We start from the raw sequence: 66,907 nt of genomic DNA on the forward strand, positions 1-66,907 counted from the left end.
GTTTCCTTTACCTCTAAGCCCTTTACCTGGGGTTAGGCTTCTGACAGGAGGAGGGACACATGTTTCTGACATGACGGGCTGGGCAGGCAAGGAGGGATAAGATGGGTGCGGGCCTGTGCCTGTTCTCTTCTCATGTGTTGGGAAGATGATTCTGCTCTTGCCAAATGCGATCTAACTTCTCCATGAACGATCTAGCAAGATATCAGCTGAAAAGAGGAAGAGTAAAGGTCAGAAAAATATGGACAAGATTGCTGATAGGTGCTGGGGTCTCCTGAGCAATGATTTTATCAGAGGTACATGCACATCTCTGGTCTCTGAACCACCATGTTTAAGGCCGATTTGGTGTGTAGGTCATTTTCAATGTACGGTGGTACCATCAGGCCACTTTGGGGTACTGTCTCCGGCTCACCTGAGTGGTGCCGTCGTGCCCACATAAGACAGGGCTCACCCAGGGTTGGCATGGTGCCAGAGAAAAGGAGACAGTGGTATGTCATTGAGTTTAAGGTATTTCTAAGAGAGTGACTCTCTGGAGAGGTTGAGGTAGAAGGAGGCCAGCTGGATATCTGTTTGCTTGTTTGTTGGGTATTGGGAGGGAGGGGGGTGTGCTGTTTATTTTCTGGATGAAGCGAAAGAACTCTTCAAATGGAGGTGTTTGTACAAGGGGTCTGGCAGGATGGGAGGGTGGGGCTCAGTCCATGTGCCAAGATATCTAGAGAATCTATAGTGGCTCAGACTCAGGCCTTTTCTCATAAACAGGCAGAGAGAGGAGTTGGCTTTGTCATCACAAAGCTAATTGGCACCACAGTAGTCATGACAGAAGGTTCCCAGAATAAATTGATTTGCAGGAGCCAAAACACACAAACTGGAAAAGCATTCCTCGTAACCAAAGTCAGACAATACCTGTGGTCCAAAAACCTCTTGAAAATCAATGTTCTAAAAAGAGAGCAAACCCATGCAATTCCAAGGAGAGGCCATGCAGATGGCCCGTGTATGTGAGAGATGCTCAGCCTCTCAGATGAGGACACATGCAAACATAAACACTATGGAGACGGCTCTGGTCACCGTCACACTGGCAGGTTTCTAGTCTGGTGACCACCAGCCCAGGGGACAAAGTGAGGAAGAAGAGGCCCCAGCAGATCCCCTAGAGGGAAGAGCGACCAGACACTCCTCTCTGGGAGAACAGTGTGCAGGACCCATCGAAGTCCCACAGGTGCGTCCCTTTACTAGCAGTGCTGATTCTCAGAGTTGATCCCACTCCAATTCCTGCACCATTTTTCAAAGATGTCACTTCAAGGATACTCATCACAGCACTGGCTGAAACAGAAAGTGATTGGAAACAACACCAATGTTCATGGAGAGGGAGTGGGGTCCATCAGTCCTGGTCCACCTGGAGGAATGGATGCTGTGCAGCTGGGAAAGTGGTTGCAGGGTCTCTACCTGATGACAGGGGAGACTTCAGGGTTTATACGTGGGATGCATGTAAACCAACCATCTGCACCCAGGATCCCATCTGTAAGACTGCATATATGTGAAATCAACATAGGTGTAAATGAATCTGCTTGTGTGTGAGAGAGAGAGAGAGACAGAGATAGAGACAGAAGGAGAGAGACAGAGCCTGAGAGAGATGCACCAAGCCATCCATGACAGTCACCTCTGGGGGTGGGATTTGCAAAGCTCTTCTCTTCTCCCTTAGGTGATATTTCAATTTTTATAATGTGTATATTACTTTAATAATTATACAAAGATTAAAATCATATGTCAAGTGTGATCCATTTGTATTCATCTATGGAGTAACTAAAGTACATTATTTCTTCTTTATTTTTAAAAGATTTAGGGCTTCCCTGGTGGCACAGTGGTTGAGAATCTGCCTGCCAATGGAGGGGACACGGATTCGAGCCCTGGTCTAGGAAGATCCCACATGCCACGGAGCAACTAGGCCCGTGAGCCACAACTACTGAGCCTGCGTGTCTGGAGCCTGTGCTCCGCAACAAGAGAGGCCGCGATAGTGAGAGGCCCGCACACCGCGATGAAGAGTGGCCCCCGCTTGCCACAACTAGAGAAAGCCCTAGCACAGAAACGAAGACCCAACACAGCCAAAAATAAATAAATATTAAAAAAATAAATTAAAAGATTTATTACAAGGACAATAAATATTTATGACAATAATGAATTCTAAAGGAATTAAGAATTAAGTAAATAACAAAGGCTTTTGGTGACTCAGTTCCAGGCCAGCTAGGTGGCAGTACATGGCAGGGTTGGGGCAAGTTTCTCCAGAAGGTTGTGTATGTTCTGAATCAGCATCCAGTAGAAGTGAGGAAAAAGGTGGATAAGACTTGTACACTGATCTGATGACATTGAGAAAACGCAAAAAGACTTGTACACTGAAAACAACAATAGCTTGTTAAAGAAATTAAGAAAAAATTCTAAATTTCTGGAAAATAATCCCATAGTCATGGGTCAGAAGGCTTAATTCTGTTAAGGTGGAACTACTCCATGAATAGATCTAAAGACTCTAAGAATCGCTACCAAAATCCCAGGTTGTGTTTTGCAGAAATTGACAACCAATCTAAAATTCATGTGAAAAATGCAAGGGGCTCAAAACAGATCAAGGAATCTTGAAAAAGAAGAAAAAGTTGGAGGTATGGAGAGTCAGGCGGAACCCCACGATTGGTATAAAGACAATTGACCCTGAATATACTTGACATTCAACAGATACAGAAAAAAAGCCTTCTTGGCGTTCCCCTTATCTGAATAAAAGCAGAAACTTTTGAGAAATGACCACAGCCATAAATTCCTTCTTCAGGGTGGCTTCTATTCCCAAGAGAGAGACCAAAATAAACTTACCATAAATCCCTTCTATGAGGTGTTTTATGACCCTGAAGAAGATGCAAAGAACACTCATGCATAGACAGACAAACATGATCACAAACTTTCTTATAACCCGTTGTTTTCCAAAGAACTCATTAGTCTTTCCTGAAGAAACCTATCTGTTCTTCCCATAGAAGCCAATTCTCCCCTCTCCCTTTCTGCTACTAAGTTAGGTTTATAAGCTTTTAACCTTCACCATTTAACATGTCACTTACTTTTTTGGTCGGCTCGGCTGTAGAAATAAGCCTTTCCTCTGTTCATCACCTCTTTCTTTCTTCTTCTGTGGGAGTGACTCTGGATCATGGGGGCTGCTCTCTTTTCACCTTCTTTACTGACATCTCTTTGTCCATGGTTAAGCTATAAAAAGGCTTACTGGGTTTTTTTGTGTTTTTTTTTTTAATTTTTATTTATTTATTTATTTATGGCTGTGTTGGGTCTTCGTTTCTGTGCGAGGGCCTTCCCTAGTTGCGGCAAATGGGGGCCACTCTTCATCGCGGTGCGCGGGCATCTCACTGTCGCGGCCTCTCTTGCCGCGGAGCACAGGCTCCAGACGCGCAGGCTCAGTAGTTGTGGCTTACGGGCCTAGTTGCTCCGTGGCATCTTCCCAGACCAGGGCACGAACCCGTGTCCCGCGCATTGGCAGGCAGACTCTCAACCACTGCGCCACCAGGGAAGCCCGGCTTACTGGTTTTGAGCCACATATGGAATAGGTATCTTTGGAGACCTCCTGGAAGGAAATAAAAGTTCAATACTGCCAGGAGAATTTACTGGTTGTCCTGGCCAAACACATAATGAGACAATATTTGCAAGGATTTTTTTTAAGATTCTCACCCTAAGACAAACATCCTATGGAACGCTCTCCATTTTGAAAATTCCTGGCTAGATGATGACTTGTCCTTGGAGACCCAGCTCCGAGGTCACCTCCTCCATGAAGCCCTTCATGATCCTCACCCCCTCCTACAGCCCCCTCTGCCCTCACCTGGGACCCCCAGGGCTATGATCACACTCTGATTACCTCTCCAGCCTGTGAGCTCTGTAAGGGGACTGGGCCTGATGCAGGAAGGGACTCAGAAAAATGTGATGAGGATAAAACACCAAATAGATGAAAGGACTAAACATGGGCCACGTGTCCACCAAGTTCACCTTCTCCGTCCCTCCAGGACTAGGGCTCCATCATCAACAGGAACCAGAGGGAACTGCTCTCACCCTCGTGCTCATTTAGACCATTAACTGTCTGGATTTTCTTTTTCCAATATTAATTTCTTTTTAATCAGTCATCAATTTTATACACATCAGTGTATACATGTCAATCCCAATCGCCCAATTCAGCACACCACCATCCTCACCCCACCGTGGTTTTCCCCCCCTTGGTGTCCATACGTTTGTTCTCTACATCTGTGTCTCAACTTCTGCCCTGCAAACCGGTTCATCTGTACCATTTTTCTAGGTTCCACATACATGCGTTAATATACGATATTTGTTTTTCTCTTTCTGACTTACTTCACTTTGTATGACAGTCTCTAGATCCATCCACGTCTCAACAAATGACTCAATTTCGTTCCTTTTTATGGCTGAATAATATTCCATTGTATATATGTACCACACCTTCTTTATCCATTCGTCTGTCGATGGGCATTTACGTTGCTTCCATGACCTGGCTATTGTAAATAGTGCTGCAATGAACATTGGGGTGCATGTGTCTTTTTGAATTACGGTTTTCTCTGGGTATATGCCCAGTAGTGGGATTGCTGGATCATATGGTAATTCTATTTTTAGTTTTTTAAGGAACCTTCATATTGTTCTCCATAGTGGCTGTATCAATTTACATTCCCACCAACAGTGCAAGAGGGTTCCCTTTTCTCCACACCCTCTCAAGCATTTGTTGTTTGTAGATTTTCTGATGATGCCCATTCTAACTGGTGTGAGGTGATACCTCATTGTAGTTTTGATTTGCATTTCTCTAATAATTAGTGATGTTGAGCATCTTTTCATGTGCTTCTTGGCCATCTTCTTTGGAGAAATGTCTATTTAGGTCTTCTGCCCATTTTTGGATTGCATTGTTTCTTTAATATTGAGCTGAATGAGCTGTTTATATATTTTGGAGATTAATCCTTTGTCCATTGATTCGTTTGCAAATATTTTCTCCCATTCTGAGGGTTGTCTTTTCATCTTGCTTATGGTTTCCTTTGCTGTGCAAAAGCTTTGAAGTTTCATTAGGTCCCATTTGTTTATTTTTGTTTTTACTTCCATTACTCTAGGAGGTGGATCAAAAAAGATCTTGCTGTGAGTTATGTCAAAGAGTGTTCTTCCTATGTTTTCCTCTAAGAGTTTTATAGTGTCCAGTCTTACATTTAGGTCTTGAATCCATTTTGAGTTTATTTTTGTGTATGGTGTTAGGGAGTACTCTAATTTCATTCTTTTACATGTAGCTGTCCAGTTTTCCCAGCACCACTTATTGAAGAGACTGTCTTTTCTCCATTGTATATCTTTGCCTCCTTTGTCATAGATTAGTTGACCATAGGTGCGTGGGTTTATCTCTGGGCTTTCTATCTTGTTCCATTGATCTATGTTTCTGTTTTTGTGCCAGTACCATATTGTCTTGATTACTGTAGCTTTGTAGTAGAGTCTGAAGTCAGGGAGTCTGATTCCTCCAGCTCCGTTTTTTTCCCTCAAGACTGCTTTGGCTATTCGGGGTCTTTTGTGTCTCCATACAAATTCTAAGATGATTTGTTCTAGCTCCGTAAAAAATGCCATTGGTAATTTGATAGGGATTGCATTGAATCTGTAGATTGCTTTGGGTAGTATAGTCATTTTCACAATGTTGATTCTTCCAATCCAAGAACATGGTATATCTCTCCATCTGTTGGCATCATCTTTAATTTCTTTCATCAGTGTCTTATAGTTTTCTGCATACAGGTCTTTTGTCTCCCTAGGTAGGTTTATTCCTAGGTATTTTATTCTTTTTGTTGCAATGGTAAATGGGAGTGTTTCCATAATTTCTCGTTCAGATTTTTCATCATTAGTGTATAGGAATGCAAGAGGTTTCTGTGCATTAATTTTGTATCCTGCAACTTTACCAAATTCATTGATTAGCTCTAGTAGTTTTCTGGTGGCATTTTTAGGATTCTCTATGTATAGTATCATGTCATCTGCAAACAGTGACAGTTTTACTTCTTCTTTTCCAATTTGTACCAATATTAATTTTTTAAAACTTGGAAGCCATGTCACGATAAGCCCCCTCAGTAGTGACCAACTTAATCACCACTTGAGGAGTGGGATCCATGTATCATGCCTGAGCTGAGACTGGATGAAGTGGAAATGCAGGATGTGGAGGAGGAGACGGCTCAGGGCTGGGCCTCGGGCACAGGAAGGGGAGATGGAGAGAGAGGGGGAAGCAGAGGTGCCAGGGCCTGGGTCACGGCAGGAGGAGGGGAGCCCAGGGGTTCCCAGGGTCCCTCCTGTCACTTCCTGTATGCAAATCCTTCCACTTTTGCCAAAGATGGGAACATGCCATTCAGTAGCTATCACCTACCAGTTTCTGCCAGAAAAGAAAGGAAGAGTTGACCCAAAAAAGTGGCTGATCATTTTACATTCAATTGTATAAATTAGGCTACTATAAGTTGTAGCACTTTGGAGTGGAAGCCCATCAAAACCTTCCCAAATCAGTGCCTTCAGTGTTTCTCCCTCCAGCCAAACCTCCTTGTGGATGGAGACCACAAATCTCCTTCATCCTCTTAAAGAATCCACATGGTGATCCTGGGAGGGATGGCAGACACATTAAAGTTTTCTCCACTTTTATTTTCTCCATTAAAGCCGAGTGTGTTGAGGCAACCAGGTCCCAGTCCTCCTGCTGTCTTGTGCTCACCATGACAAAATGCCATCTCTCCAACTATGTCAGCATATTACTATTGCCAAAGATTGCTTTTCTTTATTTCTCTTGTGCAGTGCTGTCTCTATTTGATCCACCCAAACCTAAAGCATAGATTTTTAAAATCATCCATAGTGAAAGAGGGATTCCACATTTTGCTCTGTACATGTTTGCACTGTTTGAATTTTTATAATGAGAATATATGTGTTGATTGAGGACTTCAAAACAGACAAATAAGTGAAGTAGGGAGAGGCAGGTGGGAATGGGTTGCCCCTGGACAATCAGGTGCTAGGTCTCCTGGGTTTGTCCGCATTCACGTCATCTTGATGCTTCAAGGGGACTGATGCAAGCCTTAATATTTCTGATACTTCTCAAGAGAAATTATCTCTGACTTGGATGAATTCAAATATTACAGGCATGTTCAGGCTATGTAGAATAGAATGCCCAAGCTGTAATCAAGACCTGATTTTAAGTTGTCTTGTCAGCACTATAAAGAAGATTTCAGGGGACTTCCCTGGTGGTCCAGTGGTTAAGAATCCGCCTTCCAATGCAGGGGATGCAGGTTCAATCCCTGGTTGGGGAACTAAGATCCCACATGCCGCGGGGCACCTAAGCCCATGTGCTCTAGAGCCCGCACACCATAACTAGAGAGAAGCCTATGAACCACAACAAAGAGGCCACGCGCTGCAACAAAACATCCCATGTGCTGCAACTAAGACCCGACACATACAAATAAATTTAAAAAACAAAAATTCAAACTTGTTTAGAGCAGCAAGGTTTATTTCATATTAAAACCTTTCAGCTAAATACATCCTAGGAGTCACTCCAGCTTCAGGGGCCCCCATGAGGTCGGCTGAGGCCTCTGTGGGTCCCGTATCACAGCGCATTTTCTCCCTCTGCCCAACCTTGTCTCTTCTCATCCCTTCCCTTCCACAGGTGTTGATACAAGACCTCTGCCTGGTAAATATCCTGCATGTTCATCTTTGAGTTAGTGAAACCATGCCCAGTAGCATTAACAGAAGCTGGCACTGTAACAGAAATCCTTGAGTGTGTCTCACAGAGCAGCAGATAAGGGAACAGCTTGTTAGAAGCTCCTCTGTGTGTAACTTGCCTTTACTGATTAAGGCTGCTGCCCAGTGGTAGCAAGCCAAACCCCGCGACGCTGAGGTTTGTAGCAGAGAAAGGGTTTATTCATGAGGCAGGCAAGTGAGGAGACGGGAGAACACTGGGCCAAATACCAAAATTTCACTCCACCATACAAAACACTGTTCAGTGTTCATCCAGTAAAGGTAACCTTAAAACTTCTTTTAGCTCTCTATAAGATGCTACCTATTCCTTCATCAAACGTATGGGCAGGTTCAAATTCATTAAATTTTTATTGTCCCCTCTATGCAGGACCAACCACTGTGAAAACTATTTTGAGTATTTTTGCATCAATACCCATGAGGGATATTAGTTAGTAGTTTTCTTTTTTTCGTAGTATCTTTTTCTGGCTTTGGTAACAAGGTTATGCTGGTCTAAAAGAATGAGTTAGAAAGTGTTCCCTCTTCAATTTTTAGGAAAAACATGACAAGAATTAGTATTAGTTTTTCTTTAAATGTTTGGTAGAATTCATCAGTGAAGCCGTGGCTTTTTTTGTGTGTACAGATTTTTTTATTACTAGTTCAATCTCCTTACTACTTATGGGTCTATTCAGATTTTCTATTTCTTTGTGATTTAGTCTTGGCAGGTTTTGTGTTTCTAGGAACTTGTTCATTTCTTCTAGGTTATCCAATCTATTGGTGTACAATTGTTCATAGTGTTCTCTTACAATCTTTATTTCTGTAGAACCAATAGTAATGTCTCCACTTTCATTTCTTTTTTTTATTTTTTTTTTATTTTTTTTTTTTTATAAATTTATTTACTTTTTTACTTTTGCTGTGTTGGGTCTTCGTTTCTGTGCAAGGGCTTTCTCTAGTTGCGGCGAGCGGGAGCCACTCTTCATCGCGGTGCACGGGCCTCTCACTGTTGCGGCCTCTCTTGTTGCGGAGCACAGGCTCCAGACGCGCAGGCTCAGCAGCCGTGGTTCACGGGCCCAGTTGCTCCGCGGCACGTGGGATCCTCCCAGACCAGGGCCCGAACCCGTGTCCCCTGCATTGGCAGGCAGACTCCCAACCACTGTGCCACCAGGGAAGCCCTCCACTTTCATTTCTGATTTTAGTAACTTGGTGTTCTCTTTTATTTCTTAGTCCCATCCAGCTATAGCTTTGTCAATTTTGTTGATCTTTTTGAAAAACCAACTTTTAGTTTCATTGTTTTTTTCCTATTGTTTTTCTATTCTCTATTTCATTTATCTCTGCTTTAATCTTTATTATTTCCTTGCTTCTGCTGGCTTTGTGTTTAGCTTGTTTTCCTTTTCCAGTTCCATAAATTGTAAAGTTAGGCTGTTGATTTGAGATCTTTCTTGGTTTTTTTTTTAACTACAAACATTTATAACTATAAACTTCATCCCTTTGTGGTCAGAGAAGACACTTTTTAAATCTACTGAAACATAATTTGTGAGCTCACATATGATCTATTCTGGAAAATGTCCCCTGTGCACTTGAGGAGAGTGTATGTCCTGCTGTTTTGGGGCGGAGGGCTCTGTGTCTGTCTGTGGGCGCTAGTTGGTTTATTAAGTCCTCTATTCCCTTGCTCTTCTTCTGTCTGGTTGTTTGACCGATCATTGTGCCTGGGGTATTGAAATTTCCAACTATTATTGTAAAACTATTTCTCCCTTCATTCAGTTTTCACTTCATATATTTTGACAATGTCATTAGGGACATAAACGTGTATAACTGTTATGTTAAACCTTTTATTAAGCCTGTGTTAGAACTTTTATTCACATGTAATGTCCCAGACTAAATCCCTCCCAGACTGAACCCAGAGGGGGCTGGACCCTGCTCTGTGCCCAAGTACAGCCTGAGCCCTACCTTAACAGCCCCCTCCTGAAGGACCCCCATCGCCAGAATTCACACCCTACTACAGCATCAGTCCCTGGAGGCCCAAGTTGTCTCAGACCAACCTATGGGGTGCAACTCAGATTTGGCCACCACCTCGGGGATGCGAGTCGATGTCCTTCCATTTGCTTCGAGCCACTGCTGGCTTCCACCTGTGGCATTAGCCACGCAGGCCCCAGCCTTCCAAGGCCAAGCTCACTCACACTGGGAGCAAGCAACCTCAGAGTTCCAGGGGCACCCATCAACCAAGAGCACATCAGCAGAGAGTAGATTTTTCACATCTAAATAGGCTTTCTCCATTTTGTTTGCTGAGTCTAGGAAAGTGGTAAATAGGCAAGAGGTTCCTTTGTCCTCAAAATGAATTTGGAGGATGCTAATCATATTTTGTTGTGTTAAGCTTCTAATGGGAGCAGTCAAATAGCTATACCGAGGAAAAAAGCATGTAAATTTAACCTCTGAATTCTATGAGTACAGGTCAGTAGGTGGAATTAGGAAACAAAGATCTTGGGTTCTGCTCATGACTCCAGCACTAAGTATTTGTGTTTCCTTGAACATTTTTCTCACCTTCAACCCTGAGATAATATCTGAGGGTTATTTTCATGAAGAGTGTTAATAGCATTGGTTAAAGTCTTGTTACAAATGGGCACACAGGGCACATGAAAGCCTTCCAAGAACAGGCATCATACATCCTTATTTCCAATCTTTATGTTGGGAAAAGCCCGATAACCATATCAAAACTATGAATGCACTTGATTCTCATGTTTATATTGATTCTTATTTAATTTGTGCTGTTTAAAAAATTGTCCAAAACTTGGAACTAAGGCAAAAGAGTGATTTCACAGCTTTCTATGTCATCTCTGACTGGGTAAGGATTATTGAGTGTTTGATCTAGTATCTCTTTTTGATTTGGACCCACACACATGAAGTTGTAGGCTAACATGTAGATTTTTGTACAGTACAGATGTGAATGATTTCTGTCCGACAGGAAAGACAAACTCAAAGGTTATAGGTTTATTGCCCTGTGGGACATTAACCACTTTTGTATCTAACTAGCATTCTTTCTTCTATGGTTATATATTCTCAGTCTTATGAATTCTCTTTGAATGAGCTTTATTCTTCTCTTATTCCCTTGAGTTAATAAATCTCTGATATGTGTTCACTTTATATTTGTGTGAGAGTCATGTTTTTAACCTTTGAAAGTATATTGACATTCACCAAAGTTGTACTCCTCATTAAAATACTAACATCATTTTAGTTAACATTATTTTGCATTATTATAAATTAAGTAGAGAGAGTTATCTGTCTTGTTTTTATTACTCTTAAAGTAGATAAGTTAATTGTATTAGATCTATATTATAATCTGGGCTGCTTTTATTATTTCTCTTACAGGAAGCATTCCTTAATTTATGTCTCAGTCATTTTTATAATTCGTCAGATGTATATTAATGCACTAGTTTGAATTGAAAATTTGTCTTTTTTTCTGACAGAAAAGTCAGTCTGATTTTGACCACTTCATTTGACAATGTGCACTGGGTTTGCAATCGTGATTCTGTGTAGGTTTTGAGTATGTGCAGAGGCTCAATGTCATTATCCTTTATGCACATATGACAAATGACAAAGCCCAATGCCATTTTGGTTGTGTTTTGGGGTCCTCATCCCCAGAGGCTGTTAAGGTTGTCACTTCTTGCTGCAATTTTAGTTCACCTGCCTCCACCCATTCATTCCCTTCTTCAAGTTTGGCACCTGGAATCTAGTGTAAGTTGAGAAAACACCCAGATTTGTTACTAAAAAGTGTGTGTTAAGTAGGAGGCTTAAACTAGATTTTGTTTGAAAGCCTGTAAGTCCTCATTTTAGTGGGTTGCGTAAGAGTTACTTCTGCTTTCTTTGCATACTTTCAAGTTTAGGGCACTATTCTAAGAAGCTTTAAAATACCAAAATTTCAATAATTGGGAGTTCGTTTGTGTTATTCATCTTGAAGTATTTACACATTCTAGAGCTACAATAGCTTTGTTTACATAATTTCAATTCAAAAAAATGGCAGAAAGTTTTTTGGTGTTTTGTTATTTTTTGTTGTTGTTGTCTATTCATAAAGAAAACATCAATGAAAAAGACCCAGAGTTACTGCCCCATCACAATCTAGATATTGGTTTCCAGAAGTTGCCCTATGCTAGAGGCTTGTTCAGAGTTCAGTTGGAATAATCAACTCATTCTAACACAGGAGAAGAAAACAAAGTAAAGAACTTGTTCAAACTACAGCCTGCAGCCACAATGAGCCTTGTTTCTAAAGGTGAATTTCATAACAGAAGGTAAAAAGGCCCCAGAGGCTTCTTAAAGGAAAGGAATAAAGAACTCCGGCACTCCAGCAGTATCCCCACACCCCACAGCTGCCTCTAGATGGAAGGGACTCCTTTCTGCAGATGAACTAAAGGAACAGGTACACATCTACACATTGATATTTCACTGACACGTCACTCCAACTGATCTTCACCAATGGCAGAAATAATAAACTGATATCTTGCTAACAGTCTCTGGGCTCTAACCAGTTCTTTAACTGGAAATTGTGTGATATGGATGACAAATTAAACTACCTTTCAGGAGGTGGCCTCACAAGTAACAACAATAAAAGGCTGCAACAACAATACAGGGTTGCAAGTTATTCTGGTAACGCTGACATAACAGCAACACTTACAATAAAATTGTCAAAGACTTTTAAAATACAGACTTAAAATAAGAAAAACAGCACTCTATCTATTCCCAAGCTGAATTTCACAACATAGCTTCATATTCAAGATAACAATCTCAAAAGTTCTTAAAATACAAAACTTGATCTTCAAAGAAAAGATCTCATTTCTACATTTAAAATTTACAGCTTTAAACGTGTTTTTATTTGCATTTTTATTATTAAAGCTGAAGATTTTTTCTGCTTATTGGACATTTATGTTCTTCTTTTCTAAATAATCTGTGTCCTTTGCCTGTATTTCTAGTGGGGTTTCAACTATTATTTTTTGACACAGAACTTTTTCATAAGTTAGGAGACAAAAGTTCATTCCAGGGTTGGGCGTTGGAGGATGGGAAGCGTTTGTCTAGGTAAAGACGAATGGTGTTCATTTACTTGTGGTCCCGTCACCCATTCCCCCTCCCTCTCCCCTCCCACCAGTGAGTTTACAGCGCACCTGGGCAGGTACTCTTCAGCCCAGGCGGTGCCTCCATCCAGGAGTCCACGCAGCTCAGGTAAAAGATAACTGAGAATTGTAAAGCCTTTAATTACGTGGAAGGTCTTCCTTTAAAGCTATTACATCTAGGGCTTCTCTGGCGGTGCAGTGGTTAAGAATCCGCCTGCCAGTGCAGGGGACACGGGTTCGAGCCCTGATCGTGGAAGATCCCACATGCCGCGGAGCAACTAAGCCCGTGCGCCGCAACGACTGAGCCTGCACTCTAGAGCCCGCGAGCCACAACTACTGAGCCCGTGTCCACAACTACTGAGCCTGCACCTTAGAGACCATGCTCCACAACAAGAGAAGCCACCGCAATGAGAAGCCCGCTCGCCGCAACTAGAGAAAGCCCGCGCGCAGCAACAAAGACCCAACGCAGCCAAAAATAAATAACTAAATAAAGCTATTAAAACCGGTCAAAAGTATAGATCATTTTGCTACAAAAACAAAAATCTGAAAATTTCCTAGAAAGCACCCCAGTTACTATTTAAAGTTAGACTATTTTCAGAAGTTAAAAGAATGCAAGGTTTTAAATTTGGCGTGAAAGTGAGCATAAAACAAAAAACACAGGCATAGACCAGAGATGCCTGCAACTCAGGTAGTGGATGCCCTTGGCTCCCGCAGGGAACCTGGCGGCCAGCCGTTTCCCTCCCTACGCAGCACCGTCTCGGCGGGGCACTTAAGCGCTACGGAGCTGTTAACTTTAAAGAACCCGGCCAAACACAGAAACAAATCCAAAACTCATAGCGGCCGGGTGGTCCCAGGCCGTGGATCGGACCCGCGACCCGACGGGAGGGACAAGTGCGGCCGTCCTCCCACCGCTCACCGTCCAGGGCAGCAGAACCACTCTCTGAGGCCCGCTGGCTCGCTGGAACTTCTGGGGCGGAGCCGGGGCGGGCGCGTCCGGGGGCGGAGTGGGAGCACGCGTCACTTCCGGGGGCGGGTTGGGCCGCTCGACAGACCAGCGCTCTCTCCACACAGCGGCGCTCCGCGACCAGCGATCTGATTGGTCTTCGCGGGAGGGCGCGCGGCGCCAAACTCGCTTCCCGTCAGCCCCCTCCGGCCCATTCTGTGGCCGCGCGCACGTTCGCGCGCCCGGAGCTCGCGCCTGCGCCTCGTCGCCATTCGGGAGGCCGCTGCGCCGCAGGGCCTCGCGGAGCCGTCTGGGACCGCGAGTCCGGCCTCCCGCAGTCCTTCCCCGCCTGGACGCCGCCCGCGGCCCACCGGTGAGAAGCGGGGCGGGCAGGGAGGGGCGTCGTCCGGGCCGCAGTCCCGAGGAAGCCTGGGGCGGCCGCCGAGGAGGGGCCCGGTCGCTGGCGCCGGCGGAAGGACCCCTCCCCCCAGAGCCGCGGGCGGGGTGGGGCCGCCGGCACTAGGGGCGGGAGGCCCTGCGTCATCCCGTGGAGGCACGAAACGTTTTGTTTAAAACCGCGCTGGGAAGGCGGGACCCGGCCCCGCGGGTCCGGTCCTGGAGGCAGTTTTCTCTGCCGCCCTCGGCTGCATGGGCTTTGTCATCAGTGCTGTTCAGAAGTCGGCGGGGCAACCCACGGAGGGGGAGAAATGTGGTGTGCATCTGATAACCCAGCAACAAAAAGCTGTGTAAAAGTGGGCAGAGGGCTTGAGTGGGGGTCTCTCCCGGGAAGATGTGCAGATCGCCAGGCAGCACGTCAAAGGATGCTCTTAGCCGTCAGAGTTACGGAAAGGGAATCCAGAACGAGATTCCGCTTCACACCCAGAGTGTTCGGACGTGGAGAAATTAGAACACTCCTGCACTGGTGGCTGGGAATTAAAATGGAGCGGCTATCAGCTGTGGAAAGTGGTTCAGTGGTTCCTCAAAAGTGTCAACATGCAGTTGTCACATGATCCAGCACTTCCCCTCCTAGGTGTGAACTCCAGAGAACTGAAAGCAGGGACCCAGGTACTTGGACACCAGTGTTCAGAGCAGCTTTCTTCGAAGCAGCCAAAAGGCGGTGACACTAAATGATCATCAGCAGGTGAACGGGAAAAAAGTTGGAATGCTGTTTATCCTTAAAAAAGAATAAAATTATGATACATGCTTCAGTTTAGACGTGCTAAGTGAAATACGTCAGACACAAAAGAGCAAGTGTTGTATGATTCGACTCAGAGGGTATTGTTGAACGGGTATAGAGTTTCTGCTTTAACAGTAACATGTTATTTGTTTATCGGTTGTAACAAATCTACCGCACTATACAGGGTGTTAATAATAGGAGAAAGGATGTGCAGGGGAGGAAAGGAGGTATATGAGAACAGAGAACTTTCTGTTCAGTTTTTCTTTAAACCTAAAACATCTCTAAAGTTTAATAATTTTTTAAAAATCAGCAAGTGTGAAGAGCCGTGCTACTGTGTATATATTAATAGAGCAAATTAGCTTTAGACATGCTCTACATATTGAGTTTACATGGGAGAGCTGTGCATCAAAATGTTTTAAAAGACCAATGGTGCTAGATGTTAAGAAAGAAATTGGATGGAAAATGGAAATAGGTGTGATACCATATGGTAGAACTTCACTGAAAAATACAGGATGATGGACTGGCAAAACACTCGTGATTAAAACTTATGTTTTTTAGACACAATATGTGGTCTGTAGAGGTGAAATGTAGGATGAGAAATTTTTATTAACCTGCACAATGTAGAGTTACTTTCATAGTTAGGCTAAGGAACTCTGAAACTTAGGGGGAAAATTGCTATAATCTGGAAGCTGGAAGTAATCTCAGTTTCTAGCCTCTACCCAGCAGCTGAATTCTGAACTCAATTCTGCAACATCCCCATGGGGAAGACATCATTATTGTTACAGCAGAGATCCAGAGTCAGGAAATCAGGGTCTTCTGTTGTTTTCTTTGACCTAATTGTTGTGATCTTTGACAAGTCATTTCTCTCCCTCAGCATCACTTTTCTCAATTATAAAATGATACGGTTGGACTTAAGTCCGCTGAGGATCCTTCTGGTCCTGTACTAATCATTGGCCCCCGGTTACGGAGGGCTCCTGCCTGACAGAGCAGCTCATTCTAGTCCGTGATTGAGTACTTTGTAAAACTTTATGTTGAGCTGAAATCTCTTTTCCTGCTGGCTTCCACTTGTTTTTGGACAGCTTGCATATTATCCTTAATTCTTCCTCTTTTGAAGTTAAGTGTCTGTGCTCACAAATGACGTGTTTTTAAGGACTTCCTACCATTCTCTTTGCTTTCTTTTGCGTATTCCCAGTGTTTGGACTCAAGATCTTAAAGTGTCCTTCCTGCTCAGAGCTGGAGACAGTGATCCACTGGGATACTCTGCCCAGTGCAGTTCACTATACTCCTATGTTTTGTAATTGATATTTGGATTCTAAATGTTTGATAAATTTCATCTGTCTGATTTGGGCCCATTTACTGGCTTTACAGGATCTTAATAAATTCCACTGTATTAGCTTGGTCAAGATATATGACAAAGAACCTGGATAGATAGCGGAACGTTAGTATGGTCCTTCATCAGACGCGGACTGCCTAACCTTGAGCAAGTTATTAATATCTAGGTTTGAGTTTGCTCAACTATAAGAAGTTTTAATTGACAGAATAGCCTGTAGTCATGGCAGGAGTCTTCTGCGTGCTTGTCACGTTAGCTGAAGTTAGATGGTGGGTTTGAGAAGGGTTTGGCTGGGTTAGGGTCACGCATTAATTCCATAGTGGATCATTCAAATAAAATTCAACAAGGATGGTGTCGTGGATAGTATCTGCTGTACTCTTTGGTGTCGTTTCATTAAAGTTAGTGTCCAGGCTTTGGATTGGACCCCTCTTGCTGTTGGAAGGGGCAGGATAGTGAGGGAAATTGGCAGAATTCTATTACAGAGGACACAAATTTTCACAGAGAAGTCATTTTGATTACCCTTCCTTTGTTTTTTTCAGGTTCAACTGCTCATCTTTGTCCTTCTTCACGTACTACACACTGTCTTCTGTGGTTTAGTCGAAAAGCCATGTAGACTTGCCTGCCCTTTGAAGACCGCTTTTAAGACTTCTAGTAAGACAGCTGGTAAGTCTACTAGGGAAAAAGCATGTTGGTCTATATCTCTTCCCCATTCTAAAAGTACTTGTCCTGGATTTATATTGTAAATTAAATATACAATATTTAATAACGGTATTGTACCAGCATTGCTCTGCATGTATTTTTGTGTGCTTTTAACATTTCTTTCTAACGTTTAAGAGAATATTTTATGATGAGTACGTTTTTAAAAAGTGCTTGGAGTTCTTGAGGGAAAACTGTAAAAGCATACACACCCATATATATGATGATGCATGAATATGTTAGTTACAGAGTCTGTTTCAGCAGTTGTTGGATACCCATGCTAAGAAGAGCATACCAGATGGAGCTGGTGGGGAATAGAATAGAGCCCAGAGTAGCATCGTACACAAAACTTAGTAATTGCTAAATAGAACATTACGTGTCATTGGTTACATGTGTAATCAACGTTGAGACGACTGAACTATCCATTTGGGGTCAAAAATAGGCTGGATCCCAGAGGATTAAAGATACAAATGTAAGAAAAGAGTGAAGTTATCATTATCTTAGGGAAAATATTGAGTGATTAAAAAAATAATGGAACGGAAGGCATAACTTAAAAGACAGTCATAAGGGAAGCACTTTTAAGTTTTTAATTTTTATGTAAACCAATTGTATGTAGTAAAAAAAAAAATCATAAAGTCGAGACAAATAATAAAGAAGATAGTTTCCATAAAAGGACTGACTTCTTTCACATACAAAGACTGTTTACAAATAATTAAGAAAAATGGGCAAAGCACAGCCTAGAAAAAGAAATACACATGGCTAATAAACAAGGGGAAATATTCAGTCTTTGTCATTAAACTACATTAAAACACTAGTGAGATATCAGTTTTCACCTAAGAAGTAGAAAGGATTAGAAGTTTAACGATACTGTGATGCCAAGGGAGCTGGGGAGTTAGTTTTCACGTCGACACTCTTGGTTGGTGTGAAATAGTACCACAACTTCTTGAGAGTTTGGTAAAATGTCAGTTTCAATTGCAGATAGCCTTTGAACCAGGTAATCCATTTCTAGGAATTTCCCTTTCAGAAATACTCTCCCATTCAAAGGAAATTCAGTGCTTACTCTGTATGTAAAAATATCCTAGAAAATGCCTTCTAATTCAACAGAACTCCTGAAATCTGTATCTGCCCTTACTATAGAAACACAGAAACCTGGCCCGGTTGTTTCCAGAATCACCAAAACATGTACTTCTCACTTCCCTGGAGTCTGGCCCTGTTGTTTCTCCTGAGCCACAGACACCTTCTCTTCCTTAAATGAAAGCTCGTTGCAGAAAAATATGCTTAATATCTCATTTGTGTAGAATGTGTAAACATAGACCTTCTCTTCGGTGACACATAAGTACAGTGGCTACCCCTGGGGAGTGATACTGTGTGAGTACCTTGTACTGTGTGAATGAGTATGTTTTTAACTGTGAGCTTCTGTTACTTTTACCACCTTAACAAGGCTAGCTTAAAAGTTTAAAAGTCTTGTTTTCTGGCAAGCAAGTTGCCTCAAGGGTGTCCTCCATCTGAATTGCCGTTTTTTGGCAAACTCCATCACATCATTCAAGATCTCTGCTTGAGTGCCTTCTCTGTGTTGCCCTCCACATTCTTATCTTCCCAACTGATATGAGCACCATATTGCAAGACACCCCTTTAAACCCAAGCACCTAGAAAAGCATGGGGCACAAAATAATTAATTTATTAAATGAATGGGTAAAAGTATATTAGGATGGATAAAACATTACAAGATATGTTGACTTTTTTTTAAAGCTGTCTTTTCATGTTAGATTTAGTTTAACAAGTGCTTTCTGAAATGGACCTAAAGTTTCTTGCTCTGCCTTAATAGCCTAGCTTTAGCTTTGATATTTACTCAGCTTTGCATACTGACAGCTTGTTGATTCGCGGTTTTAGAGTCAAAGTGTAAGGCACATGCAATACATAATTCTGGAGTGAAGCTTGGGTCCCTGATACTCCTATAACCTGGGTAAGTCATTTCTTTGAACATTATTTTCTTCATCTGTAAATGAAAGTGATATTTGAGTCATATTGTTAGGAGTGTTAAATGAGATGATGTATGTAAAAATAGCAGAGTTCTTGGGACTCACTTTAAAATTAATTATATTTTTCCCATCTCTTCAAAATCTTTATAGAGATATTATCTAATAAGTGCATGTGCCATTCTAGACTTATTATGCAAGTATAGAATGGACTAGAAACAGCATTTTATTCAAAATTATGTTCTCTGAAAATCATTTATCTCCACTTTATTGCAGCACTGTTTTTAAAGAATATAATCGTGTATGTTAGAAAAATGGAAGTATTCCAGGAACTTCGTAAGCCATCGGCACGTTTGGAGTGTGACCACTGCAATTTCAGAGGCACGGATTTTGAAAATGTACAAATCCACATGGGTACCATCCATCCAGAATTTTGTGATGAAATGGATGCCGGTGGGTTAGGTAAAATGATATTTTACCAGAAAAGTGCAAAGCTATTTCACTGCCATAAATGCTTTTTCACCAGCAAGATGTACTCTAATGTATACTATCACATCACATCCAAACATTCAGCCCCAGAGAAATGGAATGAGAAACCAAAAAATCAGTTAAACAAAGAAGCAGATCCTGCGAACAGCCCTTCTGTTCCTGAACACCAGAAAATGGCCTCTAATTCAGCAGAACTCCTGAAACCTATACCTGCCCTTTCCATAGAAACACAGAAATTTGGCCCAGTTATGTCTCCAGAATCACCAAACCCTACTCCTCTTACTTCCCTGGACTCTCAGAAACCTGGCCCTGTTGTTTCTCCTGAGCCACAGACACCTTCTCTTCCTTCTCCTGAGCCTCCAAAACCTGCCCCTGTTTCTTCTCCTGAACTTCCAAAACCAGTCCCTCTTGTTTCTGAATCTCAGAAACCAGTCCCTGTTCCTTCTCCAGAACCACAGAAACTTGCTCCTGTATCTCCTGAGCCAGTAAAGGCAACTCTTACTAATCCCAAACCCCAGAAACACTCCCATTTCCCAGAAACATTGGGGCCACCTTCAGCCTCATCTCCAGAGTCACCAGTTCTAGCTGCCTCCCCTGAACCTTGGGGACCATCCCCAACTGCGTCTCCAGAGTCTCGGAAGCCAGTCCGGACTGTCTCCCCTGAGCCAAGGAAGCTGTCCCCATCGGAGTCTCCTGAACCTTGGAAGCCATTCCCTGCTGTGTCCCCAGAGCCTCGGAGACCAGCCCCAGCTGTGTCACCAGGTTCTTGGAAGCCAGGGCCACCTGGGTCCCCCAGGTCTTGGAAATCCAGTCCGTCAGCATCATCAGGACCTTGGAAGCCAGCTAAACCTGCTCCATCTGTGTCTCCTGGACCTTGGAAACCAATTCCTTCTATATCACCTGGACCTTGGAAACCAACTCCATCCATGTCACCTGCGTCCTGGAAGTCTTCATCAGTCTCACCTGGTTCCTGGAAGTCTCCCCCCGCATCTCCTGAGTCGTGGAAGTCTGGCCCACCAGAACTCCGAAAGACAGCTCCCACCTTGTCACCTGAACATTGGAAGACAGTTCCTCCAGTGTCGCCTGAGCTTCGCAAACCAGGCCCACCACTGTCCCCAGAGATCCGTAGTCCAGCGGGATCTCCAGAGCTCAGAAAACCCTCAGGGTCTCCAGAGCTTTGGAAGCTTTCCCCTGATCAGCGGAAAACTTCTCCTGCTTCACTTGATTTTTCTGAGTCCCAGAAAAGTTCCCGTGGTGGTTCCCCTGATCTCTGGAAGTCTTCCTTTTTTATTGAACCTCAGAAACCTGTCTTCCCTGAGACCCGGAAACCAGGTCCTTCTGGGCCATCTGAGTCCCCTAAAGCTTCCTCTGATATCTGGAAGCCTGTTCTCTCTATTGATACTGAGCCTAGAAAACCTGCCCTGTTTTCTGAGCCTACCAAAACAGCCCCTCCTGCTTCTCCTGAACCACGAAAACGTGCTCTTTTTCCAGAGCCCCGGAAACATGCCCTTTTCCCCGAACTTCCCAAAGCTGCTGTCTTCTCAGAATCTCAGAAGGCAGTTGAGCTTGGTGATGAACTACAGGCAGATGCCATAGATGATCAAAAGTGTGATGTTTTGGTTCAGGAAGAACTACTAGCTACACCTAAGAAACTCTTAGAAGACACTTTATTTCCTTCCTCAAAGAAGCTCAAGAAAGACAACCAAGAGAACTCGGATGCTGAGCTTAGTAGCAGTGAGTATATAAAAACAGATTTGGATGCGATAGATAGTAAAGGCCAAGAATCGAGCAGTGATCAAGAGCAGGTTGATGTGGAATCTATTGATTTTAGTAAAGAGAACAAAATAGACATGACTAGTCCAGAGCAGTCCAAAAATGTGCTGCAGTTTACTGAAGAAAAAGAGGCTTTTATCTCTGAAGAAGAGATTGCAAAATACATGAAGCGTGGAAAAGGAAAGTATTATTGCAAAATTTGTTGCTGTCGTGCTATGAAAAAAGGTGCTGTTTTGCATCATTTGGTTAACAAGCATAATGTCCACAGTCCTTACAAGTGTACAATTTGTGGAAAGGCTTTTCTTTTGGAATCTCTCCTTAAAAATCATGTAGCAGCTCATGGGCAAAGTTTACTTAAATGTCCACGTTGTAATTTTGAGTCAAATTTTCCAAGAGGCTTTAAGAAACATTTAACTCATTGTCAAAGCCGGCATAATGAAGAGGCAAATAAAAAGCTAATGGAAGCTCTGGAACCTCCACTGGAGGAGCAGCAAATTTGATTTTTAAATACAGTGTGGTTATATGCTCTACAGAGTTGTTTATTGAACCCATTTGTTGAAAGTATAGTTAAATAGCCTAGTTGGATCAGTAGATGTTGACGTGTATGGTGTACTGTGTCTCAGTAGTGTTACAAAGCATAAGCGTTTGGTTATTTTTTTCTTGATCTCTGTTTATGTGGTTGTCGTGTAAGTCAATAAATTCATATTGTATATTCCAGATGGGTAAAATTAATTTCAATATATTTGAACAATATGAAGAGGTAGGCATTCCATTTAACAAGAGCAAGTTGTACTCAATTTAAAACATCTAGTTAAAGTGTATCTTTTTTTGTGCAACTAATTTCAGACATTGGAAATTATTCGTTAGAATGTTTAAGAATTAGGCATGAAATTTTTGAGAAATGTTGTTCTCAAGTATTTTCACATCATAAAAATTATTTTAAAGTTTCTATTTGGTCATATAAAATTAATTTATTTATAAATCTTGAACCACTTCTAGGTGTTTGTTAACTTTTATATTATGGAAGATTGGAGTCTCAGGGTTGCTGATTTTCTGCTAAAAGTGGGGAAATTGAGTCCACTTAAAAAATAGTTTGCAGCCTCCTCCTGTAGGAAACTGAGAAACATGAGTGTGATTTTAGGTCTTGTCTTTAGTTGTTTCCTTTGGAGTCTTCCATTCTGGACCTTACCCCAAGATCTGGCCCTTCACTTCCCTGTGAGCTCAAACCAACAGATGATCCTTATTTGCCAAATGTTTTAGAGTTGCACCTCCTACTCCTGGGCCTTATGCACCATCTGTCGGGGCTTCAGACCAGGGTAATGAGCAGAACTGAAAGTCTTCCGGATTCACAACAAAAAATTTTATAAATAGACATTACTGTTTAAGAGTACATCAGTTTTATGTTTTTCACAGTTGTTACTGTAAATACCTTGTGCCTGTTAATGGATTATTTTATTCTAAAATATTTTGTCAACTGTGTATCAATCAAATTAAAAACAAAGGCTTTCATGTTAGCAACATATTCATGTGTGTTTTCTTTTGTGTAACTTTCATTGTATGATACCAAATTCCATTATTCTTTCCTATTTCCACTTGCTTTTAGCATACTAATTTTCATACCTGGAGCAGCATTTTCTAAGCTCGGTTTTCTCAGAGTTCTGTGGTCAGGTAGGTTTAGGGAAACACTGTACAGTCATCCCTTGGTGTCCACAGGGAATCCGTTCCAGGACCCCCTGCAGATACCAAAATCCAGGGATGCCCAAGTCCCTTACATAAAAGCATGTAGTATTTGCATACAACCTACACATGTCCTCCCATATGCTTTAAATCATCTCCAGATTACTCATAGTGCCTGATACAATGTAAATGCTATGTAAATAGTTGCCAACAAGTGGCAAGTTCAAGTTTTGCTTTTTGGAACTTTCTGGAAATTTTTTTCTAATATTTCTGATCTGTGATTGGTTGAATCCACGAATGTGGAAACCAAGGATACAGAGGCCTGGCTACATCAGGCTCTCTGTATGAAAATTCTCATTAATCCACATTAGCCTATTAAAGGTCATTTAATCTCAGTGGTGGTCAATCCTGAGTGCTTCATTTAAACAACGGGAAGCATTTAGTGCCATAAGGACTCTGATACATAGCCAGGGTTGAGATACTGGCTTTTATCGCGGTGTTCCCAGACACTTGAGCAGGGAGCGCTTTATTCATGGCATCCAAATGAATATGCCAGTTGGGAATACAATGTTTAGATAATACTGGGAAGATCTTACAAGCTTCAGACCCGTCACTTCTTTGGAGAGCACAGTCTGGCAGGGAAGGTACTGGTTGATGGGATTGTTGGTTTATACTGGGCTCCTTGACAAGAAGCTTCCAGTTCTGGAGTTTGCTTCTAGGCATGATGCCAACAAGTAGGAGAGGTAAGATATCTTGGCTATATCTGTCTTGTATACTGACTTGATTAAAATTATGGGTAGAAAAACGGGCCTCCAGTGCCCAGAAACCCTTTTGAAGCCTGCAATCAAATCAGCCATGTTTGAGCATGTAACAACATGCAACAGATTCTTAGGACTTCACACTTTTTGGTGCAGACTTCTCACAGAGTCCTTCCTATATCTTTGCTCAAGGGGGAGCTAACTAGATCCTACGACTTGCCAGCTCATGTTGGTTTTTTAATAATATTTTTATAAGATAGAGGATATTACACTAGGGTAAGCAGTGGTGATGCCTGTGTAGTTTTGGCATTAAAAGACCTTAATTTTAGTTGACCAAACCACAATGTTCTTGGCTCACCCCAGTTGTGGTTTCCCACTTTTTTCTCCTTTTACCTCCAAGGTCAAGGGTTAGCTGTGCCCTTACTTTAGAACCTGTTTACGTTCTTTTTAATCGTTGGTAACTTTGCCTTCTATACAATAGCAACCCTCACTAATCAATATGACCCACTCTGTATCTTTTCATTTTCTTATTTACCTATGAAATTACAACTTTCTAATGAACCCTCCAGTGATTTTACATAACATGAAAGGGAATAAAAGTTACTGTACCATTTTTACACAGCATTCATGGTCTTGATGCCATTATATTTTAGGTAGCCAATTTAGTTTTCATTAATTTGACTCTGAGTACACGAATTGTAATGTGTCTGTAGCAGATGCTGCTTTTGTTTTTAATATTGGTGTAGATTCCATAGCTTTGTCTTGCATGAAGACAGACTGATGCTTAATCAAATCTGATCTGCAAGCATCACAAAATGAAGAAGGGTGCCTCTTTAAGATGAATTACACCCTTAGATTAAAAAAAAAAAAAACCGGAAATTGTCTCCTTTCTCAATCTAGCTATTTCTGTTCACATGTAATTTTGATCATTCATTTCTTATTGCTGCTATACATTGCATGAAATTTTGTGGCTTGAAACAATGCAGATCTGTTTTCTTACAGTTAACGAAGTTCACTGGGCGGAAGTCACGGTGAGAGCAGGGCTGCATTCTTCCTGGGGGCTCTAAAAGGAAATTCATTCCCTTCCCTTTTCCAGCTTCTGGAGGCCAGCTGCACTCTCCTCATGGTTCCCTTCCTGCATCTGTGAGCTAGCACATAGCATCTCTGACCCTGCTTCTGTTATCACATGTTTCTCTGACTCTTTCCCTCATACACTTAAGGACCCTTGTGATTACATTGGGCCCCTAGATAATCTAGGATGATCTGTATTTTAAAGTCAGCTAATTAGCAACCTTAAATCTCTGACATAAAAACTACCACACTCACAGATTCTGGCAATCTTGTACTTTGGGGGCCATTCTGCCTTCCACACCTGAGCTTGAAAATTGGGGTTTTGATGATTCCTCTGCTTAGCCTATAGCAAGCCAGGTTGGGTTTCTTTGGCAACATGTCTGTTGCTACTGCCTCACAGGTCTAGGCCCTCATCTTTGGTGCAGTAGACTGCTCCATAGTCTGGGGCCTCCCAGTATCAACCCCAGCCCACCCTTTACACACCAAAATAAGGTCTCCACAATACTGATTGTGTGTTGCATTCTTTATACAAAATTACCCCTTAAGGTACAGTTACTTAAGGCCTTCCATTGGCAAACCACACCTTACTCAATAACCTTCTCACCCCACCTCATAATACTTGGTCAGTCTTTCCTATTAAAGTCCTACCCTTACTAAGCCTGGCACGGTTCTCTCCACCTTCCAAGTCTACTATTGCAAGACTACTTTTTTCATTTTATGAATTGAGGAAAACCTATAGGACTGATTTGGACCTAATTTAGCGTTAATGCAACACGGGAATGCTATTTGTTGTTACAAATACCCCATACTGGATGCTACATTCAACCCTAAAACTGAAAATGCTGTTGGAATAAAATATGACATTTCAACCCCTTTGATCCTGATCAACTACCAGCTTAGTTGGATTGAGCATACTTTCAATTAACTTTGCTTCTAACAAACACCCACCGATCTCTTGTAAATGTTTGCCATGGGCCACACGGAGGATTAGATGAAGTCGATGGGAAGCCTACTAAATTTTTACTAGATTTGTATAAATGGAAGAGTTCTAGGTCAAGTGAACAAAATTCTAACTTGAATCATAAAAACAGTCATGGCCCCTCAGTCATTTCCCAGACTTGAGCCAGTTTACAGACCTTGAATGAAGGGGAGGCTGGGTCCCCTTGAGCAAGAATCCCAGTACACTGCCAAAAATTTATACTGTTAACCTTTTTCCCAGCCTTCCCCAAAGGTACAGATGGCCATTTACCAGGGTGGCTGCACTGGGGAAAAGGAACTAATCAGACCCTTCAGGAATGCCTGGACACTGGTTCTGATCTGACACTGATTCCAGGAGACACCAAGCATAACTGTGGCCCTCCAGTCAGAGTAGGGGCTTATGGAGGTCAGATAATCAATGGAGTTTCAGCTCAGGTTCATCTCACAGTGGGTCCAGTATCCCCAAACCATCCTGTGGTCATTTCTCCAGTTCTAGGATGCATAATTACAGTAGACATACTCAGGAACTAGCAGTATCCCCACGTTGGTTCCCTGACCTGTGAGGTGAGGGCTATTATTGTGGGAAAGGCCAGTAGGAAGCCTCTAAAATTGCCTCAACCTAGGAAACATGTAAATCCAAAGCAATCGGGCAGAGAGGATTCTGGGAAGATGGTGGAGTAGGAAGCCCCAGGAATCTGTCTCCCCACCTAGACAGGAACTGCACTGGCAGAATTCATCTGATATAACTATTTTGGAACTCTGGAGTCTGTTGAAGGCTTCCAACTTCCAGGGGAAGAACTGGACAGAAAATTGTGGTTAATTTTGGTCAATTTTGGCTTTTTCTACTTTTCACAGAGTAGCAGCTACTTGTTCCCTACCCACAGCCATGCAAGCATCTTGCACACAACTTGCAGGAGCTAGTGTGGGTAAAAAGGGCCCTGTCTTGCAAATACTGAGCATCTGTGCTTTGATTTCTAGTTGCTGCTTTTGATCACAGAGGTGCAGACAAAGAGGCAGGCAGCCATTCCTTTTGTAAATACCTCCACCTCTAGCTGAAGTGACTTACAGGTGATTTAAAGGGCCAGCACCCTCTCCCACCCCCACCCCCACCTCCTGCCCCTGACACACTTCATTTTTTGCTTTTCTCCTGTTGGGAGCCAGACGTTAAATACTACTGCATATACAGGGAAAATTAGAAAGTGACTGTGCTTGACCAAGGGAAGGCTCAGAAGAGACATAAAAAAAGACATTATTTGCACTTCAGGCTGATCCTTGGCACAGAGACAGCCTACAACAGTAAAACAAATAAGTACATAAATAATAAACACGGCAAACCCTGGGGAAGGGTTTTTTTCATGTTCCTGTTGGCCATCTGCATTTCCTCTTTGGAAAGATGTCTATTCAGTTCTTCTGCCCATTTTTTAATTGGGTTGTTTTCTTGATGTTGAGTTGTATGAGATGTTTATATATGTTGGATATTAACCCCTCATTGGTCATATCATTTGCAAATATTTTCTCCCATTCAGTAGATTGTCTTTTCATTTTGTTGATGGTTTCCTTTGCTGTGCAAAAGCTTTTAAGTGTAATTAGGTCCTATTTGTTTATTTTTGCTTTTATTGCTCCTTGCTTTAGGAGACAGAGCCACAAAAAGATTGCTACAATTTATGTCAAAGAGTGTTCTGCCTATGTTTTCTTCTAGGAGTTTTATGGTTTCTGGGCTTACATTTAGGTCTTTAATCCATTTTGAGTTTATTTTTGTATATGGTGTTAGAGAATGTTCTAATTTTACTGCTTTACATGTATCTGATTTTGCCAGCACCACTTATTGAAGAGACTGTCTTTTTGCCATTGTATAATCTTGCCTCCTTTTTTGTAGATTAATTGACCACAAGTGCATGGGTTTATTTCTGGGCTGTCTATTCTGGTCCATGGATCTGTGTGTCTGGTTTTTGTGCTGGTACCATACTGTTTTAATTACTGTAGCTTTGTAGTATAGTCTGAAGTCAGGAAGCATGGTACATCCAGCTCCGTTCTTAAGATTGTTTTGGTTATTTGGGGTCTTCTGTGTTTCCACACAAATTTTAAAATTGTTTTAGTTCTGTGAAAAATGCTGTTGGTATTTTGATAGGGATTGTACTGAACCTGTAGATTGCCTTGGGTTATATAATCATTTTAATATTAATTCTTCCAATCCATGAACACAGTATATCTTTCCATCTGTTTGTGTCATCTTCAATTTCTTTTATGTGTCTTATAGTTTTCCAAGTACAAGTCTTTTACCTCCTTATATAGGTTTATTCCTAGGTATTTTATTCTTTTTGATGTCATGGTAAGTGGGATTGTTTCCTTAATTTCTCTTTCTGATAACTTGTTGTTACTGTTTAGAAATGCACAGATTTCTGTGTATTAATTTGTATCCTGCAACTTTACTGAATTCATTGATGAACTCTAGTAGTTTTCTGGTGTCATCTTTAGGGTTTTCTATATATGGTATCATGTCATCTGCAAACAGTGACAGTTTTACTTCTTCCTTTCCAATTTGGGTTCCTTTTATTTCTTTTTCTTGTCTGATTGCTGTGGCTAGGACCTCCAATACTACATTGACTAAAAGAACCACTCTGTCTTTAGATTGGAGAATTTAGTTCATTTACATTTAAAATAATTATTGATATGAACTTACAATTGCCATTTTGTTAATTGTTTTCTGGCTGTTTTGAAGTTCCTTTCTTCCTCTTTTGCTCTCATGCTTTCTGATTTGATGATTTTCTTTAAAGGTATGTTTTGATTCCTTTCTCTTTATGCCTTGTGTATCTACAACAGGTTTTTGCTTAGTGGTTACCATGAGGCTTACATAAAACATATTAAAACAGTTCACTTTTAGCTGATAACAACTTAACTTCGAATGCATACAAAAGCTCTACATTTTTACTTTCCAACCCCACATTTTTTTCTTGATGTCACAATTTGCATCTATTTATATTGTGTAGCCATTACCAAATTATTGTAGTTATAGTTATTTTAAAACTTTTGCCTTTTAACCTTTATACTAGTTATAAGTGATTTACCCACTACCATGACAATATTAGAACATTTTGAATTTAACTATATATTTACCTTTGCACCAGTGAGTTGTATACTTTCATATGTTTTCCTGTTGGTAATCAGTGGCCTTTTGTTTCAGCTTGAAGAACTCCTATTAACATTTCTTGTAAGGCTAGTCTAGTGGTGATGAACTCCTTCAGCTTTGTCTGGAAAACTTATTCTCCTTCAATTCTGAAGGACAACTTTGCCGGGTATTCTTGGTTGGTGTTTCCCCACCCTCCCCTCCAGTATGTTGAATATAACATCCCACACCCTTCTGACTTTCAAAGTGTCTGCTGAAAAATCCACTGACAGTCTTGTGAGGGTTCCCTTGTGCATAACAAGTTGCTTTTCTCTTGCTGTTTTTAAGATTCTGTCTTAACTTTTGACAGTATAATAATATGTCTCAGTGTGGGTCACTTTGGATCCATCTTATTTGGTATTCTTTCGGCTTCCTGTATCTGCGTGTTTCTTTCCACAGGTTATGGACGTTTTCAGCCATTATTATGATTTTTTAAATAACGTTTCTACCCCTTTCCCTCCCTATTCTCCTTCTGGGATCCCCTATAATGCACATATTGGTCTTCTTGTGGTATCCTATAAGTCCCTTAAGCTATCTTTACTCTTTTTTATTATTTTTTTCTTTTTGCCCCTCTGACTGGATGAATTCTACTGCCCTACCTTTGAGTTTACTGATCCTTCCCTCCACTCAATTTAGTCTGCTGTTGAACCCCTCTATTGAAATTTTCAGTTTAATTATTGTAAGATTCAGCTCTATGATTTCTGTTTGGTACTTTTTAATATTTTCTATATCTTTGTTGAAATTCATACAGTGTTCATGCATTGCTCTCCTGACCTCAGTGAGTACCTTTGTGACCATTATTTTGAACTCTATTGGGTAAATCACATACCTCCATTAAGATCAGTTTTGAGATATTTACCTTGTTCTTTTGTTTCAAACATATTCCCCTATTTCTTATTTTCCTTGAGTCTCTGTGTTGGTTTCTGTGCATCAGATAAAACAGCCACCTCTCCCAGTCTTGACAGACTAGTCTCATGTAGGAGATAAACCTTGTCAATCAGCTTGGCCTGAGTATGTGGTTGCCTCTCAAACCCTTATGATTGTCCATGCTCCTGTCTTTTTGTTCTTAGTGGCTTCCAGTAGTGGAAGGTGTGCCAAGACCCATCGATGTCTCAGTCCACTTTCATGCACGTGCAGGCTGATTAGAATCTGGGCCCTCAAGTAGCAACCAGGAGAGTACACAGTCAAACCCTTCCAGGGAGAATCTACTAGATGAGTGTTTTTGCCTGCTCCTTCTGTGCGGAGCCCTGGGGGGATAGCTGCAGAGAGGGCTCTTGTGCACACCTGTCTTGTGGGTCTCATGGACAGAAGCCCCATTGGCTTTCAGAACTAGGTGATTTAAAGGTCCATCCCTCAGATGGGGAGCCTTAAAAGTTGGGGTGCTAGATGTGGCAGCCCTAGCTTTTCTTCAGGAAGAAGTTGGGAACTGGGGGTTCCCTTCCGATTGTATGGTGCTGTGCTGGGGTTTGGGCTTATGGTGAGAGGTTGTCTCAGACTTTCCCACCTGTTTCGATGTGGGCATTGTCTCATTTGTCTGGTGTGTAGGAGTCGCTTGGCTAGTTTCTGGATTTTTCTCTGAGGGAACTTCTCTGTGTGTAGCTGTACATTTGGTGTGTCTGTGGGAGGAGGGACGTTCAGGAGCCTCTGATGTCACCATCTTGGTCCCTCCCTTGGGTATAATTACGCATTAAGACTAAAAGACATTACTCGCCTTTTTACTGTGATCTTCTCACGGGTGTATAGTGGAGTTTTCCAGAGGCTAGAATGATGTGTGTTGATGTTATTACTCTGACAGCTATAAAAGGAACATGTGTTTATGTATTCTTGTGCTTAAACATTTTTGCTTTAATTTTGAATACAGTAAACATCAATAGATATAATCTAGCTAATAAACAAAAGTCCTTTGGGGTTGTTAATAATTCTTAAGAACGTAAAGTGTTCCTGAGACCAAAAAGTATAACAACCATTGTTTTAAACCATGAATCTTGAACACTAACCAACTGTGGCCCACAGGCCAAATATGGTGTACTGCCTGTTTTTATATATTAAGTTTTATAGGAACACAGCCCTGCCCATTCATTTTCTATTGTAAATGTATTTTAAGGCTCACTATGATGGCAGAGTTTAATCGTTGTGACAGAGACCGTATAGCCTATAAAGTCTAAAGTGGTTACTATCTAGCCCTTTTCAGCCAGAGTTGATGCTGCTGGATCACCTGGAACTCACTGAATCCACAGCAAGTTCTTCTCTCCCCTCCCCCACCTTCTGGAGCTCATAAGTCAAGAACAAGAGCACAGCAATGCTTGAAACTGACTGTATGTCTAACAGTCAGAGGTTTTTTTTTAATAATGTCTCAGTTTTTTAAAAACATTTTATATTTTATAAAGAATAGATATAATAAGCAAAATATTCAGATGATTAAAGCTACATTTTAAAAAGCAGTATTTTGTTACATATACTTCTATATAGGAAAAGTACCATAACTGGAGTTCAAATTCATAGCAACCAAAATTTTTATTTAATAAATGGTTCAAAGCACAGTGCCAAAAGCATTAACATTTAAAAATTTCACTAAAAGGAAAAAATACTGTAGAATGCACAGCTGCAGAAAGCTACATTAAGTTATCATAAAACTGCCTCAGACTGCAAAAAGAAAAACTCCAGATGCAATACGTAATTATTCCTCTCTAAAATAATGCCATTTATGTTATAAACCACGAGCACGCCATCAAAAGACTGGAACTATTTTTGTTAATTCAGTGGCCATATTGTTAAAAGGGCAACAATTAAAGCTGTTGGGCTTTATACAGTGTTAAAGTTCCTATCAGAGGGAATACAGCACAACAGACTTCAGCTAATCCTTATGACAGAAGGTGCATGAATGACTGAATTACAATGGTTATAAGAAATGAGAGCTGCTCACTTTCCAGAAACTACAGCTCACAGAAAACCAACAAAAAGCACAATGAGATACAGATAACTGACTTAAAAATGTGTAAAACTTAAAGTACAAGTTATTCCTACAACATGTTTAAAGTGCTTCAGAATTCACACTGATACAATACTAGCTTTCTTCTGGTTTTGGTCATACTTTTTTGCTTTCTGAAGGAGATTATTTTTCTTCTGCTTTGGCTAAATTATATATACTAGTTTATAGCAGAAATGGCAAAATCTATAACTCTGTTCAAAGTTTTAAAAGATCGCTTGAGAATGGTTTCTAGGTATTTCTACGCCACCTTTATAGTTCTAGTTTCTCTATAAGGAGTAAATTCACCTTGTCGGTTTTATTCCAGGCTAATTTACGTGCTTCCGGAAGGAATGCCCTCTCTAATCCACAGAGTGTGGGTGGGAGACCACCCACGTCACCAACATGCACATTGACTCACTCTGCCTCTTTGCTCTTCTCAGCTCTAGCCCCTGTTGAATCTTCCACCTCACCCCTCCTCCTGTCACGGCCCTCCTCAGGGGGTCTTCCATCACATTCACGGGCTCGGATGCCACCTCTGGGCTGGTACAGCTGCAAGCCTGGTCGGTCCTGCCAGGACAGAGGGCGTGTTACTCTTCCAAGGGCCAGAAATACAGGAGGAGGCAACAGCTCTACCTATTTCTAGGGCCTGATAATCCTAATTATCTAAAGAAAATCAGTCTTGCAGCTAAAAATCAGCCTTTTTCACAGCACTATCTCAGAAATCAGGCATTTTGAGATTAAAAAAAAAAAGAGCCATGAAAAAGAAAGACAGTTAATAATAACTTGGGAGTAAAGTTAGCGTCTGGGAAAGTGTTACCGCTCAAAGCCAGAACTCTGTGGAATTAATACAATCACGGCAATTCCCTCCTATTCTGAGAGCTGAAAACTCAAATGCCCTCATCTCAGCCCCTCAAACTCGCCACACAGGGTGGATGCAAAGTCTGGAACAACATGACATGAGGCATGGTCTCTAGAGAGATGGCTTTTTAGAGCTATGAACTGAACAGTCACACACATTTGTAATTAGCAATTTCTGTGTAGCTTATTCCTCAACTGTCCCCTTTATGGAAAATGCTAACCAACCATCATACTAATCTCTTAGAGGTGGTGGGATAAAAACATTCCTGGATAAAGTACATGAAATGAAATGAAACTGCTTCAGGGCATGAGGAAAGCAAAGCCAGGGAAGGACAAAGCGATTCCACAGGCCAGGACCAGCCTTGGGGAAGCCAGCCAGCTCTCTGCCGTGGACCCACCCCTGAGGGGGCCGTCTGCTTACGTGGGCGGTGCAGAGGCCTTAGCCTTCCACGGCCACCTGGGAGACAGGGCAGTGTGACTCAGGTGGGCACGTCCTATGCTGTTTCTCCAGGGCTCACCACTCACCTTTGCCCACTCCTGGGCTGTGTGTGGAGGCCCCACAGTCACCACCATGGGGTTTACCAAAATGTTCTTTTCCTTAATATCAGCCTGGCCAATGAGAAGGGTGGGAAAGGGCTTGGCAGGCCGTACAGACCCGAATCCCGTGTAGACAGAGAGGCAGGCTTCACACACCACCTCTGCCTGGGGCCAAAAGCATGGCTCTGCTTTCGCAGGGTAACGTCTGTGTGTACAGACGGACTCTAGAAGGACATCACAACTCACCTCGTGAGAAAGGAGCTATGACACATCATAGCACCTTATTACCACTACAGCACCACAGCGTTAACTGAGCCGAAGAGTCACCTCAGGTTCCCACTCCCCAAGCTGTGCCAATAGCCAAGTCACTCGCTGCTGCTAAATGCAGAGGCAGGTGAAAAACCAGTGCTCATGTGAACGAACCCAGCAGAAAGCCCTGAGGTTACAGTAACTGCAGAAACCTCTGAGTGTATGGACGGGGCCGATCAAGGGTGAAGATGAGTAGACTCCCTCTGGCTGGGGCTGGTCTTGCCTTCACTGCATACACTTTAAAAATCAACATAGCGGGACTTCCCTGGTGGTGCAGTGGTTAAGAATCCGCCTGCCAATGCAGGGGACACGGGTTCGAGCCCTGGTCCGGGAAGATCCCACATGACGTGCAGGAAATAAGCCTGTGCGCCACAACTACTGAGCCCGCACGCCTAGAGCCCACATTCCGCAACAAGAGAAGCCACAGCAAGGAGAAGTCCGCGCACCGCAACAGAGTAGCCCCCGCTCACCGCAACTACAGAAAGCCCGCGCACAGCAACGAAGACCCAACGCAGCCAAAAATAAATAAATAGATTTATAAAAAATATAAATAAATAAATAAATAAAAATCAACATTGCTGATACCCACCATCCCCTGGATGGATCTGTGGGGGTTATGCTGAGTGAAAAAGCCAGCCTCAAAAGGTTACATGCTGTGTTCCCATTTCTACAGCTTCCTGAAATGATAGACTCAGACACAGGACAGAGGGAGGCTGCCAGGGTCAGGGATGGTGGGGGAGGTGGATACGGCCTGCAGCCCAGGCCTCCGTTCCCTCGGCTCACCTGGACGCCAGGCTGTGAGGGCTGACCAGCACCATGGGGCCGGGCCTGGCAGGGAGATGACCCCATTACAGTGCTTCTCTGCAATGATGTGATCCCAATCCCATGCCGGTTGTGCAGAGCTGACCTGGGAGTTTATGGCCACCTCATTATCCACTAATAATCAGAACAGTCTTGGGGGGATCAAGATGGAGGAGGACATGGAGCTCACCTCGCCCCCACAAACACATCAAAAATACATCTACCTGTGGAACGGTTCTCACAGAAACTGGCAGAAGACCCCCTACACAGCCAAAGCTGCAAGAAAGAGCTCCATGTAACCGGGCAGGACAGAAGAAAAGGCATCGGGTCAGGACCTGTGCCCCGGGGAGATCTGTAAGGAGGAGAAAGTCCTCGTGGGTGGACCCTCGCCCTGGGGAGCAGGCAGGCTGAGCAACAACCTGGGCATCCCAGTCCTGGGGTCCCGCACGGAGGAGACGGCCCCCCTGCCTGCTGGGAAATCTGCTGAGACAGACAGAGGCACTGGAGAAGCTGTGACTCTACTCACAAGGAGTGCCTGTGTGCAGCGTGCTGACAATCAGGGTGGAGAGAGCTTTGCAGTCGCAGCTGCCACCTCTCTGCACTCCAGATCTGAAGGGGTGAACACCCTGGCAGGGCTCACTGCACACCACAGCCTGGCGTGAGATCTGGGCAGAGACTCGGTCTAGCAGTGCAGAGACAGACCTGTGTCTGGGGTGGGGTCCAGATGGGGCGGCAACAGCCATTGTCAGTGGGAGCCCCTGGCTCCGCCCAGCCCTCACAGCAGCTTAGTGCCGGATGTGGGCCAGACAGGTCTCCCACGGGAGCGCAGCCACCTCAGTTCCTGTACCCGCAACGTCCCAACCCCCAGCCCCAGCCTACTCCACACCACAGCCTCGCGTGAGATCTGGGATGAACACACCAGAGAAAGGGATGCGACCCCGGGCTGCTTCCGAGCAGAACTGTGGACACCTACACAGGTGACGCCTAGGTCCTCTGTGGCCTCACCTGCTTCAGCACTCACCTCCTTTGGGGCAGACACTCAAGAGCAACAGAGCCTGATCGAACTCAACCCTCAGAGCTTCTACTCCAACAACTGGGGAGCAGAGCCCCCGCCCCCGACAGGGCAGTGACAGCCACGGAGCAGAGAGGAGGCCCCACCTCACACCCAGCCCAGGCTCTGGATAGTACAACACTGACCACACCCCTATCAAGGGGCTTACGGACAGCACACCCTGAGGAATGACGTGGCTGGTGGGCATACCAAAACCAGCCCTTGCACCGAAAACACTGAATACACACAGTCTGCACAGGGACATTCCCACATAAAAACATACTTTCAACACCACAGTAGATAACTGTTTCTCCTAAATTCTTAGAGACACAAGAAAATTAAGTAGAATGAAAAGGCAGAGGAACTCCCAATTAAAAGAACAAGAGAAATCCCCTGAAAGAACAAATAATGAAACAGCTCATCAGTCTACTAGACCCCAAGTTCAAAAAGGAGGTAGTAAAAGTGCTACCTGAATTAAGAAAGATTATTGATAGAAATGTAGATCACTGTAATAAGGAACTAGAAACTATAAAGATGAACCAACCAGAAATAGACAATTGCTGAGAGAAAAAACAATCAAGCAATGAACAGCAGACTAAGTAACGCAGAAGAATGTATAAGTGATCTGGAAGATGGAATAATGGAAATCACCCAATCAGAGAAGCAGACAGAAAGACAAATTAAAAAAAAAAATGAAAACAACATATGAGATCCATAGGATAATATAAAATGTGCCAACCTACACATAATCGGGATTCCAGAAGGAGAAGAGAGAAAGAAGGGGATTGAAAATGTATTTGAAGAAATTATGGCTGAATACTTCCCAAACCTAAAGAAGGACACAGATATCCAGGTATAGGAAGCACAGAGGGTCCCAAACAAGATGAATCCAAACAGACCCACACCAAGACACATAATTAAGATGACAAAAGTGAAAGATAAAGAGAGGATTCTAAAGGTAGCAAGAGAAAAACAAAGAGTTAGTTACAAGGGAACCCCCAGAAGGCTATTAGCTGATTTCTCTGCAGCAACTTTCAGGCCAGAAGGGAGTGGCATGATATACTCAAAGTCCTGAAAGGGAAAAACCTGCAACTAGGATACACAGCAAGATTATCATTTAGAACAGAAGAGATAAAGAATTTCTCAGACAAGCAAAATCTAAAAGAATTCAGCAATACTAAACCTACCCTAAAAGAAATATTGAAGGGTCTTCTCTAAATAGAAAGGAAGCAAGGATCTATAGGAAAGGCAAGTATATAAAATGATTGAAGATCACTTAAATAAGCCAGTACATAGGTCAAAAAACAATAAAAAAAATTGTAAAAGCAATTATAACTACAATTAACAGTAAAAGGATAAGCATGAACATGTAAAACAGGACATTACAAGTCACAACATGTTGGGGAGGGGAGTTTTAAAATGTAAGTATTTTGGAATGTTTTTGAACTTGAATTACTATCAGTGTAAAGAAAGTAGATATAGTGATGGGTTAACATACTCAAATTCCATGGTAACCACAAATAAAAAATATACAGTAGATTCACAAAAACCAAAAAGAAAGAAACTCAAGCATACCACGAAAGAAAATCATCAAGCCACAAAAAGAAAAAAAAAAGAAGAAATGAACAAAGAACTACAAAAAACAACTGGAAAACAAGGATTAAAATGTCAGTAAGTACATATTTATTGATAATTACTTTAAATGTCAATGGTCTAAATGCTCCAATCAAAAGAGTGGTAGATTGGATAAAAAAACAAGAACCTACAATATGCTGCCTACAAGAGACTCACTTCAGGGTGAAAGACACACACAGACAAAGTGAGGGGATGGGAAAAGATATTTCATGCAAATGGAAATGACAAGAAAGCGGGAGTAGCAATACTCAGATCAGACAAATTAGACTTTAAAACAAATGCCATAAAGAAAGACAATGAAGGGTATTATATAATGATAAAGGGATCAATACAAGAGGAGGATATTATACTTGTTAACATATATGTACCCAATATAGGAGCACCTCGATATGTAAAACAAATACTAACAGACATAAAGTGTGAAATTGACAATAATATAATAATAGCAGGAGACTTTAACACCCCACTGACATCAGATCCCTGGACCAATCATCCAGACAGAAAATCAAGAAGGCAACAGAAATCCTAAATGACACAATAGACTAGTTGGACTTAACTGATATCTACAGGACACTGCATCCAAAAAAACCCAGAATACACATCTTTTCAAGTGCACATGTTACGTTCTCTAGGACAAACCATGTATTAGGTGACAAAACAAGCCTCAACAAATTTAAGAGGACGGAAATTACTTCAAGCATCTTTTGTGACCACAACGGTATGAAACTAGAAGTCAACCACAGAAAGGAAAATGGGAAAAGATTGAACCCATGGAGACTAAACAACATGCTACTAAAAAACCAATGGGTCAACGATAAAATCAAAGAAGATATCAGAAAATACCTTGAGACAAAAAAAAATGAAGACACAACCTTACAAAAATCTATGGGATGCAGCAAAAGCAGTTCTAAGAGGCAAGTTCATAGCGATACAGGCCTTCTTCAAGAAACAAGAAAAATTTCAAATAAACAACCTAACCTACCACCTAAAAGAATTAGAAAAACAAGAACAAACAAAACCCAAAGCTAGCAGAAGGAAGGAAATAATAAAGATCAGAGAGGAAATAAATGAAATAGAGATTAAAACAACAACAGAAAAGATCAATAAAACCAAGAACTGTTTTTTTTAAAAGATCAATAAAATTGACAAGCCTCTAGCCAGGCTCACCAAGAAAAGAGAGAGGACCCAAATAAATAAAATAAGAAATGAAAGACATGAAAATAACAACCACATAATAATAATAATACCACAGAAATACACCAAGTCATAAGAGAACACTATGAACAGTTATATGCCAACAAATTGGACAACCTAGAAGAAATGGACAAATTTCCAGAAATATACAGCCTAACAAAACTGAGTCAAGAAGAAACATATAATTTGAACAGACGAATCACTGGATGTGAAATAGAATCTGTAATAAAAAATAACTCTCTACAAACAGAAGTCCAGGACCAGACAGCTTCAGTGGGAAATTCTACCTCACATACAAGAACTTATGCCTATCCTTTTCAAACTATTCCAAAAAATTGAAGAGGAGGGAACACTCCCAAATTCATTCTATGCAGCCACCTTCACCTTGATACCAAAACCATACAGAGACTCTACAAAAAAAGAAAATTATAGGCCAATATCTTTGATGAATATAGATGTTAAAATCCTCAACAAAATATTAGCAAATCAAATCCAATAACACATAAAAAGGATCATTACACCATGATCAAGTTGGATTCATTCCAGGCTTGCAGGGATGGTCCAACATATACAAATTCATCAATGTGATACACCACATTAACAAAAAGAAAGAGAAAAACCACATGATTATCTCAGTAGATGCACAAAAAGCATCTGACAAAATTCAACATCCATTCATGATAAAAACTCTCACCAAAGTGGGTATAGAGGGAACATATCTCAACATAATAAAAGCAATTTATGGCAAACCCACAGCCAACATAATACTCAACGGTAAAAACCTAAAAAGCCTTCTTGCTAAATTCAGGAACAAGACAAGGATGCCCACTCTCACCACTTCTATTCAACATAGTATTGGAAGTCCTAGCCACAGCAATCAGACAGGAAAAAGAAATAAAATGTATCCAAATTGGAAGGGAAGAGGTACACTGTCATTATTTGCAGATGGCATGATACTTTCTATAGAGAAACCTAAAGTCTCCACACATAACTATTAGAACTAATAAATGAATTCAGCAAGGTAGCAGGATACAAAATTAATATACAGAAATCTGTTGCGTCTCTTTACACCAATAATGAAATATCAGAAAGAGAAAGTAAAGAAACAATCGCATTTAAAATCATGTCAAAAAATAAAATACCCAGGAATAAATTTAACCAAGGAGGTGAAAGATCTATATGCTGAAAACTATAAAACATTGATAAAGGAAATTGAAGATGATACAAAGAAATAGAAAGATTTCCCATGTTCTTGGATCAGAATAATTCATACTGTTAAAATGGCCATACTACCCAAAGCAATCTACAGATTTTATGCAATCCCTATCAAAATACCCATGACATTTTTCACAGAACTAGAACAAATAATCCTAAAATATATATAGAACCACAAAAGGCCCAGAAGTTCCAAAGCAATCCTGAGGTAAAAGAACAAAGCTGAAGGCATAACCCTTTCAGATGTCAGATTATACTACAAAGCCACAGTAATCAAAACATCATGGTACAAAAAACTGACATATGTATCAATGGAACAGAATAGAGAGCCCAGAAATAAACCCACACACCTATGGTTAATTCATCTATGACAAAGGAGGCAAGGATATACAATGGAGAAAAGACAGTCTCTTCAGCAAGGGGTGTTGGGAGAGCTGGACAGCTACATGTAAATCAATGAAATTAGAACTCTCCCTCACACCATATACAAAAATAAACTCAAAATTGTTTAAAGACCTAAATATAAGACATGACAGCATGAAACTCCTAGAAGAGGACATAGGCAAAACATTCTCCGACAGAAATCGTAGCAATATTTTCTTAGGTCAGTCTCCCAAGGCAAAAGAAATAAAAGCAAAAATAAACAAATGAGACCTAGTTAAACTTAAAAGCTTTTGCACAGCAAAGGAAACCATCAACAAAACGAAAAGACAACCTACAGAAGGGGAGAAAATATTTGTAAATGATGTGACAAACAAGGGGTTAATATCCAAAATACATAAACAACTCATAAAACTCAATATCAAAAAAACAAACAACCCAATCCAAAAAAATGGGCAGAAGACCTAAATAGACACTTTTCCACAGAAGACATACAGATGGCCAACAGGCACACGAAAAGATGCTCAACGTCACTAATTATTAGAGAAATGCAAATCAAAACCACAATGAGGTATCACCTCACACTGGGCAAAATGGCCATCATTATAAAGTATACAAACAGTAAATGCTGGAGAGGGTGTGGAGAAAAGGGAACCTTCATTCACTGTTGGTGGGAATGTAAATTGGTGCAGCCACTATGGAAAACAGTATGGAAGTTCCTTAAAAAACTAAAAATAGAGATAACATATTATTCAGCAATACCACTCCTGGGTATATATCTGGAAAACACAAAAACTCTAATTCGAAAAGATACATGCACCCAATGTACACAGCAGCACTATTTACAATACATAAGTCCCCTACATATGAACCTTCAAGTTGCGAACTTTCAAAGATGCAGACGTGTGTTCCATCAACGTCAGGTGTGAGTGAAATTGCAGCTTGCCCTCCATCTCCTATTGCTGACGACCCTTCAACTCTACCATCTCCCACCTCCTCTCCCTCCTCCAGTCAGTAACTCTTCTTGCCTGTTCACTTGATGCCAGCCCCTGTATGCCAGCTGTTGTACTGGACTACTGTACTTTTCAAGGTACTGTATTGTAAGATTAAAAATGTTTTCTTTATTTTTTGTTTTTTTATATATTATTTGTGTGAAAAGTATTATACACCTATTACAGTACAGTACTATATAGCCGATTGTGTTAGTTGGGTACCTAGGCTAACTCTGTTGGACTTACAAATTGAACTTATGAACATGCTCTAAGAATGGAACTCATTCATATGTAGCAGACTTGCTGTAGTCAAGATATGGAAGCAACCTAAATGCTCATCAACAGATGAATGGATAAAGAAGATGTGGTATATATACAATGGAATATTACTCAGTCATAAAAAAGAAGGAAATTCTGCCATTTGCAGCAACATGGATCAACCTAGAGATTGTCATACTAGGTGAAGTTAAGTCGGACAGAGAAAGACAAATACTATATGATATCACTTATATACAGAATCTAAAAATAATACAAATGAATCTATATACAAAACAGAAACAGGCTCACAGACATATAAAACAAACATGATTATCAAAGGAGAGAGGGAAGGAGGGAGGGACAAATTAGCAGTATGGGATTAACAGATACAAACTACTCTACATAAAAATAGATAAGCAACAAGGATTTACTGTATAGCACAGGGAATTATATTCAATATCTTATAATAACCTATATTGGGATATAATCTGGAAAAAAATGTTTGAATCAGTTTGCTGTACACCTGAAACTAACACAATATTGTAAATCAACTAAACTTCAATTTAAAAAAATCATAACTCTGTTAATGATGTAAAAGAAAGCACCATGACATGTCATTAATATTTTCCTTACTGTCTTAGGGGTAAAATGTATAATCTTTCCATTACTTATTCTCAAGCAAATAGTGTGAATGTGCCAGTTTTATACTAAATAAAAGGTTCTTTTTCTTTCCTGGTTAAAAAAAAAATTGATTCTCTGAGAAAAGATGATGCTGGTTTCATTTCAGGACTTGGTGCCCTCTCACTGGACAAGAATAACTGCTCTGCAAATACAGACTCTCAGGGCAGTGAGCTCCCTAGGACGCTGTCAGAACCTACGATCCTGCACCTCAAGACACCTCAAGACTCTTGGTTAGATAAAACATTTCTGCTTGGAAAAGCAGTTGTAAGCCTGCAGGATTACAGCTGACTCTGAGCAGACGAAAATGAAGTGAAAGACTATCCCCAGTGATAAAAGAACCTTGCTTCCCGTGCGCTCCTTCTCGGCTGCCAGCCCACCTTCACTCTTCTCCCTTCCTGGTGTCTCTGCTGCCCCCACAGGGCCGCCCCCATCCTGGCTCCCCTTCTTCCCTCGGTCTGGGGTGAATCCTTTCCCCCTTTTCAGCTCTTCTGCGCTTCTTCCTGAAAACTTATCCAACTCATAGTGAGCTCTATGTTTTCTGCTGTCATCCAAGTGGTATCTTTGTGCTTCAAGTTCTTTTTCTCGGAATCTTCTCTCCATGTCCCTTTGCTCTTTATCACTGTCATTTTGCGACCTGTGATTCAACACAAATTATCAATAATCTTACATAAACTGCTTGTCAGTTACCTGTCTTCCCTTCCAGACAACAAGTTCAATAACAGGCAGGGGATATATAAGTCTGCTCACCACTGCAGTGCCAAGTTTGCACACGATGGGTACACGACAGGCATTCAACAAGAAACTTTTGAAAACATGAATAAACAATAGTAATAACAATATTTACTGTTACACTTGAGTCACACATATGTAACAGGCACTATGCTAAGGTACCATATGCACATATTTTTATAATTCTTAGTAAATATAATCCTCCCTTTTTTTACAGATAAAGTAAATGAGACTAAAAGTACTCAAGGGACTTTCCTAGTAGCCCAGATGCACATCCATCGTGACACAGAGCTGGTATTTACAGCTGAGTTTCTGTTCCAAGCAGAGCTAAAATTAACTAAAAAAGTTAATGCACGCATATATCAAACTGTTAAATGAACAGTAAGTAAATAAGCGGCTGCTTAGCTCATCTGGTTCTTAAAGTCTTTCTCTCCACGAGCCTCACGTACCGTCTGTGGCTCCCCGCATGCAGTGGCCGCTGGGCTGATGGGAACAAAAAGAGCTACAAGCACAAATCTGTGCCAGAAACATGACAAAGGCACTGCTGTATCATAAGCAATAATAAGAGATATGCCTGTAACATAAACCAGAGTGATCATAGATTTGATAGTCATGTACAAATTAATCTTATAAACAAACCAATTAACCAGAACTCCTATAAAGAAAAAAGAAAGCCTTTATCACAACTCTGTGCAAGAAAGGTAGTAAGAAGTCATTCCGAGTACTGTGATTCTGGGCAAAAAGCAGCCTAATCCCATGACCTTGCCATCTCCCCTCCAAACTCAAATCTACTTCCAGCCACCCCTGTGAGCAGAGTGGTCCTGGGCTCCAGGAAGCTCTGCAGGCATCCACATGCAGGACATGGGGAGGAGCCCTGGGCCAGGGGAACAAGAATCCCAGCTGCACATGGCCCCCTGACTGTGGACCCAGGAGGGAGGGGCTCCCTGCTCAGAGACTGCCGTGCGTCCTGTCCCCAGAGCACTGCTCAAACTCCTCTCATGGGCCGCTTGTGCGTGAGCAGGCGGAGGACACCCCCGCCGCACAGAGGCAGGGCTGGTGGAACACCAGCATCCAGAGCCGCCGGGCAGATCCTGGCGGGACCGGAGGGCTGACCACTCCAACAGAGGAAGGACAGCACTTGAGACTCCATTTCTGTATCACAGAAGATCTCCAGCGCCTAAAAGTCTGGGCTCTCCAATTTACAATTCTGCAGATACACTGAATGTGGTCTGGAAGATCAAATGGGCAAGATATCTCAAAACACAGAGGAAAATTACAAACTGATAAAAATCACCAAGTAAAGAGAGTGGGAAGAAGATCTTGAAGATGGGAAGTGCAAAGACAGGAACCCAAGAGAATAACCAGGAGAGGAGAGAGTGGAGGAAACAATACCAGGACACTTCCCTGTTTGAAGACAGCCTTGAGGAGGCAGACTTAACAGTTCACCATCAGCGTGACTGCTGGCCAAGGAGACAAAGATGTGTGCAAGCGCATCCCAGCAAACTCCTGAATTCCAAGTAGATTATGAAATGTAAGCACTCATACTGACAAAGGATATACAACCACAACTCGATGACAATCTTGGGTGCTTAACATGGTCAGAGAAACAAAAGCATGGCTCACTTTTCCCTGAGTTCCTCCAGCGAGCTCTCCAAGGGCTTGGGCTTCATGACTACACAGCTGGGACCAGGTTCCTGTTTCCCATCTCTGGTGTCAATTTCCTCTCCTCTTTCTTTTGGTTTCTCAGTGCTTGACTCCTCTCCCTTTTCTGATTTCTTGAGAAGCTGAGAAATTATAATGCTAGCAAAATATCACTTTAGGAATATATTATAAAAGAAGGTATTTAATAAATAATTTAAAATATACACCAATATTGAGCCCAAATGTTTGAATAGCAAAAAAACATAAGCTAAAGGTCCAATGAACAGGTTTTTGGTTAAATACACAGGGGAACATTCTTTCAATGAAATACTTTCTAGTTATGAAAAACAATTTAGGATAATGTGATAAAAAGATATTATATTAACGAAGAAAAGAATGTTACAAAGTGGAATGATCCAATTTCTATTTGCATGTTGATTCACACACATAGAAAAACGTCTAAAAGGCTTGCAACACTGTTAAGAGTTATTATTTTTAGTTGGCAGAAATGAAATTATTTTCTTTCCTTTCATCTACAGGTTCCAGTTTTTCTAAAATGAACAAGTATTACTTTGGTAATAAGGAAAAAAATTTTTTTAAAGGATGGCTTTATATTAATGACTTTGAGAATCGTTTTAAAAACACCTATTACTCTCTTTCTTGAAACAGATTTAGAAGGTTCCTATGATACATTCATTTTGGTATGAAATTGGGCCTTCCTCCCTGTTCTTGCTCTTCGAACTTTAAGTACCACAGGTAGAGTCAGTTTGTAGAACATGAACCGAAGTCTACTTGTGAGAATTTTGTTCTCACTTATAAAAGTGAACTTATGTAAGTTGCAGTAGAGAAAAACTATACACAGATACACTTAGGCTAAATGAGCTCATTTAAGGATGAGACACAGACTGTCAGGCAAATGCTGCAAGCTGCTTCTCATCAGAGGTGTGGACTATGTTACCTGCCTATGGGGGATCCTTTCAGACAACAGTGTATCTTTTTTTTAATTAAAAAAGTAATATATGCAAACCACAGGGGAGTGCAACAGTTTAAGTCTCCATCCATCCAACAAATAATTTTGTGCACCTACGAACTGTTTTTACAATATTTCTAAAACCAAAGCTTTTTCCAACACCACCTCCCCAGCTGTCCAGCACAGGCTGGGTGTCCTATGACTCAACCCAGTTCTGACACTATCCACCTGGAATCAATGTCAGATCCCACAGGACTGTCCCCACTTCAGAGGCCTGTTGCAAGTCCCAGGTTGTCACCAGTACTTCTGACTGGCCAGCTATAAATTCAGGGGGTTCTTGAATGAGACTGACTCACGGAACTCAGGGAAGTGCTTTACTTACTATTACTGGTTTATTATAAAGGATACAACTCAGGCACAGCCAGATGGGAGAGATGCACAGGGCTCCCTCGGGCTCCACCCCCTTGGCAGCGGGATATGTGTGTTCACCAGCTTGGATGCTCTTCAAACCCCACGCTTCAGGGACTTTTATGGCGACGCCGTTACACAGGCATCATTGATTAAACCTCTGACCGTTGGTGACTGAACTCAATCTCCAACGCTTTCCCTCTTTAGAGGTGGGGATGGGGCTGGAGGTTCCAATGCTCTAATCACACCTGGTCTTTCTGATGAGCAGCTCCCATCCTGAAGCTATCCAGGGTCCCAGCCACCTGTCAGCTCATTAGCATACAGAGGACACTCCTGTCACTCCAGAGATTACAAGGGTTTTAGCAGCTGTGTGCCATGAACTGGGGTAAAGACCCTGGGCTCAGTGCTAGGAATGAAGTTGTGGGTAAGAGACAAGTGCCCACAATTAAGGACTCACACTTGATAGTCTTGCCAAGGCAGTGGTGGCCATGGGGGTGGGAGAATGGTATACACAGTGACAAAAATAGAAAACTGTGAACCAGATAATCTCAGGTGGTATGAAACGCTACAAACACATGATAAACAGACTAAAAGGACAATGAGGTGTGGGGCAGGGGAGGAGGAGGAATGGTTTCTCAAGGGGGTCAGGGAAGGCAGGGACCAGACAGTGAGGTGAGCCACTCATGAGAGGCCGTGAGTCTGGTGGGGGGAAGCTCCCTGCGAGGGGAGAGGTGGGAGGGGGGAGGGAGCGGGGAAGGCAGCAGGGGTCAGGCCAAGTGTCCCTGGGCAGCCCACATCTGTGCTTGTTCTACATGCGTGTAACCTGATCTCACACACACATCTGTTTTTTTTTTTTTTATGGTGTGTCAGTTTCTGCTTTATAACAAAGTGAATCAGTTATACATATACATATGTTCCCACATCTCTTCCCTCTTGCATCTCCCTCCCTCCTAACCTCCCTATCCCACCCCTCTAGGTGGTCACAAAGCACTGAGCTGATCTCCCTGTGCTATGCGGCTGCTTCCCACTAGCTATCTATTTTACGTTTGGTAGTGTATATATGTCCATGCCACTCTCTCACTTTGTCACAGCTTACCCTTCCCCCTCCCCATATCCTCAAGTCCATTCTCTAGTAGGTCTGTGTCTTTATTCCCGTCTTGCTCCTAGGTTCTTCATGACCTTTTTTTTTTTTTTTCTTAGATTCCATATATATGTGTTAGCATACAGTATTTGTTTTTCTCTTTCTGACTTACTTCACTCTGTATGACAGACTCTAGGTCCATCCACCTCACTACAAATAACTCAATTTCGTTTCTTTTTATGGCTGAGTAACATTCCATTGTATATATGTGCCACATCTTCTTTATCCATTCATCTGTTGATGGACACTTAGGTTGCTTCCATGTCCTGGCTATTGTAAATAGAGCTGCAATGAACATTTTGGTACATGACTCTTTTTGAATTATGGTTTTCTCAGGGTATATGCCCAGTAGTGGGATTGCTGGGTCGTATGGTAGTTCTATTTTTAGTTTTTTAAGGAACCTCCATACTGTTCTCCATAGTGGCTGTATGAATTTACATTCCCACCAACAGTGCAAGAGGGTTCCCTTTTCTCCACACCCTCTCCAGCATTTATTGTTTCTAGATTTTTTGATGATGGCCATTCTGACCGGTGTGAGATGGTATCTCATTGTAGTTTTGATTTGTATTTCTCTAATGATGAATGATGTTGAGCATTCTTTCATGTGTTTGCTGACAATCTGTATGTCTTCTTTGGAGAAGTGTCTATTTAGGTCTTCTGCCCATTTTTGGATTGGGTTGTTTGTTTTTTTGATATTGAGCTGCATGAGCTGCTTGTAAATTTTGGAGATTAATCCTTTGCCAGTTGCTTCATTTGCAAATATTTTCTCCCATTCTGAGGGTTGTCTTTTGGTCTTGTTTGTGGTTTCCTTTGCTGTGCAAAAGCTTTTAAGTTTCATTAGGTCCCATTTGTTTATTTTTGGTTTTATTTCCATTTCTCTAGGAGGTGGGTCAAAAAGGATCTTTCTGTGATTTATGTCATAGAGTTCTGCCTATGTATTCCTCTAAGAGTCTGAAAGTGTCTGGCCTTACATTTAGGTCTTTAATCCATTTTGAGTTTATATTTGTGTATGGTGTTAGGGAGTGTTCTAATTTGATAGTTTTACATGTACCTGTCCAGTTTTCCCAGCACCACTTATTGAAGAGGTTGTCTTTTCTCCACAGTATATTCTTGCCTCCTTTATCAAACATAAGGTGACCATATGTGCGTGGGTTTATCTCTGGGCTTTCTATCCTGTTCCATTGATCTATATTTCTGTTTTTGTGCCAGTACCATACTGTCTTGATTACTGTAGCTTTGTAGTATAGTCTGAAGCCAGGGAGCCTGATTCCTCCAGCTCCATTTTTCGTTCTCAAGATTGCTTTGGCTATTCGGGGTCTTTTGCATTTCCATACAAATTGTGAAATTTTTTGTTCTAGTTCTGTGAAAAATGTCAGCGGTAGTTTGATAGGGATTGCATTAAATCTGTAGATTGCTTTGGGTAGTAGAGTCATTTTCACAATGTTGATTCTTCCAATCCAAGAACATGGTATATCTCTCCATCTATTTGTATCATCTTTAATTTCTTTCATCAGTGTCTTATAATTTTCTGCATACAGGTCTTTTGTCTCCTTAGGTAGGTTTATTCCTAGATATTTTATTCTTTTTGTTGCAATGGTAAATGGGAGTGTTTTCTTTATTTCACTTTCAGATTTTTCATCATTAGTGTATAGGAATGTTAGCAGAAGGAAAGAAATCATAAAGATCAGATCAGAAATAAATGAAAAAGAAATGAAGGAAACTATAGCAAAGATCAATAAAACTAAAAGCTGGTTCTTTGAGAAGATAAACAAAATTGATAAACCATTAGCCAGATTCATCAAGAAAAAAAAGGAGAAGACTCAAATCAATAGAATTAGAAAAGAAAAAGGAGGAGTAACAACTGACACTGCAGAAATACAAACGATCATGAGAGATTACTACAATCAACTCTATGCCAATAAAATGGACAACCTGGAAGAAATGGACAAATTCTTAGAAATGCACAAGCTGCTGAGACTGAACCAGGAAGAAATAGAAAATATGAACAGACCAATCACAAGCACTGAAATTGAAACTGTGATTAAAAATCTTCCAACAAACAAAAGCCCAGGACCCGATGGCTTCACAGGCGAATTCTATCAAACATTTAGAGAAGAGCTAACACCTATCCTTCTCAAACTCTTCCAAAATATAGCAGAGCGAGGAACACTCCCAAACTCATTCTACGAGGCCACCATCACCCTGATACCAAAACCAGACAAAGATATCACAAAGAAAGAAAACTACAGGCCAATATCACTGACGAACATAGATGCAAAAATCCTCAACAAAATACTAGCAAACAGAATCCAACAGCACATTAAAAGGATCATATACCATGATCAAGTGGGGTTTATTCCAGGAGTGCAAGGATTCTTCAATATACGCAAATCAATCAATGTGATACACCATATTAACAAATTGAAGGAGAAAAACCATATGATCATCTCAATAGATGCAGAGAAAGCTTTTGACAAAATTCAACACCCATTTATGATAAAAGCCCTGCAGAAAGTAGGCATAGAGGGACCTTTCCTCAACATAATAAAGGCCATATATGACAAACCCACAGCCAACATGGTCCTCAATGGTGAAAAACTGAAACCATTTCCACTAAGATCAGGAACAAGACAAGGTTGCCCACTCTCACCACTATTATTCAACATAGTTTTGGAAGTTTTAGCCACAGCAATCAGAGAAGAAAAAGAAATAAAAGGAATCCATACTATACACAGAGAATCCTAAAGATGCCACCAGAAAACTACTAGAGCTAATCAATGAATTTGGTAAAGTAGCAGGATACAAAATTAATGCACAGAAATCACACATCTGTTTTTAAAGAGCTTCGTGGAAAAGATCGCACAACTCTTTCAGATAACAGTATTTATAGCCTACAATTTATATACAGTATTCGGGAATTTTACTTGTGACTTTGGTAACCTGGCTTCCTACTTCAACTTGAGCTCACTGCTTAGTTTTCAAGTCTCAGAGGAAAATAAACCACTGGGTGGCTCTCCTTGAATCATATTCTTCTTTACTGTTTAAAACAGCCATGAGGACCTCTCTCTGCCTCTTTACTTTTAGGGTATTAATACAAATTCTTTCGGGCTTTCTTTACAGATTTTATTTTTTAGGTTTTCTTTTTTTTTTTTTTTAATTTGAATTCTCTAGATGAATCTTAGGTCAGAGATCCCCAAATTGAGCACAGACACTCATTAAAGGCTACGCTTGGAGTCAAATATGTACTGTCAGGTCAGAACACCAGACACTCGAAGGACAGAGCTGTAGGCGTCTCATGTCACTGGGGTCTAATCTGCCACCAGGATTCTGTTTTACCAGATTCAATAAGACTAAGCCTTTCTCTTGCTGTGCCTATGTTTTGGTTTCTTTTTTACTATATGAAGAGTCCTACAGTTACTTTTACTGACATAATTTGTTTTTATTTCTTTGGTTTATTTCGGATTCTAATTCCATATTCAAACATGTAAAAATAAAATGCTATATTCCAAATACTGTAAGTCTTACTTGAAATTATAGTCAAAATTGTAGGCTACACGTTTTAATGATTCTTCCTGAAAAACTCTCAAAGCTGTTGACAAAAATGCTTTTCAAAATATAAAGCATTAGGTGCTATTATTCTTTGCTGAGAAAGGTAAAGGAAAAGGTTAGACAATATTTGCATACCTGTAGATGTATACCTACTTCGCCCCTGGTCATGACAGAGCTGACTTTCTAAGATGACAAAGGCCTTCCCGTAATATTAAGGTTTCTTTTTATTATCCTTCAAGGGCTGTTAATTTATACTGTTGAGACTACGTATGATTGTTATAGGAAGTATATCTGCTACACTTTTGTTATGAAGAATTGTGTTCATACTTAAACCACATGGACAAACAGAAGACACTCTCAGAGTTATTTCCAGAGGGACACCCTGGCTATGCCCATGATTAGGTCCATGTCCTGGCAGAGGTGGGATGGACGATCTTCATTTAATAATCTTGGCTGGGTTCCTCAATTTCATCAATGTTATTATCAGATTATGAGATTTTTAAACTACACAGATCTGTAACAATTGTCATCAAAGCCAAAATGAAGGAAACCACTCTGGCTGATTTCTTGTGGGTCAAATGGCTACCTACTCAACTTGCCCATTGAGGTTTTATCTTTGCAGTAAATGTGCTGCAGCAATGTGACCTGGCCCACACCTTCCATCAGGTTGAGTTTTTCAGCAAATCCTTAAACTTAAAAAGAGACATTTCAAGAAACAGTCTTCAGAGATTATGTTATTCATTAGTGCTGTTCATCAGATAGTTCAGGTTTTCCTCCTAGCACTTGCAATGTCCCTCAGCTTGAGATTAGGTGGAGACGTGCACCGTGTTTTGGCCAGTGAAATGTGGGCAGATGGGACCTGTCACTTCCGTGTCGAAGGTTTAAGAACCAGTGTGCAATCTGCTGTGTTACACACCCCCTTCCCCTTCGTAACGATTGTGGAAGCAAGTGCAAGATGGAGCCTCATCAGCTTGGCTCACTGAACGGCTATGATGAGCAATGCACAATGGACACGTAACGTGAACAAGAGGAGAACTTGAGCTGCATGAAACCAATGAGCTCTTGAGACTATTTTTACTGCAGCATAACCTAGTCAGTCCTGATTGATATAAACGGCTGTGTGTTTCATAGGGATATGGTTAAGAAATTCCCTCCATTGCTAGTGAACCCTATATGACCACCTATGGGAGACATTGTTTTAGAAGCAAAGGCCTAGAAAAAGCTTTGCTATCCTTGAAGAAATGGCATGTTTTCTCCTCATGGATAATGAAAACTACGTTTCTGATCAACTTTTCTGTTTTTGACTGCCGAGCATATCAGAAACTAATCTATGGCTCAACTATGGCAACTGTGATCTCTTCCCTATCCTTTCCTTTCTACCTCTGTTCCCGCAAGTCCTGACCTTTCATTTTTTTCCTTTATGTTATACAATTTTAGTGAATCCCTAAAAGGCACCTTAAACCCTTTGTGGAAGAGGTAAGATTCACATGAGGTTGAAATCTAGGCTTAAAGTCATCTGAGCAGAATACTAAGAAGGTAGGGGCTGACCCCAATTTGGGCAATAAATTTTACATAGAGAATAATTCCCTCTATGGGAATTAAACCACCCTCCTAAATGAATGCATCAGTCAAAGGAAAAATTGTGCAAGAGATGTAGAAACCATTGCTGCTACCACAAAAGAAATGATACAACCCAGTTCTATGAGTCAGTCAGCATAAAGAAAGGCCAGTAGATCCAAAGCCAGTGGGTTTCAAATGTGTAGTTTTTTAGTCAGGAAATCTTTCTTGAAAGGCAAATATAAGCAGAAGCCCAGCCTATGACATTTAAATGTGGGCTCCTCTGGGTGAAGTGCTTCTGTCACACCCAGGAACCTGGTCCTCGCCCACTCTTCCACCCATGTGGTAGCCCAAACACAGCATGCTCAAGAAACCCCTGGGGCTCAGGGAACACCATCTGAGAACTACTGTCATAGAACAGAGAAAAAGAACAATAATAGTGAAAGACTACACTAATGAAAATGTTCTGAAAGTTCTGAAGAGCTAAAATACCTAAAAGGTTGAACTATTTTTGGAAAAAAGAAATAAAACGTCTCCTCAAAATTACCTTCATCCTTACTTCTTTCTCAGCAGTTTTCTTCTGTTTTTCTGCTGCTTTCCTCTTACATTTCTCCTCTTCCCTTCTCCTTCTTATCTCTTCTTCCCTTCTTCTTATCTCTTCTTCCCGTAAGTGTTTCCTTTCCAACTCCCTCCTCCTCCGTTCTTCTCGCTTTTCTTCTCGAATTCTCTAAAGATGTGGAAAGTATGTGTATAAATTGTCTGCACGGACATGATGGGAACAAGAAGGCTATTCATTGGGTAAAAGGCCAGACCTACCTGCTTTTCTAATTTTCTATTTTTAATATATTCCAAAAGAGGTGTGGTTCTTCTAGCTAAAATACAAAAATTGCAATGTAGTATTTAACTCTAAAATAAGATTTCTTTAAATACTTGCTTTCAATTTAATCTTTAAAATAATTAAGGGAAGATTATATCATTTTAAAACTTACATGAGCCTACACTGTATTTGGGGGAGCTCCTACTCTATCACTATAAAGTCAAGTAATTTGGAGGTACTGACAGTCTTATACACACTAGGCATTTAATTCCTGATTCTTAAGCGAGTCTCATACATTACTCACAAAAATGGTATAAAGCAAAAAAGCAAAATGAAAACAATACATTAAACTTCCCAAACTTTATAACATATTTATATACAGACGGCCCTCCGTACCCACTGGTTCCACATCCGCAGATTCAACCAACTGTGGATCAAAAATATATGAGAAAAAAAATTCCAGAAAGTTCTAAAAAGCGAAACTTTGACTTTGCAACTCAGTGGCAACTATTTCCATAGCATTCACAGTGTACCAGGTATTACAACTAATCTGGACATGACTTACAGTATACAGCAGGATGTGGGTAAGCTGCATGCAAATATAATGCCATTTTATAGAGGGGACTTAAGCACCCACAGATGTTGGTACCCATGGGGCCAGGGCGGGGCTGGAGAGGAGTGAGGACTCTGCCCTGCACTGTGGTGGTTCTGGGCTTGTCAACTAGGGCAGAGCTGAGACCCACCTGGCTGGGGCTGGGGAGCTGATGCTGAGGCCCCACCTGCCTTCCCTCCTTTCTTACAAACACCTGCCTTGCTCCCCCAAAGGACTGACGTGGTGGGTAAATGGGACCCTGTATAAGAAAGTGCTTTACAAACCATAAAAGTGTATCATTTACTAAACAGAAGATGCGCAACCACGCAGTACCACACTGATTTAACCAACAGCAGAACCGTTCTCGCTTCCTAGGCTTGGCGACAACCACCTACGAGGAAGCCGGTCCCACGGTTGCTGAGTCTCGGAGCTGGGACCTGAGCCCAGGCCTGTCTGCTCTAAAGACCCTGATGTGCCCGCACTAACCTGCAACTTCACAGTGAACGAACATCTGCATTCAACCCACACTGCTCAGCCCTGACCACAAGAATCCACTAAAGGTCAAAATCTAAGAAAAGAAAAAGGCGTTTGCCATGAATTGCCGGATTAAGACTAGATTTAAATAGGCAGAAAGAGGAATCGCAAAGTTCTATAGCCTCATCCTGGGCTAGTGGATTCTAAGTCACATTTGTTCATTCAGTAAATAATTACGGAGCACCGACTGTGCACCGAGCGCTGGGCGAGGCGCTGGGAACAGGAGAGGACAGGCACGTCCCTCCTCTGCAGGAGGGTGGCTGGACTCTGGGGGAGGGGGGGATGTGTGTGTGATCAGCAAGTGGATATCTAACAACTGCCCAGAAGTGAAAGATCTTGCTACTTCCCTGCAGCGGCCCTGTACAAGGGCATTTAAGAAGAAGCAGGAAAGAAACAGGATGAGGAGGGTGAGTTCTGTAAATAATTTCTAATTTGCTGCTTCGTGTAACTCTTCTTAAATTTACCATGTTCTACAGTGAAATCGCGATTTGCCCTCAATACTGTTTCTTCCCCATGTCAGTCCGGGTGCCGTAACCCACTGACCTGCTCAAGTCAAGCTTCTGGAGGCCTTGATCCTTTCTGCTTTCTTACCCTCCCACCCAATCCTCAGCCAGTCTGGTCAGTTCAACCTCCAGAACACATGCTGACTCTGCCGCCCTCGTCCAAGCAGCCTTCCCTGACGAGAGCAAGAGCCTCCTAACCAGAGCCCAGCTTCTCCATCTTATGGAGCAACCAGAGTGACGGGGAAAAAAATCAATCAAACCACATCACTCCCTCGGTCCCCAGCTGTCCCTCAAATAAAATCCAGCCCATCATGCTGTGGTCCCACCTCTCCAGCTACTCTGCTCCTTGCCCACCATGTGCCAACCACACAGGCGTGCGCCCCGCTCCTGCAGGCCCAGACCTCCAGCCTCCAGCCCTTGTGTTTGGAGTTCCCTCTTCTTCTGTCTCTTGGCCCAGCTGGTCTCGGCTCAAATACGGTCTCAGAGGGGCCTCTCTCTCTATCCCATTCTTCTATTCCATTACGTCTGTGGCACTTATCACAGGTGGAAATGCTCTGGCTTGAGCATTTCTGCATGTGTTTGCTACAGTCACCCCAGTAGGAGGGCAGCTGCATGAGGGCAGAAGCCTGTGTATCCTGTTCCGGTGCTGTCCCCGTGCCCAGGCTCAGAGTCGGTACCCAGTCAACATGTGCTAAGCACATCTCCATAAATCCTTTAGTGAATAAAGATCCTTTGAGCCACACATTAAATCACCTCTTATAAAATACAAAACTTCATTATTAGACTAATGAAGAATGCTTCAATAATGTTAACCTTTTTTATTAATTTACTCAACACATATTTACCAAATACCTAAACTTGTTCAAGCAATGTGTTACATGCTAAGACTACAAAGACAAAAATACATTTCTCTTGGGGGGGTGGAGAGACAAAGTGAGAGGAGAGTTAATGCAGAGGGAGACAGACAAATAAGAAGATACATTATAAACAGTGTAACCATTCTGTCCTGTAAGTCTTAGTGGGTGAGCAGGAGGTAGGCATGGGGAAGGGAGGGCAGAACAGGTGGGAGGAGCACTGGGCTGCAAGGTGAGGCCCCACCCCAGCAGAGGCAGGAAGGGAGATACTCTAAGCATGTTTGGAAGCGACAAGCAGGTTGCCTGATAGAGAAAGGAGTTTCAAGTCTACTCTTGAGTTCTGGGGGAATGCTACTAGGAGAGAGCCATTTCCAAAATATTCCACTCAGGGGTAAAGGGTTGAAGGCCTGATTCAAACCAGATTCTGTGCTCTGGCTGGGCTTACCCACTCATCTGCCTCACTCACTCAGGGGCCTTGATAGTTTTTTGAACAACAGCAAGATGACCTCATACTTAAGCAAAGCATCTCCTGCTCTTTGCAAAGATGACTGACTTCAACTTTGAGACATAAGCTTACCTGATGCAGCCCGGCACACAGCACTCAAATGTCTTCTCTACAGCTCATTCAGAAGCGTCATAACTTTGAAACAAAATGACTGTAACTGAAAACTCAGGTGCTCTCCCTCCATCAACAGATGCTCAGAAATATTTTCCCAAGTTACCATCCTGCCACCCTTTTCCTTTTGTCAAAACTGGGAAATACTCTGTATTTCTGCCAAGCCTGTCACATGTGTCAATTTTCTATAATAATCATGAAAAAGGAGAACCAAATATATACTCTATAAATACATATCTCAATAAAGTAAAGAGGAAAAAAATGAGCAAAACAGACCAATAAGTTCTCTTGTCTTTGCCTCTATGTCTCCCAGAAGAGTTTCAGGATTGGCACTAGTTTTCTCCTCCTCCACACAGTAAGTTTCTAAAAACTTCTTATATTCTGGATCTATAAATTAAGATAGAAAGAAAATAAATATATTCTTCCCCATATAGGGAGAGAAATTATATTTGACCAATGTGTTTAATTTGACCAATGTGTTTAATGCAGTTTCACAATCCAGCATTTGAAAAAGGACTCACCATCTTCAATGCTTCCGGCTTGGGCGTCTTTTTTCTTTAGCTTCTTTTTGGCTGTCTTCTGGAATGGAGCAAATTCTACCACTGCAGGATATTCTAGGCCTTTAACAGGAAACAAATTACAAAAGCCATTCTGAAATTCTACTGTATTCATTTTAAAACAATAGTCTAGCTTACTTAAGCACTGAGCATAGCATTGACAATATTACTGTTTAAAATATAATTTAATTATACTTCCAAGTAACAGTAATCTTAGCACATCAAACTCCAGATTTAAACAAAGGATGAGCACTTATTTACTAAATAACACAATTCCTCATATTGTAGTTGTGGTTACATGACTGAATACATTCAAAATTCATTAAACTGTATACCTTAAAGTGGTTTTTTTTACCATATGTAATTTCTACCTCAATAAACCTTATCGCTCTCCCACCAAAGAGTTTATTTTGGAATACCTTTCAGTAGGTGTCCTAGTCACATCTTACATTTTTTCATTTTAAAAGGTTAATTCAATTATCAATCTGGTATATGAGTTCAAGGAAATGACTGTTTACAAGAGACACTCAGCTAAAAGAGAGGGTTTCAAAGGGTGTTCATGATATCCAGGTAAGATTTGCTTCAAATAGAAAAATCTAGAATGAAAGTCACTAGAAGCTGGCTCTGTTGTTATGTAGGGGTGGCGGGGAACAGACACACAGAAACGCTCGCGGAGAGCATCTGCCTCACCGAGAGACGGAACACTTCTACCCTGCTACCAAACCCGCTGAGTGATCGCTTTCACATTTGCCAGAGGACTGTGATACTTTAACTCTCATGTATCTGGAAGACACTTTTGAGTATTTATTTTATTCTCAACTACTCAGAATAAAGTCAAGAACCAGGAGGAGAGCAGGGCTTCAGACAGACAGGGACAATGTCTGCTTCATTTTCAATGCTGCATCCATGATGCCTAGTACATAGTACCAGAATAAAATAATTTAGTTTGGGAACGTAAAAGAGTAAAGTTCACTTATCCAGAAAACTCATTTACGTGAAAAACTTCGCTCTCTGATGATAATACCTAAATAGGTTGTCACTACTACACAAAATTGCTATAATTCTTTGGTTTATATGTAATTTTAATTTTTAACATAAGCCCATAATCACAATAACATACTCAAAATTTATGAATTTATTTTAGATTAGCATCTAAGGACTCTAAATTAAAATTCACAAACATCCAGCAAAACTTAATTAATGTACTTAGAAATTATAATAAAGAGTTTTAAAAGCCAATGACCCAACCTTTACTGTCAATGAAGATATATCCATCAAAACGATCTCTAAAAAGCAGGATGTCATCAGGATTTCTAAAATTAATGTATGCTCTTGAATAGAGATGAGGATGAAGACTGAAAGAAGAGATAACAATGAAAATAGTAAAAAAACTTAAGACTTCTTTTAATATTGTCTTTTTTTTTTTTTTCTGGATACAACAAACTACTTCAGATAAAACCTTTATGCCAAAGAACCATTTCTCAGTTAATTACAACAATCTGGATATTCTTTAGCAAATAAACCAAAAACAAACAAAATATTAACCAGGATCTTTTTAATGATTTGGGAGAGACAATTTAGGTTGGTTTTTCTACTGCACAGAGCCAGGGTTAAAATACTGGTCCTCAGAGGTAGAAAATCAAAGGCAAGGTTATTCAAAGATCATTCCTAATCATGTATCATGACTGCAATACAACCTAATCACAATTCATTCAGAGAAGGAAATGTTGTATTGTAAAAGAGCTCCTTTACTGATTTAGAGAACACATTTAGGTATCTTAAAAGGGTATTTATTGTAGCACATGGCATAGGATCTACAGAAGAACTAAGCCTTTCCCCTCTAGCTCACAGCTACCCATGTCCTTCATAGGTGGGAACTTTCAACCCCATTTCACAGATGAGAACACTGAGGCTCAGAGAAATTAGGTGCTCACAGAGGGAGGAGTTAGTAAAATGGTGGGACTGGGATTCCAATCTGAGTCACTCTGAGTCCAGTGCCTGACATCCTGTAACTGTACTAGTTTTCTTAAACTTCAGTCATTTCAAAAAATCATGTTTATGTTGAGTTTTTTTTAACCAAATCTACATTTACCTGTGATATTTTTCTTTGACTGAACTGACATTTTTTACTTAAATGTATTTATTCAAAAGGAAAGTTTATTATGGCTACCATAAATGAGAACTCATGATATGAAAGAGAAAAAGAATAATAAAGATAATAAGAAATCACACAGTGAAAATCACCAAATTCTAGCTGAACTATCATCTTTTGGGCTAACTTGAGGTCTGCTCTCTTTTTTAATAAAAAGAATATTTTGAAGTGCTAAATTATTGTCAGAAACATCTTCCTACCAAGCTCTAAAAGGGAACTGAAAAAGATATAACTTAGCAGGGGTGGGATGGGGGTGGGGATGTCAGTGATAGAAGGGAACACTAGGGGCTTCTGGGGTCTAGAATATTCTGCTTCTTTATCTGGTCTTAGTTACATGGGTGTGTTCACTTGTAAAAATTCATTAGGGTTATACAGCTATTATTTATTCACTTTTCTTTCTTATATCTTAATACAATTTACTTTAAAAGGTTATATGAAATAAGGTTTACTGATATCCAAAATAAAAAAATTAAGTAATACGTTGTTAGACTGCTTTTCTTTTTAGGCTATGGTGGTGCTATGGAGATCTTCAAATCTGTTTTAGGGAAATTTAATTATCTGCCTACTTAAAAATAACTTGCAGAAATAAAGGCCTGCACTGATTTCCGCGTATATGTGGGAAAGAAGATAGAAACAGAGATGGCTTCTATTATCTATATTACTTTACCATCAACTGACAAAACCTCTCGCCTTTTTCTTTTTGGCCATGCCGCACAGCTGGTGGGATCTCAGTTCCCCGACCAGGGGTTGAACCCGGGCTCCGAGTCCTAACCATTAGGCCACCAGGGAACTCCCTCTCAGCCTCGGAACGTTGGTAAAATCTTCTCACCTGAGATCAGCAGTAAAGAGCCCGAAGTAGTCATGTGCAGGCAGCGGGTGAAGCTGCTCTTCCAGCTGCTCCTTGGTGAGGCTGGGAGGAAGCCGCCGGATGACCACCTGGGGAGAAACGCTGGCTGGGCTTCCTTTCACTAGCACTGTATTAAGCTTGCCTGAAAGCTTGGTCACCTGTGTTTATGCTCAGAGTAAAATCTAACCCAGGAGTCCAGCAGAAACACGCATTTTAGTAAAGATTAAGGAACATATGCGTGGAGAACATGGCTGTCAAAAGAATAACGAGGGCTGAATAAAGTAAAAGGGATCGGTGAGGTCAGAAAAGGCTGGGCGTAGCAGCCGTTTTTCATGAAATCTTTTCATTAAAACCAGATAACTGTTGGTATGTGCCCGCCTCCACGCTCCCTACCAGGAGGTAAGGTATATGCAGGGCAACATCCACAGCAGCAAAGCACGGGGTAGACACCTTCCGCCTCCCGCCCGCAGGGTCCACCCGCGTCCACTCCAGCGCCACGGGCTCTGCTCTCCCGGCTGCGCCGTCTCCCCTGGACCGGACCGGACCCTCGGCAACGTGGAAGGCTACCGCCCGGCAGTGGTAAGCCCAGCGTCCCAGCCTCGACGGGAAACACCCACAGGCTGAAGTGACTTTTCTTCCTCCAGAGCCAGAAAAGATCGCGTCAAGGGCGCACTAGCAGCCCAGACGCCGCTGGGGCAGCGCAGCCCGGCCGCTGTCCGCGGTGCTGAAGCGCCCGCGGCTCCGCCCCGGAGCGCAGGGTTACCGCTCCTTCGGCCCCGCCCCTCACACCGCCCCGCCCCTCACACCGCCCCGCCCCCACCTTGCTGAGGACCGTCCTCTTTTCCTCGCGAGGTTTGACTGCACCGCCCCCACAGCCGGAGGAGGAGGCTACCGGCGCTTCAGGCTCCCGCCGCTGAGACTCCCGGCGGAAGTGGCTTTCTGTGGGCGACGGCTTCTCCTTCCCTCTCCGACCCCGCGTAGTAACAGCCACCCCTGGGCCCCCCTCTCCCTCCTCCTCCGAGCGCATTCCACACCCGCCGCTGAGCCGCAGCAATCTCTCGTCAGGGCCGAAATCTCGCGAGGACTGGGCCGCCCCGCCCAGTCCCCACTGTTCAGAGGCCGCACGCCCCCTCCCCCGTCCCTGACTGCACGTCCGCATCCCCTTCCCGTCCCCCGACTTCCGTTGCCGCGCCCGTCCGGGGCCCGGGGACGCGCGTGGGGAGGGACGTTCGGTTCCTGGACGTGGGGGCGGAGGGGGGGCGTGTGCGGGGCCAGGACCTGGAGCTGGAGCTGGGCTGCGGAGGGCGGGCCCTGGCCCTGCGGGGGCGGCCGCGAGAGCGGCGGTCAGCTCGGGGTCGATGCCCCGGTCTCCGTGCAGCCCGACTTAGAAGGGTCTGGGGGTGGACGGGGGCTTGGCGGCCTCGCCCAGGAGCGGGTGAGCGGGAAGTTCGGGACCTGAGGACTTGACTCAAGCGGGAGCCTTGAATTGGGCTGTGCAGGACTGGATCTCTTTCCCACCGAGAAGAGCTGGCCGTTTGGCTAAACATCCCAAAGAATGACATACACGTGCTTAATAAAATGTTTACAGCTATTTATTCTTTTCCAAGGAAATCTGAACGTTTCATCAGAGAGTAGCAATTACATTCAAGAAAACGCAAGCGATTGACAAAACAGCACAAATCAGTACATGGCTTTCCTCTACGGAGTAGAATAAATGCCCCAGAGTTGAGAGAAGAAATTGGCCGCAGAGAAAGAAGGCTCACTTCGACGGTCCTTAGGACTCAGGTGTCAAGAAATGGAGTAGCTCAGACTCACGGCACTCAAAACAGGGCCTTAATGTTTTCCAATATAATTTTCGCTCAAATTTTTGAGGCGCTCAATGGGACAGCAGCCATGTTTTTCTTTTACAAACATTCAGGCAGAAACACTTTTGGTTAGAATAATTCATATAGAGGTTAATTTTTAAATGCCACGTTTTTTCATATTTTCAACTTATTCGTGTTGGCTATGTTTTTCATTCGTAGCACCTTTCTTCCCAGAACTTTAAGTACCAACAAACATAGAAACTGGAGAATAGAGTAATCGAGGCATTAATTAAGAGATTAAGGGAATCGCTGGCAGCCACTCGGAGTAAATCCAGGTTTAACTCAATCCAGTCCTTTATCCCTGAACCACTCACTACCTATGAACACAATTGAAATGTGTTATTTTAAATGGGCTGAAAGACTCAAAAAAGCAATTCCAAAACTGAGTTCTCTAAAACCCCAGAAAGGAGGCCAGGAGCAGTTTTCATTATTTCAAATAAAGTCTAAAGGAATCCTATAGGAACAAAGTATGATGAAGTTGCACACACTAGATCCACAGTTTTCTTTTCTGTCTCCAGTCAACTCGGTATTGAAAGCCTAGTTCTGCTGATCAAAAGCTCTTATTGTGACAAAGAAAAGGAAAATGTGGTTGTCGGAGAAGATGGTTTATTATATCCCGAGGGTGGGAGGTAGGGGCAGAAGGGGCTGATGGTGAGAAATGGCAGAACTTTAGAATTCACGTTGGATGGAATTATTCTTTAAATACAATTTTATAATACAAATTTCAAGACAGTGAATGACATACACTTGTAAAATCGCTTATGATTTTATATGAAAGAAAACTACAGCACAAAGAATATCTATCTTCCTACACATTACCCAGCATGTTTTGTTTAAAATACACATAGAATTACATCCAAAACAAAGCAGTATTAACTAATCTCCAAATGTCAGTGAACCTAACCCTTACTGAACACTCCACCCATGAGCGTGGTCCTGGTCATAGGAAGGGTTACATTTTGCTCCAGAGCACGGGTCTAATTGATGGATGACCATGACCTAAAGCACCTGGTGACCGTTACACTCTATTTTTCTTTAAAGATGACAGCACAGTCACTTTAAAGGTGGCAAGAAGGCTGACTTTTTAGGAAACTAGGCATTATTATGAGATACTAGAGTTGTGTCAGAAAAATACTTGGCAGTACAATTACACATTACCCCCCCCCCTTTTTTTGACACTTTCTGAAGACTAAACATTGATATTAAACTGTTGTTGATGTGAAAAACAGCGTAGTCAAATGTCTTGAAGCTCTTGTTCTTTTATGTCTTAAAGCACTGTCAACAAGGTCATGGGTTAATTATCAGGCGTTCACTTTTCCAGAACATTAAAAAAATCACACCACGTGATCAATGAAAAAGCTAAGTGAAGCAATGTTATTGTCTGGTGGGTAAAATAAGTGTGCAAGAGTATTAATACCTTCATTTTTATTTTTTTAAAAGTGATTATTTTAAGTTCCATCATTTGATTTTCTAGCCCAGCTAAAGAGAGGGGAAGCATAAAAATAGGCACATGTGATGCTTGACAGAGAAGAGACAGAAAAGCCATTTGCCTGACAGAGAAGAGATAGAGAAGCCATTTAAAAAGAAGAATGAAAACTCAGGAACACACTATTTGAGTCTAAATAGCAGTAGGTAACTCAGGGGCTCTAAGTGCATCACTGCACGCAGCTCGTGTGTAGTGTGAGGGGCTGAGACGGGAAATGGGGCCTGTATGCTGCCTTGGATGCTTCGCTAGTTGTGCTCAGATTCCTCGTCTGTACAAGGTCTTACTCCAAAGACTTACGGGAGTTATTAGCACATGGGGACCTCAAGAAATGAGAGCTATTACTCTTCTACCTTATAAATTATATTTTTCTGCCTTAGCTATTATATTTCTAACCCTCAAAAAGGTAGAAATATATAAGATACATTTTAGGTTAAGATAAAAAGTTTTAGTGTTTAAGGGAGAATATTAGGTGCTTGGAAAATTCATTTCTATACAATACCTTATTTGTTAATGATGCTGTAAATAAACGTCTTGGAATAAAACATTTTTCTATGAAAAAATAGGATAATGTGTCTAATATCAGGATAAGAGCTTGAAAGAAAAGATTTGAACAAATGAAGGACCTAATCCCATCTCTTTATTAGAATGGCTAAGAGTTGTTCTGTTTTATTATAAATTAATTTATTTATTTTTGGCTGCATTGGGTCTTTGCTGCTGCGCTAGCTTTCTCTAGTTGTCGTGAGCGGGGGCTACTCTTTGTTGTGGTGCATGGGCTTCTCATTGCGATAGCTTCTCTTGTTGCAGAGTATGGGCTCTAGGCATGCAGGCTTCAGTAGTTGTGGCTCACGGGCTCAGTAGTGGTGGCTCGCGGGCTCTAGAGTGCAGGCTCAGTAGTTGTGGCGCATGAGCTTAGTTGCTCCACGGCACGTGGGATCTTCCCGGACCAGGGATCAAACCCATGTTCCTTGTGTTGGCAGGCAGATTCTTAACCACTGCGCCACCAGGGAAGTCCTGTATAAACTTTTTAAAGACAATTTTAACATGTCTTTCATGGAATAAATCACCTGCCAATGTGTGAAACTATGAGAAATTTTCTTTCTTGCCCCCAACAAATGTGCTACATCATTTCAATCAGTTCTGCCACAACTGATCCAGATGCTTGGACAAGACAGTTATCTAAGCTGTGACATATTAAAAATGATATATTACAGGAGAAAAGCAGCTCTAAAACTAAGACTCCCTAATTAGCTCAGGCTCTGGCCCAGAGGACTGTGCGTGGCTGTATTTAACTGCCTGGGAAATGGCTCTGGAAAGATGCTGGCTCAGCATTACAAAATTCCTGGATTGGCCAAGATGGCGGAGTAGAAAGCACCTGAGCTCACCTCCTCTTACAAGCGCACCAAAATCACAACTACTGGCAGAACAACCATCAGTGAAAAAGACTGGAACCTTCCAGAAAAGATCTTCCACAATTGAAGACAAAGAAGGAACCACGAGATAGGTAGGAGGGACGGACTTGCGATATAGTCAAGTCCCATACCCCCAGGACCCAAAAACTTGAGAATAATTACATTGCAAAGGTTATCTCAAAGGAGAGAGGGGTTTGAGCCCCATGTCAGGCTCCCCAGCCCAGGGGTCCTGAACTGGGAAGACAAGCCCCCAGAGCATTTGGCTTGGAAGGCCACAAGGACTTACTTTTGGGGGAGCCAGAGGGTTGAGGGAAATAGACTTCATGCTTGAAGGGCACACACAGAATCTTACACACTCCAGGACCCAGGGCAGGGGAAGTAATTTGACAGGAGCCTGGGTTAGACTGGCCTGCTGATCTTGGAGAGGCAAGAAGCTACTGCAGCTCATCCTGGGGACACAGGCGCTGGCGGCAGCCATTCTTGGAAGCTCGCTCCTTCTACCACATGGACACTGGTGCTGAGAAGGGCCACTGTGGAACCCTCCCTCTAGCTTATTAGCCCCAGGACACAGCCCTGCCCTGGCCCAATAGCTTGTAGGCACCACTGCTGAGACGCCTCAAGCAACTAACTGAGCGGGGACACAGGCCCACCCATCAGCAGACAGGCTGCCTTGAGACCCCCCCGAGCCCACAGCCACCCCTGGACAAGGCCCTACCCACCAGAGGGCCCAGGAACCAGCTCACCCACCAGTCGGCAGGCACCAGCCCCAGAATCCCCTGGGCCTCAACCCTGCCCTTCAGGAAGCCGGCTCTAGCATCCAGACCAGCCTCATCCACCAGGGGGCAAACACCAGACGCAAGAAAACCACAGCTCCACAGCCTGCAAACCCAGCCTGCCCACAGCCAGCCAGACCCTACCCTGGGACCAGCTGGGCCCCAGCCCTGGCCACTAGAAGGCCAACACAAACTTCAGGACACCCTGGACCCTGTACCCAACTGTGTCAGAACTAGCCCCACCAACCAGAGATCCAACACCAGCTCTGGGACCCCTGCGCCCTGCAACCAGACCCCAGGACCTGGCTCTGCCCACCAGTAGGCTGGCACTAACCCCAAGACCTGGGTTCACCCACCGGTGGGCAGGCAACAACCCCAAACTCTTCTGGACCGTGACTCCGCCCACCAGTGAGCCAGCACTAGCCCTGGAGCCCCCGGGGATTCTGCAGTCAGCTGCCTGCTGACCAGGCCCCACCAACCAGGAGCTAGCAGCCTCCACACAAGGCAGAGCTTGGCAACCAACCAAACCAGGTGCCAACCAAGCCTACCAGACTGCCCACATAGTCAGCTTGCCAAAACAGAAGGACCCACGCAGTCCTCACAGGGGGAACACCTAGAGCATACAGCTTGGGAGACAAGAGGGGAGTGCACTGCTGCATAGGACGTCTCCTACAGAAGGCCACTTTTCTAAGGTTGTGAAACATAACCAACCTACCAGATACATAAAATTACAAACAGCAACTTAAGTGAAATGAGGCAACAGAGGAACGTGTTCCAGACGAAGGAACAAAATAAAACCCCAGAAGAGCTAAGTGAAGTGGAGATAGGCTACCTACCCAAGAAAGAGTTCAGGGTAGTGATTATAAAGATGACCCAGGAACTCAGGAGAAGAATGGATGCACAGAGCAGGAAGTTAGAAGTATTTAACAAAGAACTAGAAAATATAAAGAACAACAAAACAGAGATGAAGAATACAATAACTGAAATGAAAAATACACTGGAAGGAATCAACCATGCACTAAATGATATAGAGGAACAGATCAGTGAACTGGAAAACAGAGTAGTGGAAATCACTGATGCCGAAAAAAAGAAAAAAGAATGAAAAGAAATGAAGACCATTTAAGAGACCTCTGAGACCACATCAAGTGCACTGATATTCACATTATAAGGGTCCCAGAAAGAGAAGAGAAAGAGAAAGAGGCTGAGAACATATTTGAAGACATAATAGCTAAAAACTTCCCTAACCTGGGAAAGTAAACAGTCACCCAAGTCCAGGAAGCACAGAGTCCCATACAGGATGAACCCAAAGAGATACACACCGGGCTTCCCTGGTGGCGCAGTGGTTGAGAATCTGCCTGCCAATGCAGGGGACATGGGTTCGAGCCCTGGTCCGGGAAGATCCCACATGCTGCGGAGCAACTAGGCCCGTGAGCCACAATTACTGAGCCTGCGCGTCTGGAGCCTGTGCTCCGCAACAAGAGAGGCCGCGATAATGAGAGGCCCGCGCAACGCGATGAAGAGTGGCCCCCACTTGCCGCAACTAGAGAAAGCCCTCACACAGAAACGAAGACCCACCACAGCCATAAGTAAGTAAGTAAGTAAATAAATAAATAAATAAATATTAAAAAAAAAGTTTACCAAAATAACAGGAATACATAGCATTTAAAAAAAAAAAAGAGATACACACCAAGACACACAGTAATTAAAATGGCAAAAGTTGAAGATAAAGAGAGAACATTAAAAGCAGCAAATAACATACAAAGTAACTCCCATAAGACTATCAGCTGACTTTCTGGCAGAAACCCTACAAGCCAGAAGGAAGTGGCACGATATATTTAAAGTGATGAAAGGGAAAAACCTACAACCAAGAATATTCTCCCTGGCAGGGCTCTTATTTAGATTTGATGGAGATCAAAAGCTTTATAGACAATAAAAAGCTAAAAGTGTACAGCACCACCAAACCAGCTTTACAAGAAATGTAAAGCTTCTCTAAGCGAAAAAGAAAAGGCCACAACTAGAAACATGAAAATTACGAAAGGAAAAAGCTAATCAGTAAAGGCAAATATAAAGTAGAGGTAGGAAATCATCTAAAGCACAAAGCTAGTAGGAAGGTTAAACGATAAGAGCAGTAAAATAATCTATATCCACAATAAGCAGTTA

General features: G+C 42.1%; 2 protein-coding genes across 12 annotated transcripts; one reads left to right on the forward strand and one right to left on the reverse strand.

Annotated features, from left to right (window-relative positions):
- The first annotated feature begins 13,845 nt into the window (after window positions 1–13,845).
- CHAMP1 (chromosome alignment maintaining phosphoprotein 1) lies at window positions 13,846–22,734 on the forward strand. Of its 5 annotated transcripts, none has more exons than XM_082435203.1 (4): window positions 13,846–14,152; window positions 14,810–14,920; window positions 16,826–16,949; window positions 19,235–22,734. In XM_082435203.1, the coding sequence occupies exon 4, from the start codon at window positions 19,273–19,275 to the stop codon at window positions 21,718–21,720; it is 2,448 nt and encodes an 815-aa protein (XP_082291329.1). In that variant the 5' UTR covers window positions 13,846–14,152; window positions 14,810–14,920; window positions 16,826–16,949; window positions 19,235–19,272; the 3' UTR covers window positions 21,721–22,734. The 5 variants fall into 5 exon arrangements, with proteins under 5 accessions (XP_082291329.1, XP_082291330.1, XP_082291331.1 ...); XM_082435204.1 differs by lacking the exon at window positions 14,810–14,920 and adding an exon at window positions 18,873–18,945; XM_082435205.1 differs by lacking the exon at window positions 14,810–14,920 and having other exon boundaries at window positions 13,859–14,152.
- A 7,208-nt stretch (window positions 22,735–29,942) lies between these two features.
- On the reverse strand, window positions 29,943–60,468 carry UPF3A (UPF3A regulator of nonsense mediated mRNA decay). 7 transcript variants are annotated; one of them, XM_082435212.1, is made up of 10 exons: window positions 60,035–60,468; window positions 59,197–59,303; window positions 57,464–57,570; window positions 56,180–56,278; window positions 55,935–56,045; window positions 52,559–52,614; window positions 52,302–52,469; window positions 44,100–44,260; window positions 42,087–42,381; window positions 29,943–32,402 (listed from the first exon to the last, which is right to left on the reverse strand). In XM_082435212.1, the coding sequence occupies exons 1-10, from the start codon at window positions 60,371–60,373 to the stop codon at window positions 32,250–32,252; spliced, it is 1,596 nt and encodes a 531-aa protein (XP_082291338.1). In that variant the 5' UTR covers window positions 60,374–60,468; the 3' UTR covers window positions 29,943–32,249. The 7 variants fall into 7 exon arrangements, with proteins under 7 accessions (XP_082291338.1, XP_082291337.1, XP_082291343.1 ...); XM_082435211.1 differs by having other exon boundaries at window positions 29,944–32,402; window positions 52,290–52,469; window positions 60,035–60,463; XM_082435213.1 differs by having other exon boundaries at window positions 32,217–32,402; window positions 42,125–42,381; window positions 52,290–52,469; window positions 60,035–60,465.
- Between the last annotated feature and the right edge of the window lie 6,439 nt (window positions 60,469–66,907).

Source organism: Balaenoptera physalus (genome assembly GCF_965194825.1).
Source record: "Balaenoptera physalus genome assembly, chromosome: 18".
Lineage (NCBI taxonomy): Eukaryota > Metazoa > Chordata > Mammalia > Artiodactyla > Balaenopteridae > Balaenoptera > Balaenoptera physalus.

Excerpts from the sequence above, each read along its gene's own strand:
- CHAMP1 (XM_082435201.1), top strand. The coding sequence starts at position 14,773 with ATGCAGTTGTCACATGATCCAGCACTTCCCCTCCTAGGTGTGAACTCC. Across the intron at positions 14,845-16,825 it reads AACTGAAAGCAGGGACCCAG|GTTCAACTGCTCATCTTTGT; the intron begins GTACTTGGACAC and ends TGTTTTTTTCAG. Across the intron at positions 16,950-19,234 it reads GACTTCTAGTAAGACAGCTG|CACTGTTTTTAAAGAATATA; the intron begins GTAAGTCTACTA and ends ACTTTATTGCAG.
- UPF3A (XM_082435211.1), bottom strand. The coding sequence starts at position 60,373 with ATGCGGACGTGCAGTCAGGGACGGGGGAGGGGGCGTGCGGCCTCTGAA. Across the intron at positions 56,279-57,463 it reads TATCTTCATTGACAGTAAAG|GCCTAGAATATCCTGCAGTG; the intron begins GTTGGGTCATTG and ends TTCCTGTTAAAG. Across the intron at positions 56,046-56,179 it reads AGCCGGAAGCATTGAAGATG|ATCCAGAATATAAGAAGTTT; the intron begins GTGAGTCCTTTT and ends CTTAATTTATAG.